At 38.9% G+C, this 72,089-nt stretch overlaps 1 long non-coding RNA gene across 4 annotated transcripts; it reads left to right on the top strand.

The window, feature by feature from the left end:
- The first annotated feature begins 24,640 nt into the window (after positions 1–24,640).
- Positions 24,641–69,557, top strand: LOC138109370 (uncharacterized). 4 transcript variants are annotated; one of them, XR_011150435.1, is made up of 12 exons: positions 24,641–24,756; positions 46,184–46,294; positions 48,938–49,050; positions 49,932–50,490; positions 51,590–51,716; positions 52,969–53,050; positions 53,851–54,582; positions 55,004–55,130; positions 55,318–55,402; positions 55,952–56,086; positions 64,758–64,866; positions 68,665–69,557. It is a non-coding gene; the product is annotated as an uncharacterized lncRNA (long non-coding RNA). The 4 variants fall into 4 exon arrangements; XR_011150437.1 differs by lacking the exon at positions 68,665–69,557 and adding an exon at positions 65,742–65,880; XR_011150436.1 differs by lacking the exon at positions 52,969–53,050.
- Positions 69,558–72,089: the final 2,532 nt, after the last annotated feature.

Below are 72,089 nucleotides of genomic sequence, written 5' to 3'. Positions count from 1 at the left end.
TCCCTTCAATTCATATCAATGCTTGAAGATATGACTGTATAAATGCTAGTACTTTACCATTTAACTCTGAGCAGCACCAAACAGCATCCAGGGAGAAACAGGAGTGGGTGGTTTTAGCAATTGTTCAGTGCCCACCCAAAGAATACTTAAGGGAATGTTCTTTTCCTGCCCAGGATTAAAGAAAAATGGGCCTAATGCTTACTGATCATTATTGTTACCATTTAATTTCCCTGTGCTTAAATTAAAAGCAATAAGGAAACTTGTGTCAGAATGTTGTCTGGGTCACTTAGCAGTAAGACACTCCTGCTTTTGGTTTTTTCTGCCTTTCTGCTGCCAGCATCTTTAAAATTGTGAGCCACTTTAAAGATTCAAAATGGTCTTGCATCTTGGCAAGCAGGAATACCTTTTTCTCCTGTTAGTTATTGCTGCATCTGAAGCTATTTGGAAGAATAAAAATAGATCTAATTTACACGTGATGTGCGTCACTTCCACATGTGTTTTCTGTACAGGACACACCTAATTTACCTGTTTCTTTGTCATTTGATTGCAAAGGAAGGCTTAGAAGAAGTTGAAGTTGTGTTACTGTTTTCAGTCCTATGAGGTGGTGGTGTTTGTAACAGACATTTTATTGTTGGATCAGTATGGGATCAATGAAAAGTCTACATTTCTTATCATTACTGACATCCTTTAAATAACCGTTTTTCTCCTTTTAACCAGCGTTTTGCAAATTTTCAGTGACTATGTTTTTATACAGCTCAGGCTCAGCCTGGGCTATAAATTTTACTAGTTTTGGGCATATTACATGGAAACTGGGAAGACCACATCCTCCCCCCTTACTAGGATCTTCTTGCCAGCAAAACGCCCTGGGTAGCTACATCTCAGCAGTGAAATAAGTCCTGTTGCTACCTTTGTTTACATCTTTATGTGACTGGTGTAGCTACTCCAGCGTCTCCACGAGGGAGTCTCCTGGCATGGATTTGTTGGCTGACTCATTCTGTAATGTTGATACACCTCAACCCCTCCTGTTTCCAGCCTTAAGAATGGCCACAAGTTCAGTGTGTGTTAGAACTGCCGTGGTAACTCACACCGACAGGCATGAGAATTAGAGATTAGAAAGCTTCTGTCTCTTCCTCTTTAAATTCCTCCTCTTTGAATGTTTATTTGATCATGTATTGAAAAGCTTCGTTTTTTAAAAATAAACTGGGTTCCCAGTTATACTGAGATTTACCTCATAAAAGTCCACATGGTTGCTAGTTGTGGATTTATGGGGAGTAGCTTGATACTGAGGAAGACCAGTAAGTTGAGTAAAAAAGGAAATGGACAGGACAGAGATGAGGATTTGGTTTCAGTGTGGTTGTTCAGTGGTTTTTTTTTCTGATGGGTCCTTCCCCAGATCCACAGACCAACACAACAAATCTGCAAAGTTCTCAGGATTTTCACCAAATGTTGTGTTTCTCCTAAGAATGATTTATATCCTTTGAGTTTTCCAGTGATTATGCTTTACACTTGTTGACTTTTATATTTTTGGCTTCTTCAGTGCACCTAAAAGCAGGGCTGGAAAACAGGGGATGGTTTCAGAGAGTTTAACTAGGAAAGTGCTCTGTTGTGCTGCCAGCAGCTCTGAATAGTAGATATTGTTTCCCAGCTGTATGAAATATATACATTTTATTTTACAGTACACAAAGAGAAATTTTTCATAGCTTTGCAGACAGACCAATTAAATGCAGCTCAGACTTGCTGGGTCAAGGACTGAGGTTACACTTTACTGTCAAAGTCTTACTGGGATTGACAAAAGCACTTCCTGAAGTTTTCTTTCTACTGTGGAAAGAAAACCCTTCAGTGAACCAATTTCAGTTGATTTTCTTAGCGTTTATCACGGTGACCACTTTGGATGAACTTTTAAATATCCTTCGAAACACAGAAGCTGACACCTTGTCTCAAGGCAGAACTGGGTATTGCAAGGTGAAGAAATCCTTTAGTAGGTAATTCTATAACAACTTGCCTATAGGCAACTAGTTATGAATCCTCATTTCTTAGAGATGACTGGAGAATGCAGAATAGAAAGTTCCTTTTTTTTTTTTTTTTTTGTGTGTGTGTGTGTATGTTTTGTTGAAAAATTCTGTGAGAAGATGTCCTTATTCTGCGTAGATTATTTCTGAAAGATCAGCTTTGCTAGGGTTATTGCAGAACAAGCACCTTTTAAAATGCTTCTGTTTCCAGTATATCACAGACCATCCTGGGTAACAGGATCTTTCCAGTAAATTTTAGTGAGAAACTTCTTAAAGAGGAAGCAACTTTTAAAAGAGGCTGTCACCAAATGAACAGTGCAGCTTCCTTTAATGGAGTGTTGCCTTCAGTTGCAGGAGTACAGTATAATGACCACTGCGTGGTTGTCTTTACTGCTGTGAAGAGAGAGGCTAAAGAAAAAGATCTCTTTTCCCTGATAAAGTGATTACAAATTTCAAATTCTGAAATACTAACTTAAGTAAGTACAATAGGTGACGAATATGCTGTAGGAAGAACTGCATTCCAGGCACATGGTAAGATCTTTCTAATTGCCATCCCCTCATCTCCAGTTTTTTGTCCTAATTTCTATTCTCTGGGTAATGTAAAACTTCTTTTCCTAGTCTGATTTTCAATCCAAAGTGTAGCTGACTGTAGATTTCGGTGAGTCTCATTTGCTTACAGCTCGTGTAATATACAGCCGATGCAAAAGGAAATATAAATTATTCCGGTAATAATCTGACCTTCCTACCTCCTTGTTTAATCCGGTAGACCATATGTGCAGCTCTCTTTTAAGTCCATCCAAGAATATTTCAGAGGAAGAGTAAAGGAGGTCATAAAGTATCTCAAGACCTTGACTTCAAAATTATTTTCAACTAAACTGGTTCAGAATATAATGATAATCGGGATAGGTTTCGTCTGCCTACAGTGGGCTCTAGAATAGAGAAAAAAAAAATCTGAAGATTTCTGGATGTATTTTAAAACCAAAAAACCCTGATTTAGCTTGTGAGCCTAGTTGGGTGTGTTTGGATAAGTATTATTCTGCTTTTCAAATTGTTTTAGGTTGACAGCTACAATCTATTATTTTTTGCTTTCATTAAATATTGAAAGTTTATTTTACTGTTGTAGTGAATAATTTGTTTAACATTCAATCTTATTTCCTCTTAGGGTAATATGCAGGAAAAGCTACTCTAGTTCTCTGCAACTACAGTGCAATGATCGTACATCTCTTAAATCTGATTTTTCACTTAGATTGCAAAAGGGTAGTTTTATTCTTCCTAAGTTATGGTTGTTTTCTCCTTTTATCTTGCTCATTTTACCCAAAGGGATTAACTGGTCTCATCATACATGCACAAGTCCTTAGGGAGGTGTTTTATATACATATCCTGAATTTATAAGTATAAACTATTTCTGTTCTGTATTTAAACTCCAGTGATATGTGATTTTATATATCAAATGCACTTTAAAATCATGTACAGAATGTTTAATGGTATCTGACAGAATTAAGGGAATGTGCAGGATAAGCATCAGAGAATGATAGCAAGAGATTGGCACGGTGGGAGAACAGACTTATGGGAAGTTTGCAAGAAACCTAAAAGAGATGGATAAGTAACATAAATGGCTTTTCCATGCATAGCAGATAAAGAATTGATTTCATGTTCATGTTCATGTTCAAAGTGTGCATTTCATGTTGGTCTAGATGTGTTTATTTATATCTTTGGTAAGCAGGCTCAAATAATTGATTGTACTGAAATAATTTTGATTGAGCTGTTGAGTCAGAAAAATCTGAACTGTTTTTAAGTGACTGAATGACTCTTCTAAGTGGGCACATTACAGTTACAGGTGGCTCAAGAAACAGTACTGCTTAGGATTTTTTCCAATGAGTTCAGCTGTCATTTGGGTACAGAGCAACTTATCAGCCCTTAAGTGAATTAAAATTCTGATTTTTTTCTTCTTGATTAAAGAAAAAAAAAAATTTGTTATGTGAAAGTTTTACACAGTTCACAAATTTCAACCATGACATGGATTTGCTGGGGTTTGAGAATGGTTTTAACTGAAGTGTAACATTTTGCAGTGGGGTCCAGATCCTTCTCTGTGTTTGTAGAGCACCTAAGAGAGCAGAGCTCCAATTTCTCATTAAGAACATTGGGCATTACCGCAGAGATAAAGAATAATAAACCTCCCTCTATCGATACAATGGACACATCAGATACAAGATGGATACATTGATTTTATTCCTAATTTTTCTCTATGTATTATAATATTCTTTTATAATATCTGCTTCCTATTGAAATATCATGATTTGATTTTTCCTGCCACTGTGCACAGCACACAGAGGGAAGAAATCTTTCAGGAACTGACTATTTCTTCCTTCAAGGCTAATTGAAGCCTCAAGAATAACAGGAGTTAATGAAGCTTAGAGGCACAGCACGGTAACACAATTGATTTAACATCTAAAGCTATGTCTGTATTACTCTTTCTGTAAATATTATGATCACATCCCAGCAGACTTTGCCCATGAAGGGGAATGAAGGAAATGCTCAGGCTCAGTGTGTTTCAGCTCAATTCTCTGCCTTTTGTCATGTTTTACTTGTCCTGGTGCTAGAGGTATAGTGCCAACTGCCTTGGGTTGAACCAGCTACAGCCACATTCCCGTCCTCCCTTCCATGACACAGGCAGCAGTAGGAATTTCAGCATGGGGGTACATATTTAGCTACCAGCAGCATAAAATCCAGCCTTCTGGCTCAACATTCCTCTCTCCTGGCCCAACAGCAGCTGTGTTGCCTGATGGGCCCCTGTGTTTTCCTCCAACATTTGAAATGCAGTTTGTTTTTATTTTTAACCCTCCCTGCAACACGGAGTTGGAAACTGATGCGGCTCAAGCTCTTCCTAAAGAGCTGTTGAACATTTCCCTTTTGGTCTCAACTGGAAAGTTGCAGTTTTTTCCCTTTTAACTAAAAAAGCTCTGTAGGGAACAATCCTACATCTGCAGGGGCAGGCTATATGGCTCAACGCAGATCTTTTCCTTCTTTAACTTCCATTGTTCTCATTCTGGTTTGCTAAGGCATTTTAATCTCAACTTTTTTTATAAATGAGGGATTCCTGAAAATAAGAACTTCAAAGAGTAAACATGGGTAAGATTTTGAAAAACCTTATCTGTTGTCGACCTCTAGATTTGATACAATGAAGAAATTATTTCTTTTTTTTATCTAGAACTTTGGTCCAAAAAACAATGCCAAAGGGTTTATTTGGAGCATGCCCTGATGTTTAAAAAGAGTAGAGAGAGCTTGAGAGGGGAAATACACATCTAGAAATGAAAAATTGGCTCTTGGTTAGTTTATATTGCAAAACAAATTATCAGCCTCTTGTCTTTGATTTGTCTCTTTTTCAACATGCTGATAAAGTGGTAGCTAAATATTTCAGGTAGAGTCTGAGAGAGCAAGAGATTCACACACTGAACAAGAGCAGGTGAATGTGGATTAATTGTTGAAGAAATAGAATTTTTAGAAGATAGAGACTAATCTGGGAGGTATTATCTTTGCCCATCCAACTGCATGGTGTAGCATTAAGTGACTGAGAGCAGAGATGCAATTTTTGGATAAACCTGTGCTGTACTAGGACATAGGAAAAGGCAGTTGTGAATAATTGTAAAATTGTAAATAATTATAAAAATAATAAGCCACCTGAATAATAATTAGTCCAACAAAAAGGGTATGTTTTGTTCAAAAGTACTATAATTTCCAGAAACTATTTGGTATAGCAGGTTTTTAATTTTATTTCCTCCATTTCTTTCTTTCATTTTTCCACTCTACCAGTGAAGAAAGGAAGAACAAGCTAAAGAGAACGAGATCTAAAGCAAAAAAAAAAAGAATTAAAAAGTATCTAAAATAACTTGTCTCTCTTCAAAATATTTGTTTCTGAAATAAGGTGAAACATCTGAAAATGCTTGAACAACCTGGATGGGATGATGCTATCTGGGCAATGTAATTACCTTGACTGTTGCTGATGCAGTCTTCATTCAGATAAAGTCAATATAGTTATTTCAGTTATTTCTAGAGATCTGACTGGCTAGATTAGGTTTGAATTAAATACTGGCACAAGGGCAACTATTGCAGTGATAACTTTAGAGTTACTTTTAAAAGTAACATGCTTCAGGAGATGTGGGAAAATAAGGAAAAAATGAACTTGTAGTAAAGGCACTATGGAGTCCTTAGAAGAGTAGGACTCAGCAGGAAAGGAGGAGCTGATTTGGAAGAACTAGAAGCAGAGAATGGAAAGGGAGCATCAAGAAAGATTAGATGTTAATTGGAGCTCAGCAAAAAATAGTTTGAATCTCTGAATTAATAAAAATGTGCCTGTATCTGTATTAGGATGACACCAAGAGAGAAGCTTGGTGTAATTAAATTTGTTTTCAGTAAAATGAATAAAAATCAAAATACAATGTAAGCTTTAAATTTTAAAGTCGCAGAGTTAGGAAAAATTGTGAGGCTTTTTGCTTGTGTGGGTGTTATGTAGGTTTATTTTTTTCTCTCTTTGTGTGTGTGGTTTCGGTGTGTTCTTGCCCTGGAGATTTCCTGCCACGGCATAAAGAGGAGAGCGTGCTCAGAGGAGTATTTGATGCTACAGCTGCTTGAGTCTATATGACACTGGAACTGTCCAGTTATGCTTTCAAACAGTTCTGGAAATGCAGGGCAAACATTTCATAATCCCTTTGCCCACGGAACAGGGCTGTGGCTGATGGAAAAAAGAAACTGGAACTAAGGCTCAGTAGTTTGCCTGGTCTCTCCTGTATTTGTTTGCCACAGGGAGGCACCCTTCTCTTCAGGTTGTGCCTTCTCTGCTGCTCTCCAAAATATTTATCAGCGTGGTTCTTCGGTGTTCTAATATCCATCGAGTTTGTGCCTTCATCAGTTTGGTGTCGCAGGGATATAAATTTTGCAATGAGAGACTGAGTTAAAATTCTGATATCCTTAGGGAAATGCACTTTTCTTTTAGTATCCCTGAAATCAGCAATCCCTCTCCCTCCAAAAATACCCCCAAAACTCCAACACTGCCCCCAAGAAAACCTGCCTGCCATCACGAAGGGAAAATATGTGGGTATTCTGGATGAAAATTATCCCAGTGGTTTACTTAGGCTAAAAGGGAAAAGATATATGCAAATAAAAAATTACTCCAGTAGATAAAATGGGTTTGTTTCAGTGCTTTGGTGCTTACAGTCCAGATTGTGAATATATTCAGACACTCTTTAAAACCTCTTTTTCTTTTTTTTGAAGTGCAAACTAAAATTAACTATAGGGAACTTAATTTGTAGTTTGGAATATTGATAGTTGTAGGAGGCTTGCTTAAATTTCCTTGTTTTTGTTTTTTCTTTTAATTCTTTCTTCTTCAAAGATATTGTGAGAAAATATTCTAATGCCTGTCTCCTAATCCATGTACCCTAATGCATTAGAAATGATGCAGTTCAATTTACAGCTGTTGTAATACTTATGTCTTGCAAGGAGGTTGTTTTAGCTCAATTTCATCAGCTGTTGTTCAGTCTTTTGTGTTGCTTTAGTGAAAAAAATAGGCTAAGATTCATTATTATGTTAGCTTTATAATTTTGCATTTTAAGTTCTATTATTTTTCCTCTCCCGAGGGAAAAAAGTAAACATGATTTTGGTTGCAAAGTTCTGTGAGGAGACTGAAGTAGTGCATTCTGACATGAAACTGTAGGGATCTTAAGTTCTGTTACATTTAAAAATGAAAGTGATATTTTTCAAGTAGTATCATTACTATGCTTTCAAAACCCAATATGCAAAACTATCACAGAAGTCTCTGCAGTGCTGGAGTATGGAAGTAGGAGCACGGATGGGAAACAGCCTTGGCAGTTTTGGGGTTATTTTATCACAAGCTAAATTGAGGGCAACCTCATGATGTGTAAGTGGTGAGAAAAATCCTTGTTTGGTACTACCATCATTATGATACAGTGACAGTTGAAGAAAATGTTAATTCTGTGAGGGTGGGAAATAAAGTGTTTGGAAAATAGGCCGTAAAGTGTCAACATGGAACAGAGGTTGATGTTGACTTTTTAAGATCAGCCCTGTGTGATCCACTGCTTGTTTTTTTTATTGACATCTTAATTGAAAAAATAGATGGTTTCAAATTCATTAAATACTTATGGTATGTATAAAAGGAGTCATAATCATACCCAGCTGAAAGTTCCCAGAAGAAGGGTCTCCTCTTCCCTCATTTTCCTAGAATATAGTGGAATTTCCACCAACAAAACTGTTTCACTTAAATGGATGCTTTTGGAGCCCTGAAAGTTTAGCTCATTTTTATACTATGTTATTAATTAAGTTTTAGTACATCCTTGTAATTTCTACCTTGCAGGACTGGATTCTTGAAAAATGCTAACAAATTCAATCATATGTGGCTGGAGCAAAGATGAGTATTTTCAAATTAAAAAATGCAAAAGTGTTTGGAACCATTGCAGTCTCCTCTCAGGCAGCTGTGGCTGTGGTTTTCAAAGACAGGGATTCACAGTCAGTGGGAGCTGTAGGCAGTCAGCTTTTCAGAACCCTCTGAGCAGATATTCAGGAGATGTTAGGATTCACAATTGGGACCAGATTTCAGAACAACTCAGCTCTTGTTTAGGTGTCTACATATATTGCTGGGTTTCCAAGAGCTCAGTGTGTTGATGGTGGTGAGAGCTTCCAGCTGCAGATCATTTCTGGAAATCTGACCTTTACTTCAGTGTTCAAATGTGTTCTGTTTGCTTCAATATTCTGGCTTCATACATCTATATATACATGATATTAGAGATAATATTTTTAAAAAATGACCCTCACTTTTCCTGAGAAGTTATTAGAGATTATTTTTAGAAATAAAAATAGAATTTGGGCCTTCTAGTGCCATATTCTAACTGTGATAACACACTTCCTGCAAAGAGCCAAAAGCATTCAGCATAAGGTCCTACACTTGGCAGAGTTGCAAGGCCATGACTGAACCTCCAGAGGCTTTTCCAACACTAGTGGAGACATCTCATCTGAGAGGAGAGAGCTTTCTGTTCTCACAGCGACGCTGAATGGGAAAGAGAGGATGAAAAATCAGATTGCAATGGAATACACCCCTTGGAGACTACCCAGAAGCAGTTCATAAAGATGTGATCTACAAACCAGAGCACTGTGGGGTTCCAAAGTGAGGCAGATGCTGGCACTTACAGAAGAGGTGAAGTTTGACATCAGGTTGCAGCCCCATGAAGCACTCTGAATATCTATAGTTTAACTGAATACCCCAGACTGTTCCATTTTCCAGAAATGAAACCAGTAGAATAACTTGTGTTTGATTGGATACCCCCCCCCCGCCATTTTTATTTCCATTAATTTTCATCAATTTTCATCGTATTTTCATTTTTTTTCATGCCTAATGTTGTTCTCTATCCCCCTTGCTGCATTTAATTTCTTTAATCGTATCATTTCCTTCCTGCTTTAAAACGAAATACAAAGCTAATTTTCTTTTTAGGAGTAACAAACAGATTTAGTTAGAGAGAAGGTCTTAGAATTCAGTGCTCATTATTGTTCAGCCAGCAGAGACTTACTTTCAAGAGAATTTACACTGTTGTAGCCTGAATTTACAAAGCAGCAGTTCCCAGGCAAGCCCCACACTAAGTTCAGCATTGCCATGATTTAGAGTAGATTGCCGTTTTTCCTTTAGGAATGTGCCATGACATCTAAGGATGGAAGAAAATGTCAAGTATAAAATAAAACAATCTTATTACGTGGTCGTAAGGAATGTCTGCAGCAGATCAAGATATCGAAGGCTGGAGAAAGGGGAGGAGGAACAAACAGAGTTCTGTGCTAAATTCTGCTGACAAGGATGATGAGATATAAACGAGAGAAATAATGTGTAACAGTGTTTAATCCCACAGTCTACTTCAGGCTTCTCTCTAGTTTCCTTCCTAGGCTCCAGCTAGGAGAATTCCCCTGAGACCTAGTTCTCAAGACTGTATTTCCCAAAAGTGCTTTTGGATTCTTGATTAAGAGACATTCTGTAGTTTCTGAAATTATGCAATAATTGCTTTTCCTTTGCTGTTGAACTTGGATGAGATGGGAGCGAGTAAAGGGTTGATCCAAATGTTTCAGTGTATCTCCCTACTGATGTGTTTGCGCTTCTGCATTTGTGGGTTGGTCTTTGTACACCAGCCTCTGGAAAAAGTCAATTGTTTTGGTTAATTCTCTGTAACAATGGGGATTTTTCACTACTAAAGCATCCAGGAACAAATAGGAGCTATGTAGGGCTTAGCAAAAAAACCCAGCAACTCCTACAACTTCCTTTTCAGTGATCTTTCAGGTCAACAGTCCCAGATACCATCAGTGACCATCTGGGACTTGGCCATAGCTGCTCATGTATAACATCTGTGTCATGTATAGAGATGTCAATTGTCTCAGCTACGGTCCATTTTAAATACCACTGCCTCTATCTGCACATCTGCCTTTGAGAAAATGCTTCTGGGTTCTCTACTACTGTATTTACTTGCCTTACTCTAGATTAAGTATCATTTATTGTTTCCAGCTCTTATTTTAAATTTTTTCAGACTGACTCTGTCTTTGATTTCCTTCCAGAATACTTAGTTGATTTCATTCCCAGGTCACACGTGCAAATGAATCACACCAAGTTCATATACCTATTTCTATCGTTTATTGTTGGATGATGTTCTAGAAGCTTCTCTTTGATTGCATCCCAAAAATGTGAAAGCATATTTTACTGGTTGTAGTTGCAGGTTCTCAGTTTTGTTGTTTTTTTTTTTTTTTTTTTTTTCACAAGTATGGCATATATTATCTATTTCAGTGTGTGATATGAATGCAGAGATCTGACTGGCACAAAGGTTAAAGGCTGGAATGTTCTGGAAGGTTGCTTGGTGTTCAGAGTTACAATTCCAGTTTGTTTCATATTTTACAGATGAAATTAAGACAGTAATACCGAACTGTTTTAACACTCACTCACGAGACTTGTATCTCAGCTAGAACAGTTACAAGTTGTAATATTAAACGAAAAGAATGTAGCTTACTGTGATGTGGGGAATACTTAAAAAAGAAAAAGAATCTGTGCCTGTTATAATATTTTCTTTCTTGTAATATTTAACTGGAAAAATTAGTCTGTTCTGTAACTTCAATAAAAAAGTTGCCTTGGAATAAACGCCCCCCCGTCCCCCCCAATGTTTCCATTGTGTTTTGGGTGCAGTAAGTGACAGGTTTTGCAGCTAGTAAAATATTTGTAAATTTTCAAGCACTGGTGGCTGAAGTGTTTTGATTTGGTTATGGTACAACATACCTGCTTTATCTTATCATCAGAGTAAGTTCTTATCAAGTAGCTGTTATAGTCTCTTATATTATTGTCCAAACAGGGTGTGGCCCTCAACCAGAAAGGGGTGCAAGACAACCTTGCTGTGTGGGTTATCTTTTTTACTTTATTTTATAAAAAATGTTATCAAGCTATCCTTTTCCTAACTCTCCCTAATATTTGCTTAGTTTTACGAACTGTGGGCATGTGCCAAAACTAATTCTGCTGCTGTTCTTCAGCAGTGTGGATGGTGTTCTCCACAATGGACAAAAGCATTTTTGCAGGAACTATGACAAAGTTTTCAGGTTTCACTCTGTACAAGTAAGTGTATGGTTGGACAGTAGGCTGGTAATAATTTAGCAAAAGTCATTTACAGAAACTAACGTGAACATTTGATTTTTCAGCTATCAGAGAACATTATCTGGATGGAGCTGAGCTTTTTTTTTATAATTATGTTGTGGAAGAAACTGCTTTTATACATTTCTTGTGAAATACAATGGGATCTCCTTTACCTTTTGATTGAGCAATAAGAGAATACAGCAATAGCAGCAAAAACAGTGGCTCATGTCCAGCAGTCATACATGCTTTTGCATGTTCATGTCCATGAGAAAAGAGGTGTTTCAGATAATTGCTGGGAATATATTTTGGTTTTACCCAGGTGTACTCCAGGCACTCTCACTTTTCTTTGCGACAGAAAGGCTGTCCCAGGAAAACGTGGGATTCAACAACCACAGACACCAACCTTACAGCTGTCCCTGTTGTCACCTTGGTTGTCACTGTAGCCCGTTTTGTCTTTGGTAGATTGAGAGAGGTGGGAAAAGCAGTAACATGGGAGCAGCATGGAGCATTGTTTGAGCCCTTTGCCTTAGAAGGTGACCTGGGTGAGAGCACTGGTGGAAGAGCAGGCATTGTGGTGGCCAGGGCTCCACGGAGCTTTTGTCAGCACAAATGCTAGCTTTGGATCTTCCCAAGGGATGTGAATAGCCTTGTACAGGGCTTGGCAAATGAACCGTAGAGAGTGGGGAAGGAATCAAATCAAGTGAAATAATCTCGGTGACTGCTGCGAACTCCTGTTAGGGATATAAATAAGAAACAGTTTGTACGAGCTGTCATGTGGAGGTGGAAATGTCTTATCTCTACATGCTAGCAATGGCTGGGGCATTTAATGTTTAAGATGAAACAATTCCTGATGACTTACATGGTCAGAAAACTGAGCTCATTTTATTTCTTCCTCTTACTTTTGTTTTTCTTTGTATTTTGGTATTTGATTGGTTTTTTTTTTTTAATGGGGAAATGTTTAGTGATTCACATCTGACTTCACATAGAGATGTTTTAAACAGCCTCCAAGATTTGTAATGTTATGACTTAATTCAGACAGAAATGAAGCTCTTGGTGAAAAGGCCTGGGGTATGTTCATTGCCGTAATGATGTGAGGAATACAGGAGGAATATACTCAGGGCTTTCAAATAATTATCTGTATTTTTTTCCAGCTTTCCTACTGTTCCTCATCTCCTCCCTCTACCTCCCCCAGTGATGCCACTACAGTTGCAGCGGCTTCTTTGTTTATAATAAAAATAGTGCAAAGAAACCCTTGATCTTTGCATTCCAAGAGTGTCAGTCCAACTTCCTGAGGTTATTTCTCAATCCTTGCAAATATTTTTCTGGGAGGTTTTTGAGCAGTTCAGTCCACTCAAGAATCTGGAGAGAGTGTGATAGAGCCACATGCCTAAATCTAGGAAATTTTAAATTTGTTAAAAATGGGAAAAATAGGAAGTTTTCTGAGTAAGGATATGGGTGATTATGTATGTGTGTACACATATTAGGTATATTTGAACTTGTAAGATTCATTCATGGCTTCAAAGAGTTTTTATTTTTCATGTGCTATAACATGTTAAATAAGAAATAACATGAGATAGCATTGGCAAATAGAAAGCATTTTTTCATGCCTTGGTTGTTTAAAGCATTTCATTATCGTTTTTGGCACATAGTAATCCCCTGCAGTTAGAGGTTTTTAAATGTGAGAACACATTTTTTATAATTTTTCCAGTGTCCTAAACATAGAAATTTTGCCTTCTGCCATCACCTGTCAAAAGTTAGTACTCTGCAGGTCTCAGATGAGCTTCAATGGAGAAAAGTGAGGCTGAGCTTCAATGGATACAGGAGGAAATCTGATCCCACTGCTATGTGTATAGCCCACTTCCAGTTTTGCTCCTCCAGTGCTTCAGTATTTAAATACATTGAGTCCATTATTGCACCAAGGATTTCCAGGACCAAGTGGTCCAGTTGGAAATGCAAAGGGCAAGTGCATGTCTGTGAGGAGACAGAGTATGCCTTTTATTAGGAGGTTGTTAGAAATGTAAGGACTTCTTTTTTTGCCTCCACCAATTTTATGACTAGGTGAAAAAAAACCAGGGAAAATAATTTCGTAATGTTTTTTTTTCTTGTGAAAGAGAAAAAAGAGACATGGTTTAAAGTAAAATTAGATAGTTTTGATGATTGTTTTGGTTTGGAGAGTTTCTTATATAAATTGTATTCTTGGCCACATTTTTGAAGGAAGTATTGGATATAAATTAATATTTCATTTTAGAAATGTGGAAATGGAAGAATTTGGGCTTTTAATTCATAGTTTTTCAGCTCTGAGGCCATTAATCTTGGTTCAGCTCACATTTGTGAAGTTACCCTCAACTCCAAAGAGTGTTGTGGCTGGGTCTGGGCTTACTTGCCCAACCTGAGTGAATCTGTGGCCTGCGTGTCACCCCTAATGTCAGGCAATAGTCACTTGTTGCAGCCGGGCTGCTGGTGGTGGCAGGGCTGGAGTGGAAATGGACAGGTCCTGAGTGGGTGGTCACGGCCTCTCTGTCCTGGGAGTGAGAGCTGACAAAGAACAGAACAGGCTGTCCTTTCTGTGACATAGTGTGAATTACTTCTTATGGCTCCTGTGAATGTTTGGCTGTGTTGTTCCTTGGAGAATTGCTTCTATGGCTCTTGGTTTTGTTCTCAACCTTTTCCTGCTCTTTTCTGCTGCAGGGATGAACTTCTGCTTCTCTGTCTGGGTGCCTTACTGCACTGATGCTTAGAATGCCCTTTTCCTGAATCCAAATCCTGCTCCAGGCTGGCACTTTTCTTTCTAAGATATTTAGAACGAGGTATTTCTAACTAAACACCTACATTCTTGAAGTTTTTATTATTTTTCAGTGGAGGGTGGCCTTTTGCCGTTCATTCTGCACTCTTTAAATTTAGGAACAAATCCTCTCTTTTAGCATGTAAGATTTATTTCTTTGAATTTCTACTGAAATAAAATTTTCCTTGTTCCATGTAGCAGATTCTGCTTTTCCAGGGAGGAAGCTAGCACCATTTCTCTTATATACAGCTCTCTTATGAGGTAAGCTTGTTCATTCCTGTCAGACTGTTCTGAATTTTACATGAAGACACGTCAGCTGGGGATAGGTAAATGTTAATTATAGAAGAGTGAATAAAAAGCTGGGATAGGTTGCAACTTCCTCTTTCATCTGTGTGAAATGAGTGAGGATCACTTCACATTAAAGAGGAGAGATGTTCTTTTAAAAATGTGAATTGCAGCCTTCATCTCACATGGATCACTTCCCACTGAGAGGAACTGGCAGCAGCCACTTTGTAATGAAGACAAGAGTTGGCCAAGGCCAATTATTCATTGTGTAATTTTGAAAGAAAAAAAGAATGTTTTTACATTAGTGGTTACATTGTGCAGTGACATTGGAAGGAGTTCCAAACTCTGTGGTGTCTGCAGAGGGATGTTGTTGTATGATTGTTTGAATTTCTTGTTCTAATGTCACTGCAAGCAAATAGGTACAGAAAGCTTACTGAAATCTGTAAGATTATCCATGATCCTTGCCCAAAAGATCTTATGGACTCCTTTTTGATTCATGAGGTTTTAGCAACAGGTCTTTATTCTAGAAATCTTCTCCTATTGGGCTGTGTTACTTGCTAATAGCCTTGTGTTAGAGACTTGAATTCCCTGGAATTAACTGATAATTAACTGATAAACTGCTGAACCAGAGAAAGCCCATTGGCATTATTTTGCATACCACCACTGGCTATCTCCTGATATTGACTGATTTAATTTCAAGTTTTTAAAAGAAATAATTTGAAATCTCCTTTATTTTACTTTTGGGCACTTTCTTTTGGCCTTAGAATGGTTAGCCCAGCCCTCCTGAGATCACAAATACTTCTGTAATGCCTGCAATACTGTAAGAATGACAGCTACAGAATGCAGAAAATTGGTGGCTGTGGTAATAATCTGGTTTATCTTTTGCAGTGGGCTCATTAGTACAGGATGTTGAAGGAAATAGAGAGACTCAGTAATTTGATTAATAATATAAGGACCAAACAACCCAAACAGTTGAGTTCTTTTTTACAGCAGTACTTGAAGGATGTCGTAAGTTTATAAAGCTTGGGGAAGGAAGAGGATGAAGTTATCCTAGTTTTCAAATGACATTATTGACAGGGGAGAAAAAATATTCCATGCCTTATAAAAATAACACAGATTTAGGCAAAAGTGTTCTGAGATGAACAAAATCCATTTGGGCTGAAAAAACTTGGGCCACTGTATGTATTTGAATCTTCTGCTTTGGAATATGCATCAGTTCTGGAAAGTGATTCTGTGCCAAGGTAAGTGGAATATAGGAAATTGCACAAAATACCCAGCTATGACGTTAGAATACTGCGTGGGACTTCATAGCCAGCCTCTTCCTTGTCTAACGAGTGAGATCATGGATAGTTCAAGTTGTGTAATCATGCTGACTTGGCAGAAACAAGCACAGTGTGAAGCCTCAGTAATTCTCATTGCATTCTTATGCATAGAGAAAATTCTACTGGAAGCACTCGTATAGGTAGCTAAATGACACCAGCCTGATTTTCCTCATTAAAATAGTAAAAGTTAATAAGAAAGGGTGATAACTTGGATGGAATTTTAGAGTCCATGTTAAAAATGTGGAATCCAGGCCCTTCCTCATGAACCAACAACTAGATGTGTTAATGTCTCTTTCCAGCTCTCTGGATAGACCTGTGGTTTCCAAATTATTAAAAATACTCCTTGTGACAGGAGAGCTCCTGATATACAGCCATTCAGATTCTAGGATCCTTCTTCATGTTCTCCTTTGGTTTTGATACCTGTGACTTTCTTATCAAACAAGCATGAGGGCTGCAACATTCACTGATACAGCTCATTAAAAAGAAGCTGCACAAATTAGCAACAAATGTGATTTCAAGTTTGTAGTCAAGGGAATCAGAATGAGAAATGCAATTTTGAATATAATCTTTCTTCAGAGAAAAAAAGCAGAAGCAAAGCATACAAATTCAGCATTCAAAAAGAGCTTGAGTTCTGTATATTTAATGTTCACTAAGATTTGATTGTAAATTGCCAGTAAACCAAGTAACTTTCGTAAAACCTATTTGATGAATAAATTTAAATAATGAAGACATTAGAGAGATGGTGACCCTTTAGATTGCAGCTTCAAATGATAAAAAGGATGAGCCGTATGTTCTGAAAGAACCGCTCTGGTTTGTTACTCTCTTGGTGATTAGTTTATGGAAATGTAAGAATCGAAAAACAAACGTTGTTTTTCAATGGACAGATGAGCACTGTTCAACCCTAAAAATGTTGTTCTCAAGCTTTCAGTCTTTGCTCATTTGTTTTTACATTCGATGAGATTGCAGAATTATTTACAGTGGTTACCACCAATTTTTAAAGTTGGAATTTGCTTTCAAAACACGATAGTTAACTCATTTGTTAACTAAGCCAAGTACTGATCTAAAATACTTGGTTTTTACTCAGTGTATTTCTGTTGCTTGAGTCTGACTTGTTTATGAGTCTGCAATAAAAAATAATCACTGTATATATTCAGTTTTCTGCTTATACTGTTGATATTTACAAGAAATAAAGAAAAACCTGTAATGTGCTCCATGTTCCTACAGCCCCAACCATTTGTTACTGGCATCTAGGAAGATTAAGTTCCAACAATTACAGTGCTTTTAAATTTCTAGAAGCAGTGTGCACATCAGATGCTTTCTGCTTCTACAATGATGCAAAGTAGCCATATGCCTAGTTAACCGTCTAATTAGGCTTTGCATCACTGAAGCAACAGAAAAGGCCCAGAGTGTTTATTGTTCAAATCTCCAACATTAATTCACCAGATTCACTTGTCAGCCTAGGAATTATAGAGGATCCAAAATGAGAGGCCTGCTGTTCAATACTGTGAAGCAGTCTCATTAACAATCTCTGATTTCCCTCAATATATATTTTTTTAAATTTTATAAAACATCACAGAAAAAAAGCTTCAAGGGTTCTGTCTTGAATGATGGAAGCAATGTTTACAACATGCCTTTAAAATCTGAGTTTTTCAGATTTCACTGCCATTTTGTTGGCAGTAATAAGACAAATACGAGTAATGAGCTGGTTATTTTGCTTGTTGTTTAGAAACCTTTCCTGTGTGGAAATCCCACAGACAATTCTTCCATTATATTGGCTGGTTCTGTTACTATCCTACCACTGTTGGTATTCTTCAATCCTAAAGGAGCAGCCTGAATCTTCATTAGATTGTCTAATATATTTTCTGATAAACTGTGAAATATAGCTCCTTTTTTTTTTTGTGTTACCTGACAAAGAACTTTTGCCTGTTTAGGAGGCAGAAGGGAGGCAAAAAGCACTACAAGTGAAAAGTAATCAGATCAATTGGAAGGTGGTATTTTCTCTTTTAAACATGTCCCTAGTAGGTAAATAAATGAATATAGGAAAATAAATTATTTTTCTCCTGTTAGCTACTTTCATACTTTTCCCCAGTCCTTGAATCTGGCCATCAAATTCCAACCCCATGCAAAATCACCTCTGATGCAAAATGAATTTTGCATTCTTTGGGTTTTTTTTAGATGTATAAATTATAAAATACTAGCTATGTACAGGTGGTCCCATAAAGCTTGTTTGCTTAACTGTGTCCATTTGTGTTCAATCTTAAATAGTAACTAGTAAAACAAAAGCATTTGTGTTTGGGATATTTATGAAAAGAATTGAATAATGAAACAGGGAAAGGTCAGGGACACTGTGAGGAAAAGTGTGTCCAATATTATTGGTTACAGATCTTTCCAAGAGGATCATCCATATTTTTCCTTAAACATAGATTTGAAACAGTATATTAGGGGTAACTGTGTGGGAAGGAATGATTTTCATGAGCAAGCATGTGGATTTCTTGTAAGGTCTCTTCTGTCTCTAACTTCTACAGTCTGTGCTGCCAAAGAGACAGATTTAAAATCAGTTTTTTAAAAGAGATTTTCACGTTCAGACTGTCTTTTTTTCAGGTATTGCAAACCCCACAGTACATTACATAGCATGGAATTTCTCCTTGCATCCTTCACATCTTGAATCTGTTTAGTCAAGGGCTTTGGACAATGAGTGAAGTGACCAGTATTTGTTTTGGCAGCTAAAACTACTTGCTACATCTGTCATTCATCTCTTGGAAACCCCTGAAATACAAAAATGAAGACAATGCTTAAAAGAAGTGATGTATGAAAAAGCTATTGTCTGTGCAGCATTTGCAGTAGCAACCTAGGCACATTTTTCTTGGCTTTCTGTCTGGTTCTGAGGTTGATGACGGAATCAAAGCCACTGCTCTATTTCAGACTAGAAAGCCCCTAGTAAAGAAAGCATGAGTGTCCACCTGTGACTGAATATATGCCTCCACCTTAGGTTGGAAATTTATTCCTGAAACATCTCAAATTGGTGCTTTCCTGAAGCATCTAAAATTGATGCTTTCTTGGTCTTCAAGTTAATTATTACAGTAACTGGTAGGATAAATGCAGGATGGCCCAGATAATAAAATATTTATGTTATTAGGGATGTCTTCTGGTTTATTTTGGCAGGGGACCAGAGCACTAAAAATGTTAGTTTCTATGTTTGCAGCCAGCATTTAAGGTCATGTGGATGATGAAGGGTAAAATTAAAAGAATTTTAAAGGTGTTAGTCTTACAGAAATAGGAAAGAGTAGAAAAGATTTGTTTGTTTATGGTCAAGACTTGAAACCTATTGAAATGAGTGTCAGAACATCGTGGGATCAGACACTCTTCAGCTGAGCTGATGTTGAGGTGTATTTAAATTAATGTCTGCTCCTGTATGTGACTTGTTCTTTTTAAAAGTCTCTCACTCGAATAACTTCCCTTTTTGAGTGTAAATCTGTTGTTTGTTGAACACTGGAGCTCTAAATGGCAGAATGAGTTATCAGCCTCAAATGGAGGCAGGTCTTTGCCATCCCCTGGCCACAGAGCAGTCCCTTTGTGTTGCTCTGCAGTGTCACAGCTGCTGCAGCCTGAAGGGAGGATGAGTAAATTTCTTCTGCTTTCAGAGCACATCAAAGTACAATGGCTGAATGGAAGATTAACTATGAAAACATGGAACGTCTTTGTTGGGACACATTGCGTTAGAGTCTGCGCCCGTGGTGTGGAGTGCTCTGCTTCTTGATGATTTAAACAGATGGGTAGCTTGGTTACAAGAAGAATATTTGTATTTGTACAGTTGTCTTACATTCTAATTTTTTCCTTACATTTTGAAAGCACACTGAGGGTGATACTCAACAATTCTGCCTTCAATTTCTTCTTGGACAGGTATTTCTGATATGGAGCACCTGAGCACAGCTTTGGCTGGGTCCTCTTTCTCCTGTTATAAATTTGATTTCTCCCTCCTATAAAAATATGCTTGTATATCCCTTTGGGGTCCAGCATTTTCTTTAAAAACAAGTTAAGATTAGCAAATTAATTCAGTCTGACATTGCTCTGTCAGTTTTGTGTTGTTTGGCTGCTCTGTGCCTGCATGTCTATGGTGTGCCTTCGGTTGTTGCTAATGGCAATGTGCAGGTTAAGCTGCCGTACTGGACCTAAAAAACAGCTTCCCCAAGTGCTCAGGACTGTTGGAAGGACATTATTATCTACTCCCCACTGCACATTTTCCTGAAGCTTCCTCTTTTTTTTTTTCTTTTTTTTTTTTTTTTTTTTAATCTTCTGTTGCTGCCACACACGCTAATGGATTTCTGTACAGGAAGCACAGAATCTTTCAAAAGGCTGGATTCAGCAAATTTGCAAGGCCTGTAGTCCATTAAGCTGAGGGACCAGTTGAATCAAAGAGGCTGCACAGCCCCTAGTTTCAGTTTTGAAAGCAGTGGCCCCCAGGAATGAAATGTTATAAAAGACGACAGACCTAACCTTTTTTTTTTCTACCTTGGACTGAGTTCTATTTAGCAGCAACACGAAATTTCTATCAGGTTCCCTCCATACGGTCCTTTCAAGGCTCCAATAAAGGAATGAATGCCAGAGCAGAGCCTTTACCCATTCAGATTTCAGCTCTGTTAGCTTTCAATACAGAAATGTATTTAAAAGTGGGTAAGGTTTGTTAACTCTAATATACCACTGTCACTCATCCTGCTCCAAAAGAATCAAACTATATATGTGTTGGGATTTGCAATTCAAATGAAACCATTTTGCTTCTTGAAAATGGGCTACTGTGGAGGAAAAAAAGGCTGTATAAAGGATCACATTAACCTACAGCAATAATATTATAACAGCACTGTTCGTGATACTATAGTTAGGATTGTGCCAACTGGTTAATTTATGAGCCTTCTCCTTCCCTTTCTGAAATGCCCAGCTGCCTTTCCCCCAGCTTTACAAATTTCTGATTAAATGTCTCAAATAGAAGTGCTCTGCTTGTCAGAAAACAAAATTCCATAGACTCAGCTATCATCAGGTTTATTTCAAAATGGTTGTGAGGTTTAATGCCCTTTATTTATTTATTTTAAAAGAGAAATATAACACCATTTTTCCCCCATACATTGCACAGGCATGATCACACTGCCATACATTTTAACTGCCTAATTTCCTGAGGAACTTTGCTATTTAGCTTACTGCCTTGTTGTAGGGACTGAAAAGGAGCAGTAAGGGCATATTTCAAAAGTTAGTAAACACAGACTTCTATAAAACAGGAGGTTTTATCTATCTTACAGAAATCATCACCAGTGCCTGAAGATTTTATTGATAAAGTGTCTGGGCTGCATTTTGTGGGAAAGTAGTTGTAGGAAAGGTTCTCTGCTATTTTCAGTCAATGATAATTAAATAAGAGGAAAAGGTATTGCCTTTTAGGCTAATAGTCAATAGAACTGTATATAACTGAGAATTAAAAATCTTGCTCATAAAATAGCAGCATGGTGGGCTCAGTAAGAATGAAGCCAGAGGTATTAATCTTAAAATTAATGGTTAATGCTGTCACTGACATTAATGTTAAGGTTCTTAATACCAACACTGCTATGAGTATGACACTTGGAGTCCAGGGTGGATGAAGAGGGGAGAACAGACCTTATAGCAGTGTACCCAAATTTTCAAGGTAGACTTTCACATGAAGGGAAGGGAATTGGTTTCAGTGTCCTTGTAGCAAGTGTGCTACAGGGTACAAAACTGTGTGAGATCAAAGGAAAGGGAAGTGTTTCCAGCGCTGACCTGGTATCAGGGTAGATAATATTAAGAGACAGAAACTTCTAGAAAAGCAATATGCTCCTGAATTCATCTGTATAAAATATGAAGTATATTTGAAATAGTATCTGGAAGCCTATTTCCAGCCTATCTGGAAATACAGGCCTAAAGAAAAGGTCAGTTTAAAAAAATGGATACTGTTGAACAAAGCAGGAAAGTCTTGAAATAAGGTGCATCCTTTTCAATTCTTTTCATTTCTGAATATGTGACTGAGAGCTGGAAAAGGTGATTACCTGACTCTATGTTCTACTTTTTAGTGTGTGAAAGTTTTTATTTATAAAAATCCAGGAAGAATTAGAATCTTCATGTTAAGCTAGAGTGGTTATTCTGTCACTCACAAGAATGACCCAAAACCTGCTCTATTTTTGCTGAAATGCTTATAAAAGGCTGCTTCTTTATCAAAGCTCATATGGGCTTTTGTGGGAGTTTTGTGCGTGTGTGTGTGTACATGTGTGTGATACAGGCTAGCACAGGGAAACACGAGATCAGGCCAGCACTTGTGGGCACTTTTCTAGCAGATCACTCTTCCAGTTCCATCCTTAAGAGTACATTTGCCAAAATATTTCAGAATGTATGTCATGAAATGCTCCCCAACCAGTATTTAATGTATTTTATCTGTGTTGTATATGTGCATATGAGCATATATCTAAACAAACTTAAAGAAATACTCCCATGTGTAATTAAATATTTTTACTCAGCATATGTTTAAGAAATTGGGTAGATACAAGTACACCTATTGTGTAAATTTATTAATAGGTGTCTATATATGTGTACTGATATTTATGGAAATATTTGGGTACATGTGTGTTTCTGTATCTATATTTTGCCAACACTGCAGTCTGTAAAATGTGAGGAGAAGGTTCAAGTCCAGGGCTAAGGATCTCTGACTAACTCCTGTTGCTACTCCTGTCTTCTGGTTCATAACTGAAGTCACTGAGCACTGATTTAACTTCTATGGACAACAGAAAATGCTGTTTATGGAGCCCTGTTAATGTCGTCTTCAAGATTTTTAATCTCAGTTTTTCACAGGATTGAAAAAGAAAAGAAAAGGGGATTTAGCAGTCCCTGTATTATGGAAAAACATTAGGTCGTTGTCTAACAGGGATATTTTGAATGCACATTTTACGATGAGCACATCAGTTCAGGATCTGGGAACACTGAGTTCCTGGAACTGTGGATGCTGTCTGTCCTCACAGCAATGCAGGCTCCGAGCTGCTTGTGTGGGAAGAGCCAAAGGGCTCCAGTGGTGGACAGAGCTACACTCCCCCTACTTATCCATCCACCCATCGTGAACAATAAGCTGGGCCAACATTAACACATGATGTCGTCCCAGTTTCTCTGGCTACTTTTACAGGATTTGTTTTCTGCTCCTGAGGCCAACTGGCCCAGCCTAGCTTGTGTCAGTAGGGCAAAGGCACCCTCACCAAAGAGAGGGACTGCAACCAAAGTACCCTTGGGCAAGTGTTCCTTGTTCAGGCTCACACCTGTCCTGCAGCATTGTCCTGCAGAGTGCTGAGCCCCAAGTGGTGTCACTGCTGAGATTTGGGCAGCCTGGACGACGTGTTCAGGCCTTGGGCGCGCTCCCCGGCCCTGTTTGCTCACACAGACAGGCTCTGTCTCTAGAGACCTGGCTGTTGAATCGGTGGTTTCTTGAGCATGTGCTCAAAAGGGATGCAGTGTAAATGCTGGGTGAATCTCATCTTTAGAAATATCCTGCTATTTGCTTAATTCATATTCCTCTCTTTCTCCACCGCAGCCTGATCTCCTCATTAAATATTAAGCCTGATTCTCTAGAAGCCAAAATCTTTGTCCATATGTACATTTATGTGTTATTGTCCAAAATTTTCAGAATCTGCTGGTGAATTCAGTTACATTTGGCAAGAGTTCATGGTTTAGAAGTTTTAAATTGCTGGATGCATGGTGAAAAAACCAGCATCTGGTGAGGATGTGGACTCCCAATGAATTCTTCCACCAAGAGAAGGCAGGAAATCCTGGCTTCTCATGATGGAAGCAATCATAAGATAAGTATATTCTGGCTCATCAGCACAGCTAAAATGATGATCAACTGCTGCTTGCCCATCTGATAAAATACTGGGAGGACTGACTGGAAGAGCAGGGAAGCTGTAGGGAAAAGGAGACAGGAGAAAAAGACAGAAGATGCATATTTAGAGGAAAGCTTGCTTCCAGAGCCTGGCTGCTAAAAATGTACATGTTGGTTTTATTTTCTGGACAGTGCAAAAGGCTTTTTTCTTAGGTGACAGAGATCTGCTGTGGAGGTAAGAATTGTAACCTTTGAGCATCTAGCTGCAAACTGGAATCTGGAATCCAAATGTTGAGTGTCTTGGTGTCCATGGGGAGGTATGCAGTGAAGGTGTCTCAGTAGGGGGATGTGTTAAATGAGGAGATGCTGCAAGGTAGTAAAAGGTGCAGAAGACAAAAATACAGAAGATTGTCTCCAGTTCTAATCACCCTCTTAGATTTAGGCACCTTGCTCAGGAGGAAGGTGACTTGTGTGGGCGCATATCCACTGCGTATTTATAAAAATACCTTTTCTTGCAAAGAACTGAACAGATTTCATTGTTTTCTTTTGAAGGAAAAGGGATGGAAGGTATGAGCTAGTGCTCATATGTTTTATGCAATGATGGGAAATACAGGCATAGTCTTGGAACTAGAACCAAGACTGTCCTTTCCTTAGTAAGTGACATAACTACTAGACTTTAGAAACGTGGTCTCTTGCTTGCTTTTTTTCTCTATCAGTGAGACTTATATTTTACAGGAGAACACAGCAGTGATTCAACTGAAAGGCTGAAGAATGCCCTTTCTGCAGTCTGGTAGTTAGATCATTCTCATGGGCGGTGGCAGATGTAAAGGAAAACGACTTGGGTCTCCCACACGGTAAGTGCCTGAGTTGCATTCTTGCATGAAAGCACAGCTTAACAACCTAAAGAAAAGCAGTTGTTACAGCTATGTTTTGCAAGGAGCTTTATCCTCTTGACTAGATACATGGCTTTATATATTTACAAATTAAGTATATCTGTTAGATCAAGCCTTTGAGGAGTGACAGTTTCATTTCTATTTTCTAAATCCTGATTGATTTCGTGTAAGCTAGGCTTTGACCTGCTTGACTTTGTAAAGACCATGGCTGTTGTCAGATGTCGATGGTCTGTAGCTGTGCAAAAGACAGCAGAGAAGGGGAGAAGAGCCTCAATTTATGTTGGTGCAATTAAAGTGATGGAGAGCAACAGCCAAAGGTTCCCCTTTTTGCTGTGTCTTCTGTGCCTCTGAGCACATTACCAGAGGATTAGCTCAGTCAGGAAAGATGGGTTCTCACAGCTCTGCTTCCTGAGCTGAGATGCTCATGAGGTTTTACTCTAGTTACCAAGGTATTTGCAAAGCAAAAGAAATTGCACCTGAAAATGTTAATGTGCAATCTGATTGCCAAACATGTGTGCATTTTAAAAGATATTAATTTGGCTTGCTCTGCCTACCATTCCCAGGCTGTGGCTCTGCTTTCCTCCATATAGTATTTAAACTGTACTTCCCACAGCAGATTACTCCCAGCACACCCCATGGAAGGGTACATAGGGATGAGATGTGGATGATCTAATGGAGATCCATCATTGTTGAATAGTTAATTTAAATTATTAGGGATTATACTCCCTAGGTATTGAGCAACTGGTCCTGCCTGGAGCTATGTTGTTACACGGTTTTTCATCAGATTTCAATTTTCAAATCTTTTAAGTATTTCTTAGTGGAGTTACGGATCCTGTGGATCAAGTTCAAACCTCTGGGCAACATCTGTCTTGTGACTGAGTATTTTATAATCAGGGGGACAGCAAACCTTAGGTTCAGTCATAGAAGTGAAGAAGCAAGAGAAGTCAACCAGGTCCTAATAGATCTGAGTGGTCCTGCCCTACTTTGCTGCGATTGGTTTTTGTGTTCCTTATACAGCCTCACCCCACCAGGTTTATTATGTTGCACAGATAAAAATTGTTTGCTTTTCTGAGTAAAGAACTATTATAAGAAGCACTATTGAAAGTCTGTCCAAAACCCCTTTTCTTATAGAAAATGGCTTGGTTGAGACATTAATTCAGTGCCTGTTTTCTGCAACACATCTGAGGCTTTTCTCTTCTTTAGAATATGAATATTAAGTAGAGGTTACCAGCATTTGGCAAATGTCACTGCAATTTTTAATAGTTTTATGAAACAGGTTTATAGGACTAGAAATTTGTAACTGGAAAAATAACAGGCTCTGTACCTAGTAGCTATTTTGTCTGATATAATGTGCATGTAAGTAAACACAACATTTCTCTAGATATGTTGACTTTGGACCTGAATAATGTATGCAGCACTTTTAGATTCCAGCACGATGCTGAGAGGGGTTACCAGGGACCAAGGGTTGTGTGGTTGCCTTGAGGCTGGTTTACATCCAAGTGTTCTTTTAAACCTGATGATAAATCCTTTATTCTGTTGTAAGTCGGAAATAATTAAGTTGAAGACAGAAAGTTTCAGGCAAATAAGCTGGGAATTTGGGCAGTCTTAACACCCAGAAGCCTGGACATTGATGATGTGGGGCCTGAGCTCTCCCATGGCTCTCAGGAACAGCTCCAGGTCAGTGTTTTAAGTGGTGCATGGATGAAACAATCATACTCCTCCTTGTGCATGTCTTTATTTCACCTTCATTTCTATCTGGGTGACTTTGGCATCTTTCCTTCACAGCACAAATACTTGGGTTCATGAATGTAACTTGTTTGAACTGACATGATTGTGTAGTGAGAACATAACTAATACATGTTCTTCCATGAGGATATGGGAAATAATAAAAAAGGAAAAAAAAGACTGTTTGATATCTTGAAATGAGAAAATAGTGTAAATTAATGTCTCTGCATAATTCTATGAGTTTTTGGTCTAAAATAATGTATGAATTATTATAAATAAAACAAAAAGTCAGACTTATGTGAATGATGCTTAACAGCTGTTGAGAAAAACCTGACAAACAAAGGCTTTGGCTGCACTTACACATGGCCAACTACGTGGTAGTGTTGCCTCATTGAACCAAACAGGACTTCTCAGATCTAGAAAGCTGTTTATATTCATATATTATGTTGTAATATCCATATTTTGTTATTAATTTGTCAATACTTTTTCTTTTGTTTCTCATTTAAAAAAAAAAAAAAAGAGGTCAAACTGTTGCAGTAGTTATGGTTAACTTAAAGCAAAAATGCTCATCAAAATACTTTCTCATTTGAAAGAAAATGAGGAGTTGTGTGGAAGGGTTTTGCTCAAGTATGCATTCAAATTCAGGACAGAAAATGAACTTGTAAACAGGAAATTCTCTTTTGCAGACTGCAGTGCCAAACGCATCTTGATACATACAGAAACAATCATAAAATGCTTTTTGTTTACAGAACTATTATTGCTCTAATAGAAAGATTAAATTTTGGAAGAGCTGACTGCCAGTTACTGAGGAGGACATCAGGCAAGAGACCTCATGAGCATTTTGGTGTGTTGGGAGCCTTTAGTTTGGTGGGTGCATATTTGAAATATACTTTTTCACAGCAGTCATCAGTTTTGCTCTATATGCAGCAGAGGGAACTACTGTCTCTACAAAAAAATGGACAGACTGTAAATGTATGTAGTATTGTGATAAAAACAACAGAAAGTAGGAAGCAGGATTCAAGGCTAATGTAGGTACATGAGGTGATTGAAGTAAAAACTATACTTGGAGTGAGGTTGATGCTTTTTTAATTATACTTAAGATTTGAATTAATAGCTGAAACGGAATCTGGTTCGGGTAATTCACAGTATATCTAAAAAACAAAAGGTCTTGGAAGGAGTTTTCACCTTTTACTTTCTTTAACTGGCATAATGTATTCAGCTGGGAGGTTTTCTTCTGTCATTGTTTATTCTTTCTTGACCTAAAATTTATGCCAAAGCAAGATTTTCATGCCAGATAGTGTTAATATTTACCCTGCTGAACAGCTCTTTCTTTCAAATAAGGTAACTTCCATGTGTGCTGCCCAGCAGGGTGTTTCAGATGAAGAATTGATATGATGTTGGGTATTTAATTTGGAGGTTCATATAACAGGTTTGCTATGCATGCAGTTTTGTTATTATCTGGAAGAAAAGTTTTGACATCTATAATTGTCCACCTACCACTGAAACAGTCAGACATGCTTTATAATTGTATGGAAAAACCTTATGGGCTCAGCTGCAAAACTGACTGTCCAAAGCAAATAATGGAGCCTTGGCTGCAGTATGTGTTCCCCTCCTCAAATAAGACACGATCAGAGAAAGAAAAGAATAAGACTCCTGTAGGAAAAAGTGCTATGCCATTCAGTAGAAAATAATAACCTTACTACATGAATTATGTACAAGATAAGATATTCTGCTTCTCCAATTCTGTATGACAATTAAAAAGTTATTTAGAACAGGTGCTCTCTTTCTAATTCTATGGATTTTTACAGCAATTATTTTAGAATTCTAGTAAATTATCTATTCCTAAGGATTACTTCGTAACAAATTTTAAAGGACTTATGCTTTATTCTCTCTAATGAAATTCTAAAAGGTTTTTCCATATGAATCTAAAGGCTGTGGTTGGAATGCCTGCTTTTCTTGAGAATCAAAGGAAAACAGTGATTTCAAGGGGAGGCAGTGATTTCGGTGGTCTCTGTGTATGAATTTCAAGTTCCTCAGTGTGAGGAATGAGACAACTCTTAGTAAAAATTAAAATAATTTATTAAAAATAGAAAAATTGAAAAATTACAGAAATTAGAAAAATATAAAAATTTGGGATCCTAGTGGCTCAGGAGGTGTGCCCCAGGAGCGCAGGGATTAAGAGATCTTCAGGCTTTAACAGCTCTGGACCTCTGGTGGAAAGAAAACTTGCAGTGCTGGGCTGACTTTTAGCTAGTCTAAAAATCAAAAGGAAAAATTATTAAAGGCTCCTAGATAGGAGTCAGGCTTAAGTACCCAGCACTGGCACTCACCACAGCTGATCTGCAGTGATCTGCACTCCTCTGACGTCTGCCTCGTTGTTTTATAGTGCCTTTGCTCCGCCCCAGTCCGCCCACAGCCCGCCCATAGCACACCCCTTTGGTCTCAAGTGATTGGTGCTTTCTTTTTGACAGATCATCTCTGTCTACCAATGGCTTGTCGTCGTTAGGGAGGTAGCAGCAGCTGAAGTAAGGGTGGTAACATGCCCTCATTAAGATTCAGGTTGCTATGGAGCTTACTTGCAGAATAACGGCTATGGGGCTAAAAATAGCAATTGGCTGTTAGGAACTGGGGTTTTGGAGTTAGTCCCAAGACTAAAGTGCAAAGCAAAACTTTCAAAAAAACCATTAAAATGCATTCAATACTTCTTAAAACACTTATAAAAATAAACAATGAACATAGGAAAAACAACTCTTACTATGTACAAGTAGTTTGGAGTTTGAAAAAGGGATTTTTAACTAGTAAACTTTTAACTGGGAATTTTAACTGGGGCTAGTACAGACAAACTGCTTTGAACAAGTAAAAACACTACTAATAAAGCTTGATTTTTGTACCTGGGCTGATGGGTTAACTTTATCATTTAATCTAAAGAACTGTTTAATTCAAAATTAACTAATTAAGGCACTTAACATGCAAAGACCAAACTTAATTAGGGACTTCATGTATGACACTCAGTCAGTACAGCTGCTGTTCTCTGGGGACCTCAGGGGCAAACTACGTGAGGAAGGCTTGAGTTGTCCCATTGAACTGTGGGGCAATGCTGTGTTTGGTTTTGTCAGTGTAGCTGCTGTGAGGAGATTCAGTAGGTTTTGGACCCCTACCTTTAAGTTGTAACTTTGTGGATTCCTGTAACATGTAATGGGATAGACAGGAAGTTTTAGTGCAGTCATATGATATTATAATATATTAATATGGTCATAATATGATATTATAAATGACATAATAAATGTTTTGGTAATGTTCTTAGTAGTGTGGGGTCTGAACATGTATATGTTTATTGTTAAATCCAATACTTGCTGGTAAAAGGTGCAGGAGAACAGAAAGCTTGTTTTCTCTTAGAAAGTAATATATTTTTATCTGCTTTTTTGGGGTCAAAATGTACTTTTAGTTAGAATTTCCTGGCAACCCCACTGCTGCTTGCCTGTATCCCTCAGCTGAGCACTGTTGCCATGCATGACAACAATTTCTCATTCTTCCTTTTACCTAAGTTTGTGAACTAATATCTTGTGAAGATGATTTTCCTTTCTGGCTTTGCAGATCTGGCATTTTTTGGTTGTAAGAATCTAGTTTTACTCACTGTAGCACACAGTAGCTGTACTCTGTGAAAAATTTGCTTTGGTTATTCCAACATGTGTTGTTGCATATGGTAATTGGAGCTTGTAGACATTCATACAGGGGAATTTGTGTAAGTCTGTGTCTGGAGCTGAGGGTACATTAGTCTCTGTAAAACCTCAGCTGAATAAAGACAAAGTTTCCAACTTTGTAAACTAAATAAGCACTTCTCTGAGTCCCAGTTTCCCACAGTTTTTATTGTGTATACATAGCAGTATGTCTCAGGCAGCTTGTCATGTGGAGGGAGGTTTCATGTGATGGGTTAGTTTATCACATGATACACATTTATGTGTTCCTTTTTCCTTTTTTTTAGGCTGAGATTAAGCCACTGTGGCAAATTGAGCTTTTAGAAGAGAGCAGCAGTGACAGTATTCGTGTAAATTAACTCCATTAAAAAAGACAACCTTTTGTGGTGGTTCACTGATTGTTGCCAAAGTCATACAGCTGGCTCTCTGCATCCTTCTAGGAAAGCCTTAGCAGTAGCTAAGCGTCATTTCTGACAGACCAGAGAGGTTTGGGACTCCTTGGAAACTCACAGGGTTTGGTTTGATGGAGGGATTTTCCACACCAGACTCCCTGGAGTATCTGTGCTTTCAAAGATAAGGGTTTCACTTCACAGCCTGCCAGGCAGGGACGTGTGCTGCGCTTCTCTCTTCAGAGGAAGGAGCACAACTTGCTCCCTGGCTTTAGTGAAACCTGCCAGAACCCAGGAAGCATCTTTGCTGGATTCAGTGGCCTCTTGTGTCTCTGTAATGCTTTTCAATACAGGAGTCAGTGTGGCTTTCAGTTAGAGGAAACATTTTCCTCACAGCCCCTCAAATCCACAGCTGACCTGCCTCAGGCTGCCACCATAAGTTGTTGCCTCCAAACCTATAAGCATTTACATGAAAACTTAACTTTGTTGGATTTTGTGAAGAAACCCAAAGCCAAAATACATGGAGTGCACAAAGCCAGTTTGCCTGCAGCAAAAGAAATTCTGTTCTCCTCCATTCCCTCTTGTAGAGGCAGGGCATGGGAAAGGAGGCTTGTGATTCTGAAAGACTTCTGACAGACGTTTGTTTGGTGAAAAGTCATCGCAAAGAGCTTTTATGACGATCAGAGGCAAGGGTTTATGTCAGAATAAGTCCATATGGGATAAATCCCTCTACCCTAAAATAACTGCTTGGAGATAAGGTATAATTCTCTCTATCAGATGCTAGGCACTGAGAGCAGGGAACTGTGTTCTGGCTGAGAGGTACCCAAACAAAGGCTTCAGTTGCACCTAAAGATATTGGTGCATTTTGGTATTTTACCTCCTAGCCTTTGTATTACACTGATGGCATTAATGGAGAGCCTGGCTGATAATGTCTAAAATGGGGTCCTATGGAGCACCCCACTTCCCGGAGGACAGAGCAGCTCCTTTTTCCCAGTGGTCTCTATACCCTGGTGTTCCCTACAAAGGAGCCTTGGACGAAGGGTTAGGGAGTGAGATATCCTGTTCCCTACCTTTCTCGCAGCCTTGGGACACCAAAACCTCTGGCCTGTGCTGTGCACCATGAAGAACAGCAGAGCTGCTGCTTGCAGACAGCCACTGCTGCCAGTCACACCTGGAATCTCGACTATTTGGAATTTCATCCCAGCTTTATGCTTTCTGCAGGAAGTTGAGGAATTCACATAAGAAATGTAGTGTAATGCAAAAGTAATACTTAAACCTGACACATAAACCTGCATAATGTTCTTGTGAGCGATAGCACGGAGGAAAATCTGGGAATCAGGGTGGATTGGAGGCTGAGCCATAGTCAGTATTGTCGTGGCAGAGGAGGAGCCTTGTCCTCAGAAGTATTTGAAAAAATAACATGTGGGCAGTCATTGCCATGGTCATCAGCAGTAATGTTGCATCCATGTTTTAATGACCTAATTTGGGGGGGAAAAAAAAAGAGAAAAGAGGTACATGGGAGAATAAGAGACAGAACTGCAAGGATAGCAATGCTTATAAGAGGTTTGGAAAGCGTGGTCTACATGGAGCAACTAAAGGAAAACTTCAGCAAAGTATTTTAAGGAATAGCCTGCAGGCTGTGGGCCAGGCAAAACTTTTCTGTCAGCTCTTGCCTACCCACTTTCTGAGCCATTAAGTCATGGACAAGACCCAGGCTGTGATGCCCATTTTCCCAATTTTTTTCCGGTGTGTGCCCTGTGAAGCATTGGGGAACCTGCAAGGTAGTCATTTGGTGAGCTGTGTATGGACATGTTGGAGGAGATTCCTGCCATGGATCCAATAAGGTGGAGGAAGTACCAGCATGGTTTACCCTCAGGTGACTGTGTGGAGCCTTGGAAGTTGTTTTGGGACAGAGGACATTTCTGGATTAGACAAACATCTGAAATGTATTGCAGAGTGATACTTAGTCCTCCTTTGGAGCAAGGGAAAGGTATCATGTAATTGTCCTGAGATCCCCAACTGATGATATTTTCCTATACTATGTTTCATGTTTTAGGAAATACAGTGTGAAGTGGGGGAAAAAATGAGGGGAGCACACAGAGAGTGAAAGTGGGAAGGATATAAAGGGTGTGGTCAGACTCTACAACCTCTGAAATATTGTTAGTAAGTTCTTTTTGAAACTCCCTCTTATCAGCAAATTCTGCACTGGTGTGGCCCCAGCTTGAATCCTGTGTGTGGTTTTGGGCACCACAATATAAAGAAGATGTTAAGCTGCTAAAGACTATCTCAAGGAGAGCTATGAGGATGGTAGAGGGTCTGGAGGAGAGGTCTTATGAGGAGCAGCTGAGGTCACTTGGTTTGTTGAGCCTGGAGGAGACAGCGAGGAGACCTCATTGCGGTCCTCAACATCCTCACAAAGGGAATGGAGGGGCAGGCACTGATCTCTTCACTCTCATGAGCAGTGACAGGACTCAAGGAAATGGCATGAAGCTGAACCAGGGAGGGATAGGCTGGATATCAGGAAAAGTTTCTTCACTCAGAGGGTGGTTGGGCACTGGCACAGGTTCCGCAGGGAAGTGGTCACAGCACCAAGCCTGAAAGAACTCAAGAAGTGTTTGGACAATGCTCTTGGGCACATGGTGTGGCTCTTGGGGATGTCCTATGCAGGACTAAGAGTTGGACTTGATGATCCTTGTGGATCCCTTCCAACTCTGGGTTTTCTATGATTCTATGATTCGTCCAAATGCACGGCTTGTCAGATGCAAGCTAAATACCAATACAACTGTGCTGCCACCCACAGAAAATGTCACACGTCTTGGCTGGGAGATGCATAGCTGAATGGAGTGTGAGTGAAGCCTTCTGGAAATGCAGGAATAGTTATTTTCCTTACCCGGGCCTTTTTCTCTTTAGTGTATAGTTCTTTCCCTTTCTCGTTCTTTTTTTTTTTCCCTCCAGTGCTATTTCTAAATACTGATGAGACAACACAGGGTCCAACAAGGATTCACTTAAAGCATTTTAAAACTCTCTAAATTAAAATATTTTGGTAGAAGTCATAGGTCAGTTTGCTCTTATTCTAGTGAGAGGTCTTGCTAGTACCTCTGTGCAACTGTGCAGTTTGGAGATCTCTGAGTAGGTTCTTTTCTAATTAAATAGTGAGCTGCTGCCTGCTTTCTGGCCTTCGAGCCTTTTACTACCTGAATCTGGAGAACAGGCTGTAAAACATTAAATATGGGAAAGCTGGGAAATGTAACACGCTATAAATGTATGAAGGTAGGAGCTCAAATATGTGTGGACATAAAGATTTTATTTCTTTACATAAGGTTTAAATGAAGAGTCTGTAGTATAAATCTCTGCTTTCAAAGTGAACTATCACTTTTCAGCAAGAAAGAAGGCAAGAATGACTGTTAAAGAAATAAAATATTACACATCTAGGAAGCACCAAGGCAAGCCTTATCAGACCATCTATATATACAAGTAAATTAAGACCCCCAACCTGCCCCCCAAATATATCATAGGACTTTATTTTTTTTAATCTGCAGCCTGGAATTGTATAGTTTTGGGGTTTTTTTTATTTGAATAAGATATGCAAAGGTCACCATTATGCAATGAAACTGTCAGGAGACAGCTGGGAGGTCTTAATTTAATGCCCATTATGCCCCATATTTGATATCTGTATCAGACTCCTAACGGGTGGTAGGTGGGGGTGGAGGATGATGGTAGCTTGGAGGAAACAAGCTGTAGCAGCTCCCTGGAAATCGCTGTGGGGACAGGGAGGAGATGATGCTTTTATAGGCAGAGTAACTGAAAAGTATTCCTTAAAACCGAGCACATTTATCAGCAGAGTTTCTGAATGCACCGAGAAATCTGTGTGAACACTTACAAATGAAAACTGAGAAATCCTAAATGTTTTAGATCTTCAGGCTAAATCTTGTTTGATTTTTCTCAAGCTTTTTGTCCAGCTGGGTCAATCACATTAGTGACTTTTTAAACAGGACTCTCCATTATGAGCTATGTGATTTCTGAAAGTAATTTTTCTCAGCTGGTTATTGAAGCGGTGGGATCAGCAGCAATCACCAATATGATTGCTCTGAATATTTGTTGTGTAGGTGGACATCTTAAAGGAAACCTGGTTCTTTCTAAACCTGGGACAATGGAGCACTCATCAGCTGGTTATATGAGGCCTTTAGACTTTCATGCTCCACTGCTGTGCATGGATATATTTCAGCAAGTGAGCTTGACTTTTCTGTTTTCACTTGTGTGGCAATATTTTTGTCTTGTGTACTCAAACAATATTATCTTGAGACCACTGAAAAGCCACCCCAGCTGAAATAGTATTAAAATCCATGTTATGGGAAGGGGATATAGTCAATTAACCAATTATGTGTTTTGTTAAACTAATTTTTGATCTGCTTGCATCCTGCATAGTGAAGCATCAGAAAGCTCTGTTTGGTCCAGGGTATGTGGAACAAAACCCATCATTGTGTTACCGAAATGATGAACCCCAGGCAAGGAAGAAACAAGCATTAAGCTGAAGTAAGTTATTATTCAGAGGAAACATGATGCTATCATACTTCATATGAAAACCTCTCATGACTGGGGGACGGCAGCTTTTTCTCTCTCCCAGCAAGTCTGAAGTTAGTTTTGGCTTGAGGTGGAGGCAGAGGGTCGAGTATCTCCCAAAGACATTTGCTAACTTCGTATAGCTCAGTCAGCAGTCTGAAATGGATGATTACACTGAGGTGGGTTTCTGGACAGCACTGATGTCCTGGGTTGTTGGCATGGGGTGGATCTTGAAGAAGGAGCCTGCATCTCATAAAGATCCTATTGATAAAATGTGAATAAATGACCTCTACATCTAGATGTTATTGGTATTCTGGGGCATATTAACTGCATCTAAATTATTGCATAGGAAAGACCTATGAAATTTATTTGACTTCAATGACCTCCTTAGAGAATGGGCTGTGTAATTTGCTGAATAGCTTTTTTTTTTTTTTTTTTTCCAATATACCTTTATGAGTTTCCCTGTTAGGAACACTCTGATATAAGTTTACTTGATATTGGCCCTTGCCATGGGCTTGTAAATTACTTTCAGCCACATACGGGACTGTGTGATACCTCCCAGAAGTCTAGAGCATAAAAGAAATGAAGATACAGTCTGGGCTGTGGTATTAGGCTATGGCTATTACATTTATTGCTCTTATATGTTATCAGCCTGCTTCTCAGGTTCTGCCCCTTCTCCCACATCTACCTTTTACTTGTAGAGCTGACTCTGAAATACTGGGGTCTCTCAAATCCTTGTTAATTCAGACCTATACTCTCAATTCTGGGACAGAGAGCTCTGATGTGACTGAGTTAGCCCAGGTCCTTGGAGGAGCCAGCAGTGTCATTGTGGTGTTCCATGGGACCTCTCCTCTGCAGCTCAGACAGACCCACTCTTAATAATACTGGGGCAGAACTTGCCCTTGTATTTCCTAAATCACTGTCATTGCCAGAAGCTTTTCACAATCGAGTCTTCCTGGAGAGCTTATCACAAGCAACTGAAAGAAAAGCTTGACCATCATGTCTGTTCCTGTGTGTGCCACTGAAGCTAATTTAATGCAATGTCTTAGGCAAATAATGGAGTCTGTGGATGTTAATTATGTTTTAATAATATAATTGATTTTCTTCTGCCTTAACTTTGCCTTCACAGAAAAAACTCCTCCTCTCTCTCCTTCTCTCTCTAAAAGGATCATTCTCCTATGGGTGATTTATAGGTATAGCAATTATGCGAAGTGAATAAATGTTCCATTACTGGGGTATGATCACACATATGCCACCACCATTAACTGAAATTTATTTTTTGCTTTGAAAACCCTTGCAGGGCAATAGGAGCTGTGAATTGAAATAATCTTTTAACATTCTGCTAAAACTGAAATAAAGAGTATAACCGGGACAGTACTGACACGGTGACGCTGCTGTTGGAGTCCTGTTCTCAGAGACAGGTCACTAGATGGCAGCGATACACAGCAAAGCTGCCTTCCGTTCTTTGCTCTTTAGTTTGCTCCTCAGAAAACTTGCAACAGTTTGAAAGGACAAAAAAAAAAAAAAACAACCCAAAACCCAAAAAATCAATCTCTTCATGCACTTAAAATGATGCATTTAAAATTCAAACGATGGTGTTATTTTTTTTTTTCCTTAATAGCTTTGACTACAGAGTGAGGACACGTTCCTACTGGAGAACACATTGTAGAGCAGTCACAAGTTACCTTTGTGAAAGGTTTGTGTTTGGAAATGTTTGGAAATAATGCAAAAAAACCTTTCCTTTTTTTTCCAGCGGGCACCCTAATTAGCTCAAATGTTTGCTGCTGAAGCAGCCACGGGTCTTGTGATGGGAAGGATGCAATTGCATGTCAGAGCACGGGACCTTAAGTGCTCTGGGTAAATTTGGATTTTTAGGGTAACTGTCAGACAAAGGCTGTGGTAAAGCCGCAGAAATGTGCTCGAAGCATCTCTCTCTGAGTATGCTGACTTTTGCCTCTTTCTCCATTTTCTCTGCAGTGTATTTGAGCTTTCACTTGTTTTTGGACATGCCCTTCTATAGATTATTTACCTTGTGATAGACAAAGTGCAAAGGTTTTCTTCCTCCTCCTGCATTCCTCTGAAGCTGTTGGCTTCCAGCACATTTCCCTTGCAAATGGAGCAACTCTGTACAGCCTTAATATAAAATAAGTTGCTTTCTCCCAGAAAGCAGTAGGAAGAAAGCAGAAATGGTAAGTTTCCAAGAGAAATCAAAATGGGCATGTCTTATAACTAAAGTAATTCATGGTGAAAGCGCAGACTAAGCTGGCTGCAGAAGTTTAAGAAATTACCTCCACAGCTCTGCTTCATCCTTCTGCTGGAGGCAACCATCCCTAGAGCAGAGATAAACCCATGTCCAGGGTTCAGCTACCTCACTGCACCACATTAATGTGAATGGCACCTCGGAAGGATCCAGTTCCAGTCCTACTAATGGTAACAGGGAGGCAGTTTCCATTTGAGTGATTCAGTTCTGGACCTGACCCACAGTGAGGCACTAACCAATCTTCTCATTTTACTGTCCTTTTACCCAAGGTTTGTCATTTATGTCTGTAAGGTACATGGAAGTCTCTTTTTGTTTTCATATAATCTGTATATGTGAGAAGTAGACAAAGAGTTCAATTTGTTCAAAGACACATTGTAGTTGAGCAGTGACTCAGATTTCCTAGAGATTCTCCTTTCCAGATTTTCATGAAGCTCCTCTTCCAGAGTTTGTTTTTTTTTTCTTCTTTATTTTTTTTTTCCTTTGGGGTTTGATTGTCTTTTCCTTGTTTGTTCTCTTTTTTTTTCATTTAGACTTTCCAGGAAACTCTGAGGAAGATTTTAAACTGCAGAGTCATTAAACTAACATTTTGATTTTTATCTTCTTTTCATAACAGAAATTCTTCACTCTTAGCATTTTTCGTGAATTAAATTATGGTCTCATGGTTATATTAAATCGAGTTTATGTGCCCAGGGTGAAATTTGCCCATTACTTTGTGACCAGGTAAGGATCCAGCTGAGATTGAACTGTCTGTGATTCAACACTGGTAAAGCAGCAGCAATGCTTTTTTGCTTGGAGAGACATTTGAAAGAATGTGCAGAGCTGGGGTGTGATTCATCCCTACTGGGAATGGAAGCTGATGCAGCACCTTGGAGGGCACGGGGCTGGGTGCAGCTTAGCATGCCCTGAGTTGAAGAGTAGATAGTTTGTGCATTTGGTATTTAGATTTGGTTTGGTGCCTAAATCTCTTACTATGGTATTCTGTGGGCTTAAAATATGCAGACTGTGAAATCACTTTATACATCCTTTAGTAACAAAACAACTTCTAGACGTGGAGAAGCACTGGTGGAAACAGCTGTGTGCACAGCAGCAGGCTGAGGGAAGCCAGGGGATGCTTTCTGGTGCTCTCATGGCTGCCATTCAGAGAGGGTGCATGCTGAGGGACATTCTGTGTCCTTTATGGGCTTTGCACCTGAGGTTCCCTTGAAACCAGGACATGGAAGACAGGTCTGGTGCACAGATGAACCTGCCCTGATGTAGCTGGGATGCAATTAGGATGCAGAACTGGGAACAAAGTATTGCTGAGGGTTTTGTAGTATAGGTATAACGTAAGTGTCCATAAGATGTGGCTCTTGCATTACTGTAGTCTTTATATTGCTTGATAAAATCCTGTGACCATGACTGAGGAAAGAGTTTAAATGCCTGTAGTGCTTTGCTGGAGAGGAATTAGGCCAGCTCAAGCTGATTGTAGGAATTCTCATCCTTCTTATGTCATAATCATTCTTCTCACCATGATGAAGTTTTGCAGCCTTTTCTTTCTTTAAAGTCTGTCCCTAGCCTTGCAATCTGAAGCAGCAGCAGTAGGCAGTAGTGCCTTTCATCATCTACGGCCAGGCAGGAGACTGGGATCACTCCTGCTGAGTGGGTAATGGCCCCCCATCCCTCTCATGGCAAGGTTAGGCTCTAATTAAAGCCAATCTTTGAGGAATTTACAGCTATTACAGAGCACTCCCATCTGCAAGGTGAGCTTCTGAGAGAGGATAATGCTTGTGCTCATATTTCTGCACAGGTTTCCTGTCCTCATCCAGGTGCAACTCAAGCTGTTGGTGATTATCTCTAAATCCTACCATGTCTGGGACCCATTATCTAAGACACGGCCTCTCACCCCATACTAAGAAGTGGGGTGTACAACTGGCTGTTTGTTCCTCAGGTGAAGATTTCCATGGGAGGTTGTGGGGATTTCCTATTAGAAAGCTTCTCATTTCAGGAATTTGCCCCTTACCCTTCCTCCCTTCTCTCCCCTTGACAGCCTGCCAACACACAGGTCTTACAAATTTCCAGCAGACTGTATGGATTAGCTGTTTTTCTTCTCTTTTGGTACATGTCTTTTTCTTGTTAATATTTGTGTGGCAGACGCTTTCTTGAGGTGGTGATCTGCTAATGTCATGGGGTTTTTGGTACTTTGTGAAGGGATTCTCTACCTCTGTTTCTCCACCTGCTAATTTTAAAAGGAATAATTTTGGTTGCTGTAGGCATAGAAACTATACAACTCCGTGAATGGAAATAAGCAATAAAGTAAACATACTTTAGAGTTTAATAAATTATCAATAATTGGTTTATGAATGGCATTGAATAGTTACATAAATCATCAGTTAGGTTGTTTATAGCTATCCTACCTTCTAATTTTTAGATTTTAAGCTATTTGCAACAGATGTACCATTCATGTCTACAATGTGTATTGTTCCTTTCTCACAATCTCTTTCCAAAGTATCCATAAAAGAGCATTAATAAGAAGTGTAACTGAACAGGGATTCATACTATATATTTGAGGGGGAGGAAAAAATTAATTTTCCTGTACAGAAAATCATCACTTGTTCTTAGTTTACAAAAATGAAAGATGTTTGGAATCTGATGGAAAGGCTCATGAAACTTCTCCTTTTCTCTTGCCCTCACTTTTTTTTTCCCCTATTGGCAGGATCTTCTTGTGACAGAGCACTGTTTCAGTGTCCTCATAAGGATTTTACAGAAAAAATTATTTCTTCTCTTGTCATCTTGAGGTTGATGGCTGCCTTCCCATTTCCTCTTCTGGAAGCTGTCTGTTCCAATACCACAACAGTAAAGATTTGGATTCATTAATACAGCACCGATTCTGGTTCCAGCAGGTTTTAATTGCAGTGAAATGGAAAGATGTTTCATGTGATTTGTCCTGGTCTATCCCAACTGCCGAGTAATGGCTGCTATCATATTTGTTCAGTCAATCCTACTGGGCCATTTTGGAGCATGGACAAATCGTGAAAAATGGGTATGGGCACCCATCCATTTTTTTTTCTATAGCTGAATCCAGAACAGCTTAATTGTGTATATATTACTGTAAAGGGAAGAATCTTTCTGTCATCATCCATAAAAATGGATGAGGCATCCAATCACATAAACTGTTATGCCTCTAGAAACTGTGAAGAGCAGTGAAGCAGATGTGAAGAGCTCTCTTTACTTGCAGAGAATTCCCTTGCAAGAGGAAAATTGAACACTACCTTTGTAGTTCTACCAGCTCAGTGTCATGTGGTAACTTCCTTTTGCATGCAGTTGGTAGGAGGAAGGTGAGAGGATGATGCATGGAGCTAAAAAGGATTGGAGAGCTATGCAAGGACGTAGCTGATGGGTCCATAAATGGGTAGACCACCAGCCAAGCTTTTCTGGGATACTGGAGGAAATAAATGACAGTACTGGATCTCTGAAACTCAAGTGATATGTGTGTTGGGCATCTCCCTTCAACCAGGACAGATTTCTAAGTTTTTCATATCTGCATATTCCTTGTATGCAGGTTCAGGAGGAAAACTTGAAGCTATCTCACTTAGTGGAAGTTGGTTGGATTGCTGTGAAAGGATGGATAAAGTGCCATTCAAACCTTCACTCAGAACAGCTTCTGTTTACTCCTGGTTTATCCCGAAACAGCTGGCCTTGCCTCAGTTAGGCAGGACTTAATGAAAAAAGGAATTAACCATGATTCTTCAGCAACATCATCTCCCACATTGTTATGCTTGTAAAAAGGATGTAAAACAGCAGTGTTAGCCACAGCTTTTTGAGAACTGTGGGCCCTGAAGTCTCTCACTGTCAGTAGGGGAGACAGCTGCCTCTTGTGAGGCTGCACTGACTCCCCCTCTATCTGGGTTTTTACTTGAGCAGTTTGTACATGAGAACGGGTCCTTTGTGCTGTTCTAAGCTGCCTTACAACAGTGCTGGGCAAATAGTAATGAAGATAGCCTTTGTCTGAAAAATGAGTTACAGTCAAAAGGCATATCCCCACCTTCAAAGTGACAAAAAAAAAAAATCCTTACAGCTTTCCAGAGCTCTTCCTGAATCTCAAATATACTTGAAAGTTTTTGTCAGATCTCTCAGGACTGGAACTATGCTGTATGAACATTAATGGATTTGATTATTCAAGAATGCCCTCAACTCTACATGTTCAAGAGCACATGACTTGTGGCTTCGTTCCCAGGGTCACAGTGAAAATTCCTTTTGCATTCTTTTCTCCACACAGCATATGGAGTAGCAATGAACATTTCAGTATTTGTCATGCCCAAGGGGATAAACCAAAACCATCAGAATTTTCTTATGGTTGTTATCTCTAGAATAATTTCTATTTCATGAAGTTAAGCTCACCAAGGATGAATATAAGATAGATTTCTTCCATCACTAATATGCAGTTAAGTACATAGATAAATGACAACCACAGAGGGCCAAAAATGTAATCACCAAATGATTGCAGAAAAATTGCTCAAGAATGGCCTCAAGCCTTTGAATAACTATGAAGAAGGCATCTTATGCTTTTGATTAATTCCTGAATATTCTTACCTGATCTCTCCCTTTTCTGTATTGTCATCACCAAAACCCAAATGGAGACTCCTGCAGATGTGCTCTCCATTTCAAATCCAGGATGGCTTCAACTTCAGGGAGTGCAAGTGGGAGAAGAATTTGGCTGTCCACAGGTACAGTTCAAAGTTAAGAAACAAATGCTGTGGTAAAACCATGATTACTCAAGGAACAAGAAAGACCCTGTGATAACTGGAAGGTTGAAAGCATTAACGAAGGTGGCCCGGAGACTTCAGAGGTGACTGACAGTCTCCACAAGTTCCCCTCAGTCAGCTGGGTTCCCCAGGGACTGCTGTATCAGTGGGAGGGAGCAGCTGTGCTCCTGCACTTCTGTCGTATGGCACAGAGTCTTTATGCAGTGCTCAGGCCTCAGCACATAAAACTGGTTTTCAGTGTTCACACTTCTCACTTAGGCAATCAACAGCTGTAGGAAGAACTAGTAAATTATGTCAGGTGGGGGTTTCTTATAATCTGGGCTGTTAGTAACTGAGAATTTACAAACTCTGCCATATGCAGCTGCAACAAGCCATCCTCTAACTGGGAAACTGCAAATATCTCAAACCCCGCAATAAACATCTACAAGTTTCTATAACAACAACAACAACAACAACAGTGCTCAAACACCACTGCAAGAAAATACTTATTAAGGCTCAAAACAGAGAGTTAAAGAGGCTTGAGTAACCTTTTTTTTTGAGACTGAACTTGCCAGAGCTGATTCAGTTCTCCTTGAAATTGCCAGAGGACTCCCATTCTCACGGTATGAAAGTATTGCCTTAAAACTGTGTGTTTAAAATGTAGCAGCCTGTAATACTCAAAGCCCATGGCTCCAGAACTCTGATTTACAAACCTTTTCAGAAACTTCATTTACTGGGCCAGAGGTTTCTTACACTCTTTGGGAGAGGAAGCAGTGATCCCATCTCACTTTATGCTTCTTATTTACAGCCTAAATTAATTCAGGGAGTGCAGCGATTGACAGCATTCAGAGAACAGCAAACAGTGGCATGAGGCTGAGCCTGTGGGGAGAGCTTCTGATTCTACTGTACTTCTGAAAACACATTGTGTGAGCCCAGCCATAAATGTCTGAGGTTGAGCTCGGAGATTACTGCCTCTCCATATTTCTTCTGCTGGGGTTAGATAGAGTATTTGGGATGTGGATAATTACAAGGATATCCTGAAAGAGTGGGACACTGGTTGAAGTCGGTGATCCATAAAAGGTTTACAGGAGGGCTTCTTGTAGTGTTAAGTGGTTTTCAGAGACAAGGAATTTCAGCTGCCTCTTACACGGAGATGGCCATTAAATAGTCACTTGGTTTTTAATCTCAAAGTGTGTATTTCTTTGCAATACTTGTTTTAGCAAAATCATGATAGAATAATGAATCAGACTAATGAGGCCTCAAAGCTTTATCCCTTTTTCAGGAAGTAGAGAAAGTTTCATGTGGATGCTGAGATATTGTTTAATCACGGTGTATCTTGCTAATTAGAGGAGGATAAAGAGAATAATTTCCATTTTAAAGCTGAAGGACTGAGGCACAAAGAAGGCTGGACTTATTTAAATTCACCCTAAAAGAGCTGGTATCCCAAATGCCAAGTTGGCAGAGGGTGACATCTCTAAATACTTAATAAATAATCATGTGGATTATGCTGTGGATGCAATGTGTTCTGTCTGACAGATGAGTGAGCTGAGAAATACAGTCTTTAGAATGCTTTTCTCAAAGGAACTCTCAGGAAATGAATCCTCTTTCTCCAGGGAGTGTTTTGTCCTCGGTCACTTAAATATCCTTTAAATGGTGGATTTATGAAACTGTTTATTGAGAAAGCCAGTGGTGTAAGAGCACAATTCCAGAAGGCAGTGAGCTGGTACACACAGCTCAGCCACGTGTGCTAGTGTGCAGTGTGAGGGCAGGGAGAGTTGCTAGAAAAATATAATGTGCCAATTTAAAGTTTGGTGAGAAAATATATCCTTCTGCCTTAGATCCTTAATGGATATGGTTTTCATATCTGTGTTCTGAACTTTCAGAGATAGACAAGAGTCAAAAGAAAATAGAAGAGATTTCAAATCTCACTGAATATCAGGGGCTTAAAGCTAAAGAGTAAATGCATGTATATGTATTTTCAGAAAAAAAAAAGAAATCTATCTATACATACATATACATAGCTAGTGAACAGCAGAAAATGGGAGTTTTTTGTATGAGATTATATTAGCATCTGCAAGTATATGACTTGCATGTTGAGAACCTCAAATTATTAGCAAAGGTGTAATTTAATTGCATGTCATAAAACCTTTTCTATTAATAATTGGGCTTTTAATACTGTTTGTGCTCAAGGGAAGCCATAATCACTTTATGGGCATGGACATTAGGCAGACATTAAAGTGATGCATTAAAAGTTACATGGAGTGGAATTTTCACAAAGCTGTGGAGTTTTCTTGGTAACTTAAAGCTTTTAAACCAGAGGTGGAGTGCTTTCTAAAGAATATAACTCAGGTGGAATCTCTAACCTTGAGCAACAGCTCGGGGTCATGTTCAGTGGTCTGTCTTTTGGAGAAGGTCGTGTTTGGGAAGAAAACTAGTCCCTTTCAGCTGTATGAATAAAAAAAAGCTCTTGACTTTTTGTCCTGTAACTTAAAGTCTAAATACGTCTGCAAGAAAAGATATGTGCGGATGTGTCTATGTGTGTTAGGAAAAGGAGAAGATCTGGGGGGGGAAATAAAAAGGTTGCTATGATGGGCAGTAAAAGACAGATCTCTTCTGTATTTTCTCCAAAATTCCAGGCTGGTGCAATCTAGGAGGAATCTGCAGGAAAAATGTTATGGACACTTTCAGGAAGTCAGTGAAGTTAGGTACAAAATCTCTGCCAGTGGAAGTGTTGTGCCTGGAGCAAGTGTGATGAACAGAGTGAGAGGGCTCACTTATATGCTTGGAATCTTTTTGTAGGAGCTTGATTCAATACTTCTCTGGAAGCAAAAACCCCCAAAAGACTCCCCCATTAATAGCCAAATAAAACTAGTGGCTTAAAAAGTAGCTTTTCTTTGATAGATAGAAGGCATAGAAGCAAATGGGAAACATGGGATAATGTGAAAATAACAGGCAGATGACTTGCCCTTAGTGTTCAGGAAAAAATAGGTTAATCAAAAAGGGGAGCAACCACAGCATTCCACCTGTGACAGAGAATGTAAAGCAGTGGTGAAAATGGTATGCAGAACTCCAGGGCTTGCATAAAAACTCCTTTCTGTAAGAAAAATTTTTAAAAAAGGAGGATTACAGTGTGCATTTTGCTCCTACAGTGCATTTCAAAGGATGTTTCATGAGCAGCTCATCCAGGAAGTAGAATCAAGTAGAATCTGGCCCTAACAATGTCTGTTTTGATTGTAAGGTTATTAAATAGTCCTTTGCTGCAATTCTGCATGTATGCAGTTCCATAGGTCCCAGAAATAACAAGGAAATATAGTGATATTGTAGGAATACCCTGGTTAAATTAGTACATGAGACAGGAATACAGGGCATATTCTAATGACTCTATCCCAAGTTATGTGGGAAAACCTGCCCATTGCCTTTGAGAGAGGGCTGTGGAAGACTCTTGCCATCAAAAGATCTGGCATGTCAGGTGTGTGTAGAAAATGATTATATAAGGTCTATGGCTAAAGCCATCATAACACAATATTTCATATTCTGGCCTGCAGAATTGTGGTGGGGTGTGTGCGTGCGGGAAACAGATGGGCATTTAAACACACAGATCATCTTAGGCAAGATGAGATTTACCTGCCCTAAATTAGATGGCTCAGTCTAAGTTAGTCAGCCTAAGCTCCCCTCATGGTCAGTGGGGTGTAATGTCTCAGGGGCAAGTCATTTTAGCCTGAGAACAGGCTCTGCAGCAACACAAGTGAGTTTATTTCTGCAAGTGCCACACTGTCTGTGGCTTCAGTATTTTGTCCCCCTTTTTTTAAAAGGTATCCTTTTAAATTTCACAAGTAGAAAACACAAGAATCCCTTTCCTTTTAGTATATTTAAAAGCTTGAAAGCAGAAGGAAGCATTTCACTGTAGGTCCTGCCCATTTTTTCTCAGTGTCCTATTCTAAGCCTTCTAGAGAATCAAAATGTAATTTTATTCATAGATCTCCCGTGGAAGAATTCTCAGACTTTTCTAACAAATATAAATTCATTTTTTTAAAGCAGCTCCGAGTGCAGTGAGAAAGGAGAATGGAGTGCCTTGCAACTTCATCCCTCATGTGGAACTCCTGAACCAGAGTACTCTGTAGGAGAAGATGAAATTCAGATTTTTTTCTGGTAGGTTTACCAGATGAGAAGATATGTAACTTGTAATAACACTGTGTAACAAACAAGATATTGTTTTAGTTAGAATAGATAAACATAGGGCAGATACTTCACCATATTCTTACTGTTGCTGCTTGGCACGCTTTCCATTTACTAACTGTAGATCATGCTCCCAGTCTGGAATAAAAAAGCCCTAGGTACTGGCAATTGCAACTGAAAAATTTAGTTTAAAGAAAATCAGGCAACTCAATCTCAAGATGAATTAGGGGAATAATTTAGAGAGTAACTGTGCAACATGAAGTTGTTTCTGTTAACTCTGGCAAAACCAGATTCATTTCCAGCTAGCCAGGGTATTGCAGTAGAGCTCGCTTAGGCCTTGTTATCCAGATCAAATAGCAGAAATGGAAAATTCCACTGGTACAAACTTCAAAGAGCTTCATGAAGAGTAGTTTCAAAGGGAATTTTTTTTTCTACCACACTCACTGAGCAAAGAGAAGTGATAAGCACAGATGGCATTGGCCACAGGTTAATAAGAGCTATACAGTTTTATAGGCAATTAACACCAAGTAGGTGAGGACACTACACATCCTTCTGAGTTTAAACACAGCACTGTGCAGGGTGACACTAATTTTCTCCCATCCAGAACATGTCAGTCATGTGTCTCTGGGTCTTTTCAGACACAACAACCCTTCTTTCCTTTCAGATGTTTCACTTGAGCACATGACTGCTTTATTTTTTTTTTTAATTATTGCACTTCCATGGTTTCTCTAGTTGTGAGCTGGTGCTGTTAAGGGAGACTTCTATAGCATATTCTGTTAAACAACACCATAAGAAGCCTTGTGAAAAACCTATTTAGGTGGTGAATTTTCAGGAGGTATTACTCTAGAAAAAAGTGTGATATTAGAACAGTCACAAAGAGAAGAGTTTTCAAAGATTTGGTTCCTTGAAAGACAAATCCAGTGCATCTTAACTGCCCATCTTCACTCTTTTCTGGGTTTCCTAAATTAGTTTAATGCCATTTCTTTTTTATTCTGTTGCATTGATGCTTTAATATTCCTCTCAGATTGAAAAAAACCCTATGTTTAATACCTTATCAGGTAGTTACTTAGTTTTGCAATAAATTTATCTGACTCAGTTTAAGGACCACAGGTTTGGTAAGAAGAGGTTCTCAGACTATGTTAACACATTGCCCTTAAGTGGCATGTTAAAAGCCTTGGTGTCTGTTCTGGTAGCTGAGAGGAGAATATTCAGATGTGGCTTTCATGGGATGTTCTGGTGTGGGATGGGCTTTCCTAAAGGATTTTGCTTAACTTAGGTTGTGTGGAGACCTTGTATCGACATTTAATGTCAGCTGGGTTAGAAGAAAGTACTGAGGTAATGATGAAATCACAGAGTTTTCAATACCTGGTGAAGTCAGAGGGGCATCAAAACAAAGCTGCTACCCTGGATTTATGGAGGGTGGATTTTGGACTGTTCAGAACACTGATTTGGAAAGTCTCTTGGGGAGCAGCCCTTAAAAGCAAAGGGGCTCAGGAAGACTGGACATACTGTAAGAAAGAAATCTTGAAGGTTCAGAAGCAGGCTGTCCCAATGTGCCAAAAGATGAGATGATGGTCAAGAAAACTGGCCTGACTGAGCAGGGATTTTCACAGGAACCCAGGGAAGAAAAGAGCCTATCACCTTTGGAAAAAGGGGAAGGTAACTTGGGAAGTGCTTAAGGATGTCTTCAGATCATGCAGAAAGAAAATTAGAGAGGTGAAAGCTTAGTTCGAACTTAACCTGGCTGCTTCTGTAAAGGATAATAATAATAATATTTTTTAAAAATAAATACATTAATAGCAAAAGGAGGGGCAAGGAAAACCTCCATTCTTTTTTGGAGGAAAAGTCTGAGCTACTTAATGCCTTCTTTGCCTCAGTTTTCAACAATAAGACTGGTTATCCTCAGGAAACTGTCCTCCTGAGCTGGTAGACGGGGACAGGGAGCAGAATAGACCCTCTGAACTCCAGGAGGACACAGTTAGAGACCTGCTGAGCCACTTTCAAACTGAATTAATTTATCATGCCTTAATCCTAATCTTCATTGAACCAACCTTTGCCATAAGAAAGCAACAGTGTAAGGAAGACAGTCAGCAGCACAAGAATGGAAACTAATCTGTGCCTACAGGATTTTGGTAGTTGTAGCTCCAAAGTGGAGTTACTGATGGGTAAACTACCATCTAAACATTTTCCTCTGAGTTGAAAGATGAGAAAATAATGAGAGAACACATTGTTTTCAAATATGTTAGAATCAGAGTGGTAAGGTTTTAGCCCTGAGAATGCTGTTACTCCCCTGGAGTACTTTTATTTTTTATGACTGCATCCTGGAGCATCCTGGTGCGAGTCAAAAGTTTTATGTTTCCCATTGTACCACGGGGATGGGGAATGCCTTGTTTTGTCTTTCCACTCTTTGACTTTTTCTTGCATTCCTTTTGGGTGGCACAAGCAGTCCAGAACAGACCCTATATTTTTTTTTTTTTTGTGCTTTTTCAGATTTTCATCACTAAGAAATGTTACTGATACACGAAAAAGACCAGCTTTCTGGGGAAAACAAATCTTATCACTTTCTGCTGTCTGTGTTCCCCATCTCCACCTTTCCTCTTGTCTTTCTTCCCTCAGTTCTTTCTACAGACCCTGTAAAATGACTGCAGTGACGCTCCTGAGTGTTAGTGATGAAATGAAGGTTTCATAGCACTGCAGCCAGAAGATCTCTTGGCTGAACTGCAGGCCAGGTGAAGCTATGACAGGGAAGTTTGTGGTGCACTTTTCCACACTGTCCTGCCAGGATGGTGCAACTTTTTCCATGCACATTTTCCCCTATGGGCTCTGGATTTTGGTTCACCGAACCCCCGTGTAGAAAGTGGTTTAGATGAGACATTTTCATTTTGTTCACAAAAGCAAAGAATATTTTAATGCATTTCTTCCAGTAGTTTTCTGGAACCATCTGTTTAGCAAAAAAAAAAAAAAAAAAAAAAAAAAAAAAAGAGCAGAATATATATTTTCTCATTATTTAATATTATATTTTATATAAAACACCAGAGGATTTATTAAACTGAATAATTTCATTGCCTTTTTATAATGAGAAAAGTTTATTAGAGAACCTAGGGTCATAAAGCCTTTTCCTATAAACATCTTAATTGATCCATTTGAGCTTCAGTCTGCTCGTTCCAACCCTTCCAACACGATCACCTCATGCACTCCCAAGGATGAGTGAGGATACAGCATGGCCCTCGTGGACCCATTGTAGCTAAACAACCCAAACACACGACCTTCAAAGTCAATCTGTGCTGAAGAACTGGGGTATTTTTCGTCTTCTGTCGGTTCATGTGTTCCTTGGAATTCAACTGAATTCCAGATTTTTATCTTGACAATTGGTGAAAACCTGGCTGTGGAACAGTCATCATGAATTTTGAACACAATGATTTTGCTGAAATGGTTAAGAAATTTTGGAATTTTCAAAGGAAAAGCTCTGGAGTAAAGTGTTGTTTAGCTCTGTTGCCCAGGGAATCCACACATTTGTTATGTACACAAAATTCTGACGCTTAACTGTGCTCCCCACAGGCTTGAAAGATGCACTTACACAATGTTTTTCTCTGTTTTATTACTGATACAGCTGTATCCATCACAAAAGCGTTGGACTACACGTGCCCTTTTGCTGCATGATTAAAAGAGAATTATATTGTTTCATGTCTCAAAACGTCCTTTGGCAACTATATCTTCTTATTAATTTATTGAAATTGGCAAGCTGACTGTGTGGGAAGAGGTTCAAGAGTTGCATCAGTTTGATCTGGATTAGTTCCTGACTGGATGTGAGATATTTCTGTTGTAGGCAGCTCACACTCAACTTGAAATGCTACCTGCCCATGTTTGGAGCTGTCTGCCATCTGAAACTCTCAGAAGAATAGCTGCAACTGGAGCTCAATGTATGGCATAGAATTGCTATTGAAATGCAGTGTTGAATAAATCACGTAGACTTTTTAGGAAAGATACTTGCTAATGTAATCTCCAAAAGCTCTGGTCAGGCCTTAAAGGTTAAAAAAGAAAGAAAGAAAGAAACCAAAAGAAGAAGGAGAGAAGTAAAAGCAGAGAAGTGATGAAGAAAATTTGATTTTGCTTTAATGATTAGTTACAACGCTTTTCAACTCATTATCAAGAAAGATAAAGTGTAAATGGTGAGGCATTATCAAGATAATTGCAACAAATTTAAAAGTTTACATGAATTGGTTTTGTGAATGTCCAGGAGAGTTTCTAATGATACATTACTTATGTAAACCTTAATTACACAGTAATAAGGTGAAATCAAGTTATTTTTTCAGAACAATTTTTTAACATAAGGAAACAAAGAAGTCCTGAACAGAAATAAAATCTCCATAGAGATTTATTTTGCTTTTTGACTGTAATATTGATGATAGTGTCTACTCTTTGAAATTATTACAGTAAATCATTTGAATAGGCTTGGGTTACGGAATGGTTTGTAAATGTTCTGAAGCAAATGTTAGTTTATTACTCTGACTTCTGCAAATACAAAATTAAGTAGCCTTAAGGGGGTTTTTTGGGGTTTGGTTTTTGTTTGTTTTTTTTCTTAAACCTGTACTCTAAATAGCACAGTGTTGTATCTGTTTGCTCACTGGATAAGGCAGCACCTGAAAAAATTCAGTGGGAAGTAAATCTTTCTAGGATGAGAATGTATGACACACCAAAGACAAAGCAGGAGGAAAATCTTTAGAACATATAAAAACTTTTCCTGTCTTCTTCTCCAGCAGAAGTAGCATTTGGTTTTGGCTACGTACCTGGATACCAGACTTAGAAATATCTGGGCTCTTTCCTGCCTGAGGAAGAGAGAAAGACACAAGCCAGATTTATTGGCTGATCTACAGGCTTTACATTTAATTTCTTTGCGGTCAAATTTCTTGAAGACATTGCTTTACAGACAGGGTGGTCAGAGCAGCAGTTCCACTGCTGATTCACGGCAATTTAGATATTTACAGACATATATGCAAAAGTATTTGTTCAGGTGCTGCATTCAGAGGAACACTTGGTCCCTCACAAAAATTGATGTGCACAAAAATACTTTGCAGAAATATTCCCAGAAAAGCAAGCCAGAATGAATGCATTCTTAATAATACAGGAGGGAATTCCCAAAGTGATTAAGATTGCTTGGATTATGCTCCCGGATGTTTGTGAGATCTTTCACTGCAGGTAGTGATAAAAAAAGAGTCAGAGTTAGCTTGGCCCTTAGAAAAAATTTGAATTCTTGCTTGTTTTCTTCAGAATGAGTTGGCAGTGTGTGAGAGGTAGACATTCTTCCGATGTTGGATGGAAATACCATCATATGGCTTTCTTGGAATTTCATTGTGAACTTGGACTCTGAGGCAGCCTCTGGGTAACTGGGGAGATGGTAAGTGGAAGCACAGATACACACTAGTTCTTGGCCCTGGTATATTTTTATTGCATAAGAAGATGGTTCATTCCAGAAGAGTTGTACCGAAGCACCTTCAGAGATGTGGCCATAACTGGCTCATTTTTTGGAGGAAGTTGAGGAAGGATAGAAATCAGTCTCATTGTACTCAGAGAAATTTAGGAAACGTGCCATTAAGTGAAGCTGCCCAAGATGATGGGCAAAGCCATTTATCCCCCCCCAAAAAAAAATTCCTAACAATATTTGACTTTCAAATGAAAAATAAAAATACACACATGACTTTAATGCTGATTTATGACAATTTCTGCCGGGCTGATATAGATTAATGTAAGTTTTGCAACATGACTTACTCATCAGTGATGGTGGCATCCAATTATATGACTAACATATATGTCTGAAATTTATATGATGACTGATTATGTATGTCTATACAGCTGCAGACGTGCACTCTCTCTATAAATATGTATAAATGTGCATGGGGTTTTGTGTATCATACCTGTCATTTAAATACACAAAGATACATGAACTTTACAGAACTTTCCCATTTTGGGAGGTGTTTCCAAGGATTCTTATACCCAGTGGGATGCACTGGCTTCCAGCACCCCAGTCAGTGTGACTTGTAATTATAGGAGTAAATCCATGTATAAAACCAGAGGTGTTTGGCATGTGCTTGCATCCCTGTCTTAACTCATCCCTCTTAGCATGATAAAATAACAGTGGAGCAGAGATGGCACAAGTTTTTATATACATCAAGACAGAGTGCAAACCTTCCCCAGCTGTGGTTATGTGCAGGAATCACAGACCCACAGTGCTCTGCATTCTCTTGCTGTTGTTACCTGGATTGGTTTAAGCTGGGATGTTTACGATCATGTGCGCTGTAGTCACGGTTTAAATGTCTTTTTTTTTTTTTTTTCTTTGATTATATCTAAAGTCACCGTAAGACTTTCAGAAGTCCTTTTCCATAGCACTGAAGTAAGAGGAAGAAAGAGGGAATACCAGCTTTCATAATTTCTCTTAGAGGACAGCATTTTTTGAGAGCTGGTGGGAAACTGCTGTGGCTCTGAGCTGCTGTTTACACTGTAACTCATGAATTATTAAGTAATGAAGTATTTTGCCCATGTAAGCAATTAAGGATCCTGTCACCTATTGAGCTGGTGGTTCCAGAACCACGTTTGTGTCTTTGTGACTGTTTATAAAGCCACACAAATTTTTGTGTCTGTTCGGATGCCAGGCTTCTTCACTTTCAGTTGGTACACATACACAGGATGCAGAAATGGCTAGAAAGAGCCTGAAGCCTCACAGGGGATTTCTCAGTAAGTCTGAGGTATCATCTACTGGCTGTGGTCAGGATGGGGTTTGATGGGGGAAATTGAGTATTGTTCTTTCCACAGCAGTTGGGAAGATACTGTTTAATGCCTCAAAGCAGGAGCTTCCTAAGTGAGCTTGTGTCTGGATATGATTTAAACAATTTCTTGTGTGAAGAGTAAAATTTATTATCTGAAAAAGCTGTAAAATGGCTGCATGTTCTGCACACCCTGGTATTTCGGATCTGTCAAAAGAGGACAGATCTAGTCTGCAATGATGTGGAAACTGGAATACTAAAATAGCTGACTGTTGAAATAAAATAGCAATAACGGGATGAGATGACAAGCAAAAATCTTTTAAAGTTCCAGAAATAGATTTGCCTCTGAACAAAATCATTTTCTTTGCAAGTAGGATCAAAAGTTTGCACGATTGGAGAACAGATCTGTCCTTCTTCTGATTCCTAATCACTTGTTCTCTGGGCACCTGAGAAGTGCCACAGACTGGCTTGGAACTCTGCATCCCAGGAAGATCAGTTGTTTGGTTTTACTATTGTGTATGAATAAATTTGCTTTCAGCTGGGAATTCATTCCTAACAAACAAGCTGTTTTACAGCCAAGCGAGATCTATAATCACAAGTGCTAAACCACGAGCGCCAGTTCTTCCAGTGCTCGAAACACTCGAAAATTTGGAAGCTTCAACAAATTGGTTGTGGAATGAAATCACTCCACCAACATTAGGGGGATTTTGCAAGTAATCCTTGGTTTAGTCACCAGGTTATTTTAACTGTGGCCCTCTGCTTCTGATGCAGATATTTCCAGTACTGAAAGGAAACTGTGAGTGGAAGCTTTCAGATACAGCACGATTAAGTCAAGGATATAAAGATATGGATCTCTGAGGAGCGAGGACATGAACCCAAGCAGGACTGATTTGCTTTCCAGCTTTTTAAGAGCTCATGTTAAAACACACAGCTCTGTCAATAGAGCTCAAGAGGTAGCTTTTACATCGCTGCTACACAGTGTCTGTAATAGGGTTCAGTTATCATGCTAATGGTAAGTGAGGGATCTGCAAAAATTTTCCAGATTTCTGGGAGAAAAAATAAAATGAATGCAGTCTGCTTCCCATAACTGTCTGCAGTGAGCAATAAAATGGCTGTAACAGGGATCATTGCTTCGCATATGGAAAAAAAATATAGGTTTTTCTATATTCTTGTAATGCATTTGCTTAAAATTTATTGCACATGTATTTAAAATATATATCCCCTGTATAAAATACTGTCTGTTTAAAATGGGACAACTTTGCCAATCTTCATAATATTTCAAATATGTGGTATAACAAAGTGCATTCAAAGTATCATTAAAAACTGATACTTTTGGAACATTTAAATGTGGTTATTTGTTGTCTTGAGTATCTTTAAAGAAGCATGTGCACAGAGCATTTTTCAGATATATAACTGAGAAGAACGAAATGGAGATTCCCCCTCCTCTTCTGGACAACCTGTGACAAGATTTAGTCCAGAAAAATAGTGTACAGCAGGCTGAAGGTATGTTTGTGTTTTATCTCCCTGTGCTTTGTGTAGTAGCAGTGTAATATTTTCTACTGGCCTGATTCAGTATAAAGTCCTGACTTTTCCATACTCTGATGATGCAAAGTATCCATGGGCTTGGCTAAACGCAGATAAACCAGCTTTACAGCTGTTTTGTGCTGCCAAAGGAGTGCAGCTGGAACTTATTGGTGAATCTGGTCTTATATCTTTTCAGTGCATTCAGAAACCCTTGTGTTTGGTTGGTGGGTTTTTTTGTTTAAACATACAGCAGGTTGCTGTGGGAAAGGCTGGTTTGCCCCCTGAAATGAGAAGCCAACATGGTTCAGAACTGGGAACTCCTGATGTGCAGTACTTGGGCCAAGCTCTGCCTTCACAGGTTGAATATAACTAACTGGGAGCACTGCACTTGCTTTGACAGACACATTTTATCCCTGGAAATTGCTTGAAAATGAACTTGGAGCACTAATTCCCTGATGGCAGCTTTAGGAACATAGAGAGAATAACTGAAGGTACAGAAAGCCCTATGATGGCCAAATGGTGCAGGGGTGAGTAAGTTGTGCCTAAAACTGAACAGAAAAGAGATTTCCCAGCCCACAGGGGAAAAAAAGTAAAAATAAAATGGGGATGTAGAACTTTTTCTACTTTGTATCTGGATAATAATAGCAATCAAGAAAAAAGACCATTCTATCCTTTGGTTAAGCTTATAGATTACTTCTGCTTTGGGTAACACAGGTTCAAGACCTCTTATCTCTGAGTCAAACCAGGACCCAAATCTGCATTCCTGAGATGAACCTCTCACCTTCAAGATATAGGAGAGGTGAGTAGGAGTAAAAAATCTTGGGGTTGCAACACAATTTGTGTTTTGGACATGGAGCACTTTAAGTTTAAATTGATACATTCCTGCAAAGGGTTTGGTTTTGACAAGTCTGTGTTATTTGAAGAGAAACACTTTTCTTAAATAATAATAATAACAATAATAATAATAATTTTAAAATCTGAACAGCTGGGAAGGTACCTGATGATTTCACACACTTTTTTCTCTGCTGGCTATTTAATTATTCCATGTGAAACATTTTTCAGAAAGGACTGAGCCTATTTCTCAACAAGCAGCAGAATAACTTGGAATGTAAAAACATCTTGTGGATATTAGGGCATAGGAAAGTTAATGACCTTCTTTAAAGTCCCACCAAGGGGTCTTGGCAGCTGGAAATGGAACAGGCACCTTTTGAATCTTCTTCCTGCATTTCATCCATGAACTGTTTTCTAGGTCCTTGATAGTTCTGTAGGTATTTTGAGCTGTGATATTTTCCCATGAACTGAGCATTTTTTCTTCTCCTTTCCTCCTGGATGTGACACCTGGCACTAGGTGTGTGACTGTGATCATCAATCAAGTCCCCTATTTTGCAGGCAGAAAAGATGGAGCATTTTATTACTTGGTACATATTGGGCACAGCCATTGTTGTGATTTCTGGATCCTCACAAGCCTCCCCTGCTTGCCAAGGTAACTCGTTCTTGCAGCCCTGTACCCCCTTGTTCACCCCAGAAGTTCTTATTTCCTACTTCCCTTTTGTGCTGAAGTCCTTTTTCCTTTGGGGAAGGTGATGGACAGTTTTCCCTTTTGAGACGTCTGACTTCTGTAGATACCTTCTGGTCAAGTAGATATGGTTCTCATCTGTTTTCCTCAACAAAGTCACCCAGAACCTGCCTGAAAATTACTGAGCCCAAGTGATAGAGTATTTCTGGGGAGAGGGGAGGTTGTACTGAATGGATATGGGGAGCTGTTAGAGCTGCCTCAGGATATTTTTCCCTTCAGGATACTGAATAGTGCCTGTGGCTTCACAGCTATTGAATTCTGGTGGGATTCACACTATAGAGCTCAAGTGGCAAGGGACAAACATGGCTTTGTTCTTAGCTTCCTACAAATGCAATTATTTCTAGGGGTTTACAAATTGATTGTGAACATACTTTGACATATATTTTTTTTTGATTTTTACATTTCAACTCAATTCAATGGTTTGAGAGTTAAAAAGCTAGCCAGGGAGATCATAATCTGCTGTAACTAAATACATAAAAACCCAATAATAAAATTATTGAGAAAAAACCTTGAAGACATTTACAAAGCAATATAGAAAAATGTAAATCATTCAAAGAAACACCAAAACACGGTGTAATTCATAATTATGTTAGTCAAATAACCACTGTTTTCAATAGAAAAAAAGCACCAAATTTTATCCTACAGACTAAGCAAGAATTAGAAAACACTGTCTTCAGAGATCTCCATCATGTTCAGAAGCACTGAGAGCAGCACCCTTCATGAAGAAGGTTTCCTTCTCTAACTTTCTTACAAGGAGCAAGTGTAGGTACAGCTTTTTCTCAGGGAATAAAATCTAGGTATGGAATTGTTTTGAGGGAAGGGGTTAGACACAGGCATTTGAGCTTGGTTGACTGAAATTGCTTGTTCTTATGGAAAGCTTGTAAAAGACAACAGAAGACCTAAACAATGTATGACATTACTGTATCAAATAGTTTTAAATGGTTTTTGAAAATGGATTTTTAGTCAGAGCCTTAGTAATACCTTCTCTTGTTTTCTTACTGTTATGAACTGTGTTTTTTTAAATTCATATTTTCATTTTTCTCCTTCCAATGCTGAATGGGTCACACAGATGTTCATTAATATCAAATGCTATCAAATTAAGATGCAACTTTGAGGTTTGCTTGCTACTGTTTAAGCTTACCACTAGCTAACTACAGGTTCAATTAATTGGAAGTTAAACTTGGAGTAATATTTCTAACTGGCCAACAATACATGTTCCTTGAAAACCTTGCTTGAGTAACATAAAGAGCAAAGTATTTGAACAGAATTATAAACAATCCAATCAATTCATATCCTTTTCAAGGAAATAGGATTCTAATACTTTTTGGCAAAGTTCCAAAGAAATGATTAACTTTCTAAGAGGAAAAAAATATGTGCACCTTGACTGTATGATTATGATTAAACATAAAATTCCAGAATTATTAAGAGAGTAATCTGACAGGTATTTCTATCCATCAAAATCTTGGACTGCTATGAATCAGCAGAAATCCTTTTCTCACAAGAATTATTAGAAGAATTCTAAATCAGCTGTTGGCCAAAATGAGCCTCTAAAGTTTTAGAAGTTCACGAAATGAAAAGTACATCTTTAGGCAATTCCCAGTTGTTCTGGAGGACAGTTTTATCTGTCCTCTCATCAACATTGGGTTTTGCTCCTCAAGGGAATATTCTACAATATGTTTTCTTTGACATGTAATACGACTGCAGTCCACCATAACCTCTTGCAAGATGGTAGCATGAATTATACGGAATTGTTTCGCAGCAAGATTTTGGTTATTTCAGGAAAAGTTAACTGTTAGGCCTAGAGACGAAAACCGGCAAAATTCCTGAAGGTTGGCTGGACTAGTGAGTGCAGGGTGCTTTTATGCCATCTGAGTTTTCAGAAAGCAAGAGCAGAAACCTGAATGGAATGCTGAAATGATTATTTGAGCTCATACGGATGAAGAGCGGCTATAAGACCCATCTCAGTTTTAACTCTATTTTGTAAAACTATATATAGATTAGGCACAGTCATGTCCATTAGTAATTTCTGTCTTCCTCTCATGTAAGCATAAAACTAGTTTAAAAGAGTTTCCTGGGAAGAGCATGATGCATCCAAAACACACAAGACCTCATCCAGCTTCCTGTCTGTAGGTAATGCTGCAGTCATTTTGGATTAGCGATAAACGGTCATGAAATTGGAAACAGGTTCTCCCAGCTTTACACAAGAATCTGCAAAAACATGAATACTTGTACCCAGAAAGTATGATTCCAATCCAAACATCATAAAATAATATACAGTGCATGCTTAACTGCATGCAGGGCCATAAGAATGTATTAAATGACATTGCCAGATGCCAAAGACAAATATGGTTTCAGCATTCAGATGTATTGGAACCTGGAGGAGATGATGGCTTTGCTTGCACTGTTGTCAGGGCTGTATTTCTGTAAAATTCTTTTCTTACCCTATCAGTGTTTGTCCTCAGTTTCTGGTATCATTCCCCTCATTCCTTTGTACACATGCTGTGACATCCTATTGGATGTCTGAAAAAGCTTGGGTACAACCTGAGCCCTGTTCAGATGTGCTGGCAGGGTGACCTCACCACTCCTTAAAGCCCTTTAGGGTGCAAGGCCCCTCCTGGAAGTGCACAGAGATAAAGATACTGGGGAAGTCCTCACCAAATTTGGTGTAAAACATATGGGTTTTATCCCAGGTTGTGAAAGTGAATTGCCACCCTTGCACTCTCACCTGAACAGGTTTCATTTTTGCAGTCAAGGTATTTATCCAAGCTCAGAGATCTAAGAGAGGAGAAGGGGGATACAGCCATCTTCAGCCACTCATACAGCCACAGTAGTTTCTTCAGAGTACTGCTGGGATCACAAAAACCGTGATTAGAAATGCTGATCTGAACACCAGCCCTGTGCAATTTGAGAGAAAAATGCAGATACAGTGAGTAATTCATACTATTCAGTATTCTAAGGACTTGGAGAGTGAAACTTCCAAGTTTAGAATTCAAATTTAGAATCCAAACTAAAGACATATATCATGATTAAATCATGCAAGTTGGGAGGCAATAATCTGAGAAAACACTTACTCTGGGTATCTCATTAAGAAAATAAATTTGGAGTGGAATGGGGCATTTGCCAGCACATAATTCTAAATTTGGAGCTCAGATGAAGCCATCCAATATGACAAATCAATGTCTTTTTGCTCATGCTTCCTGAAATGTTTAGGCTGCAGAAGATGAAAAGCAAACTGAACTTTTTCAACCATAAGATAAAGTAATAATAAAAGAAGGCTGCAAGGAAGACCTGTAAAAATGACAAAACTAGTCAGGCTGCCATTTTCCAAAATGCTTTCTCGGATGTGTGAAACGAATTAGGGATTTCCCTAAGCTTTCAAAATAACCTTGAATTATAGTGTTGGTGCTAGATGATAGCATCTTTCCCAGTAGGAACTGAATCAGAACAATGATGTTCAGTGACCACAGAAGATCCCCATACTTACTATTACAGATATGGGTTAAAATCTTAAGACTTTGAATTTATTTTTTTTTAATCACTATTGCTGATGTTGTTGCCTCTGTATGAGAATTGCAGACTTGCAATCACAACTGCTCCATATCCTGCAATTTGTCACACCAATGGAGCTTTTCACATTTAATGACAGTTTTGTGCTATCGGGGTGGTGACCAGTTTGAGACCATCCACTTGAAGTCTCTCACTCTCTTAAATGATCCACAATGACCATTCATCATATTTCATGTAATACCACAGAACCACAGAATGGTTTGGGTTGGAAGTGACCTCAAAGACCATTTTGTTCCAACCCTCCCACCATGGGCAGGGCACATTCGCCTAGACCAGGTTACTTACAGCCCCATCCAGCCTGGCCTTGAACACTTCCAGGGATGGGGAATCCATCATAATATGCTTTTCCTACAAGACTAGGGCAAATATTTCAGCTGCATCAGCAGCTGGAGCTGAAACTGAAAGGTCTTACAGTATTTTTCAGGGATGTGGATAAGCAGCACTTGGATCCCTGCTCAAGCCTCATGCCCCTCAGAATTGCAGACACCGGCCAAGCACTCTTACTGGAAGTGTGTTACTCCTGCAGCCTGGTCATTCATCAGCCATTTGCTTTTCCCTCAGAATCTGCAGCAAGAGCTCTTTGAGTTTTCAGAAAAACTTGGAAATTTCTTGCCAAAAGCTTTCAATATGAATGGAAATGTCAATTGCCTGGGAATAGACTCACATTTTGTCTTGGACCCTCCTCCTTTATAAATGCAATTTGTCTCAAAAAGTTAGTTGCCACAAAAATCTCAAAAAGTTTGTGTTGCAGAACATGCTCCTGGTGGTTTTCTTACAAAGCATGAGAAATGAAAACAAACCAAACCCATACCATTATGTACTTGAACACTGTGAGATGGATTTTCTTTACTGTTTGAACAATCCAGTTTCTTCTAAAATATCTAATTTCACAGATAGAGGTGGCATGGGAGGAATATGGAAGACTTACAGATTTACTGGTAAAACTCCATCTCTCAAATATACCTGTAATGGTACTTGGGAGAACCATTCTACCACTGGTATGTTTTCTTTCACATGCAGCAGCAGTGGCAGAAGTACATAATTTTATTTCACAGTTACATTTCAGATTTACTTTAATAATCTCAAAATATGCATGACCTGGTGGACAATCTTCCCACCCCTGATAATGCCTTCAGTTGTCTGCCTGATCTTAGATATTTATCCTTCAAATGGTTTTTTCTCCAACAGGCACGCTAAAGTTTTGTGGAGTCAACAAAAAAGTCATTTTATCCCACATTTCTGTTTTAGGTATCTTTGTGTTTCTGCCCTTTTTACTGTTTTAGATGAGTTCTTTTTAGCTACCTAGTCCCTTACCTGAAAGCAAATCAGTTCAGTTTTACAAGAATAACAGACACCTTTCTCTAGGATTTCACTACTCAGATTTTCAGATTCCATTCTCAGAGAAATTAGTTTGAATGAGATAACTGTTAATATAATTGCCATATCATCATAGTTTTTGGTTCCAATGGCATCTAACTATCATCTGTACATTGAATTACAGCACTATTGCTGAGGGATTAATTTTATCTGAGGTTTTTGGGGTTTTTTAAAACCAGAAAACTAAAATAGAAATCCAACACAATCAAAACCAAGAAAAATCCTAGCCTCCAGTTGCAGGTAAGCTCTGAGGGGGCTAGTTTGCATTAGCAAAGTTAAATAAATAAACAGAGGAACTGCTGGCTTGATTCAATGAGCCATACTTAGGCTCTCACAAAGCCACTGTTGAAGGGCTGTTTTTGCAGAACTGCCACACTCTGCAGGTCATAAGGACAAACTAGGTCCATAAGGGAAAATATTTTAGGTTTAAAAAACAGGAAAAAAAAAAAAAAGTGCTGATTTGGGCATGCATAATCTCTGTGGCACTGCAAACTCAAAATGCAGTAGCTCAGGCAGCATGTTTTTTGTCAAACTGCTGGCCTGCTTTTCTTTAGGGGATCTGGAAACATAGGGAGCTGTGTAAAAGGAATTCCTCATATCCAAAGCTTTCTGTCCTCGCAGCTCTGCCCGTGTGGCTTGTTCTGCACTGGTGTCACCTGGAGTCAATGAATGGACTAACATCTGAAGGGTGAAACTGGGGTGAGCTGGGAATTGCCCTGCAGTACCAGGTGCTGTATGCCAGTAGAAGTTTCCCAAATTTCTTATCTATTGTAAATTCCAAGTCCTTAATTAGTGACACCCAACCATCAGGAGATGGGCTCAGTCTAGGTCTTGGTCTGAGCTGTAACAGGGATTTGTGAGAGAACAAGAGAGCAAGGTCAGTGAATCTCCTGTGAGACTTTTGTGGGCTTCTGTCACTATTCCTACATCTTCAGCCACAGTGGCATTTTCCTTGAAAATCAGGGATATGATGGGAGGTGAGGATGACCCGAACTGGGTCAGGGATACCATATCAGATATTCTGGTTTTGAGGTCTCTGCAGCATTCCTTCCTCCCAGGAGCTGTGACTAAAAGAGGATAACAAAGTACTTCAGTTGCCCAGTTTAAAAAAGAGAGAAAGATATTTCTTCATTGTGCAATTTTTTCCCCCCTTCCTGAGGGATTGGTGTAATTAACATTGATTTCTTTTGCTTTCCATCTGTAATTGCTGGAGAAGCTCTGGTGGTGGAATTTTAACCCTTCCATCTTTTTACAGCCTTAACACTGACTTTAATGTTTCCCATGAGAAATAAGGGAATTTGCTTAATCTCTTTGTATGGGGCTAGCCACGGGTTATTGAAAATGACCTGTAGTTATTGTGCCAATGAATAAAATGTCACAAGTAATTTTGGCAAAACTAAAGAGCAAACTAATTGAAGGACTTGTCAGTGAAAGTCAGAAAAATTTCATCTGTTTTTAATATCTACCAAGGCTCAAATTTAGCTTTTATTTCACATATAAAGATGTTAACTCTGAAGCATACACACTCCTTTCTAGAATGATACAATTTTTCAGAAAATGGCATTAAACAATCTGATCAATAATCAAAGTGATTCAGATTAAAACTTAAAGGCAAATTGCTTTGCTGGTTATTTCTTTGAAAGGAATTTTGAACTTTTGAAAGGAACAGGCTTTTCTTAAAAAGATTATTTTTAGGGGATATCTAGGAAAAAAATATTAGCAAAACCATTGTGCAACTGGTGATGTAGGATTTATGAATCCCCAGGCCACATGTGCCATGGAGCTGCAGCAGTTCCTCATCCTTAAAGATGGCTGCTCAGAAATTAAGAATGTGTAAATGCAGAACAACCCCTGATTAAATACTACTGTAAGGAGCCAGGGGATCTACACATTTATAATGTTATTGTTGCTGGTTTTGTTTATGGTACCTTTTAATGGACTTGAGGAAAACCAAGATGCAGCAGCTCTACACAGAAATTAACTTCTTGTAATGAGAAAAATTTGCAGAGGCTGCATCTGTTTGCTGGTAAATGACATCATTCTACTACCTACACACTCCCCAGCACCTTTTGCTTTATAAAATAACTTTCAACGAGGGCCTGGCTAATGCAGAATTGCAGATTTTCATTTGACGTGAGGTTTTCTGACAGTTTGTATCGTTTATTCTTTTAACGTGTATCGTGAAAATCAAGCTGTTCCCCCCACCAAGATTTCCTGAAGAACAAAGTGGGAGAACAAATTCTTTCCAGCCTTACACCAAGGCAATGTGACTAACTTTTCAAGGCCTGTATGATGTAAGTGGGAGCAGTTTGGCTTTTGTTGTATAGCATGTGTATATAAATATATGTGTGTGTATAATAGAGATGAATGTAAAAATGTCAGCAAGGGAATATTTTAGGCTAAGTGTCAGGAATTGTTTCTCTGCAGTGAAATCTTTTATGATAGAGAATCGTTTCTCCATTGGGAGAAATGGTGGGAGCTTCTTTACTCGATTAAAAACTGGACAAACCTCTCAGAACACAGCATGGAGCAGTTTTGTGTTGGCAGAGATATGAGCTAAACACCTACAAGTTCTCTTCCACCCCCAGTTTCCATGAAAGATAGATGGGTAGCTTGATAACCCTTGAGGCAGTTTTAGCAGCATAGTGCTAATGTAGCTCTTATACTTGCCAGACCAAGTTTTCAAAAGATGTTTGGACAAACTGTGTCTGAAGTGGTTCATAAATTACACTGCATTATATCAGTGAAACTCTCTTCAGGGAGGTGACTTCAGCAGCAAGAAGTCAGTACATCCACTGGGATTGTTGTTTTTACTCTTGGGAAGCTAAATCCATATGAAAGACTCTCTTGTGTACCTGTGGAAGAGAGGTGACCAGGAACATGTTAAACATCACCCAGAGTGAGCCTGCCTGTCACCTTCCCTGCATTTTCTCTAAAAACTGCCTGGCTCAGAGAATCCCTTTGGTGAATGTTAGAATAGTCAGTGTGCCTTGGCCCCAGCAACATCACCTCCACAGGAGAGAAGATTTATTTGCTTGGAGGGGAAATGGGGAAATAGTGGAATTAACAGAGAATGAATTGGAAAGGAGTTTACACCCGATCACAGAGGTAAGGAAGCTTAGAAATTAAATAAGAGCATACAGATGGAAACATTTCCTCTTGCTGGTAGGGACACTTTTGTAGAGAATTTAAGCCAAATAATACTTGCTTTCTTGTTAGGTTTGCCTTTCACAAATCCTCTAGAAGTAGTTCACAAGTTGTGATGAGAACCCATGGGTGGTGTTCACAAATGGCCATGAAAGGAAAGAGGGGTGGGCCATTGTTCTGTATAGTGATTTCTCTTTATGAGAACATGTCTAGGTTGTCTATCTTCTCACTTCAGGTTTTTGAAAGTGACAACTCTAAGTTATTTTTAAACAGTATGTCTTACAGAGAAATTCTGGGCAGCTGATAGCTGTTTTCAGTGACAGACATTGTCCCAGCTGAGAAGGGAAATAAAAAGTAGTCATTGCCAGGTGTTCTGTGGAATGTTTAGAGTGGATCCTGAGAGCTGTGTGATACACCTGTACAATAATGAGCCATCAGAACCTCAACAGGAGCTGTTTCTCATGGTGATTTTTGTTATCTCTTTCAGGTGGAGAATGTATTGGCTGGTGATGTTACTCTCTTACTCTTTCTCTCCTGTTCTACAGCTGTTCTGGAGGTCAGGATATCTGCCCCTGCTGAAGGTGGTAAAGTACCAGGTAAAGAGGAAATATGTTTTATTATTTAAGCTATGTTTGGCACTGGCAATTGAGAAACTGAAAATTAGGTTATTTAGTGAAATAGCATGGTGGGATAGTACTGGGGTGGAGCTAGATAAAGCCAGAAAGGCTTAGGTAAGACTGTGGGGCGTAGGAGAAAAAATGTTTTCTGTAAGATAATTTACTGAATTAATCTTAGAGTAAGATTTGTTAATTTGTTTGTTTGCTTGTTTTAAGTGAGAGATACAGTTAATGGTAATTAATTTAAAGTAAAACCAAGAGGGGTAAAAAAAGTTGCATGGGCCCCAAGTGAAAAAGAGATGTGACTACTTACAACCTCTATTAGAAATGTTCACAATGCTTCTAATTAATCAGATTCAATGCTTAGAGCCATAATTCAGTTGTAGCAATGTTTCCAAGAAGACCATTGCTACTTAGTACTGTCACTCAGGTGCTTTCAGAGGAGCTGAGAGACATCAGCTCATTTGACTTCGTTTAACTCACAGGAGTACTTTTTAGGTAAAAGGAGAAGGAAATTTGAAAGATGAAGCAAAGGTCTTAATGAATAAATATTATTATATAAATACTCAATAGTTTTCATCCATAAGATCTGACAGGACATAACCTCTGTTTAAAAATCTTGTTAGGTAACCTGCCAAAAGCTGAATATATCCTAACATGTCATTTGTCTTCTTATAGCCATTTCAATCCCATGAACAAAAACAGGGGAAGGGGCAAAAAGCTTAGCTCAAACTATTTTTAGCTGCCAGTGTGTGGCAAGGATCCTTTCCCAGTGCACTGGGGTAAAGAAATGGACAGGGAGAAGGGAAGCTTGGTATAACTCCAAAAATTCCTTTTATTTATTTTTTTTTTAGTGGCACAAGCCATGGGCTGCAGAAGTAGTTGGGAGCAGGAATCACTCTGCCTGTAGAAAGGCCTGGAAAGGACAAGCACATGTGAGGAAGGAGGCATCCTTGGAGGGATTGGCCCAGCCAGTCACAGTTTTCATGGGGTTATACCAGGAAAGTAATAAATGTACACATTAAAAGGACTGCTCTATATAATGCCTTCTTGGAGCAGAAACACTTTGTATTAAAGGAATTGTCTAAGGCAGCAAAATGAAGTACTTTGAGCCTGTTTTATGAGCCATCTCTCCCTCTGGCTCTCTCTCTCCATACATATCTGTGTGTAACCTATTTTAAGTGCACAGTATTTGAGCTCTAGCACCATTTGAACGTGTTACACTTGGCATGTCAGGATTTCTAGCGTGCCAGATTAAAGCCTGTGTCCTTTGGAAAAATGGGATGCCAGTCAATCTGGTTTGCAGCAGGGGTTATGCATCATTTGTAAGTTTTTAATCATATTTCAGAGCTATGAAGTGCTGCCCTTTGGTGCTCAGCCTGTTGTTTTCACCAGCTGACTCTGTTTGAGCTGATAATTTGGGGATCATCACTCCCTCCTTCCCAAAAGGTGTTGGGAATTACGAGAATATGAACAGAGTTTGATGGGTTGCAAATGACTGCAGATTTCAGATGGGCTGCAAGGCTTGAGGAGGAGCACCATAAGCAGGCAGCAGTGCTGGTGGGCCTGATTTCACTCACAGGAGGGCCTCCAGTGAAAACTGTGAAGCTTTCATGCATTGTGGTAAGAGGTGCCAATTAATCAGAGAGAGAGATTGAGAATAATCTAAACTAGAGGTTTGAAAATAGTCTAAAATAAAATAAATTGAAAACAAATGGAGAGTCTTTAGGCTATTGGGCAGGGAAAGAAAGCTTGCAAACAGGTTTTATTGCTGAGTTAAAATGACTGATTGTAGCATTTGCTGATTCTAGCTTTTTTTTTTTTTTTTTTTTTTTTTACCTGAATATGTTTTGCCTTCTTTTGGAAAGGATATGCAGAGCAAAGAATTAGTCAATTTTCATAATCTGGTATTTTAACAACAGCTGTCTGAACAGTTGGGGACTGTTTTCCCCTGCATGAGGAGGGAAATGATACTGCTGTGAGGAGGAAAGAAATCCTGCACTGAAGTGTTCTCAGCTGGAGAGCCAACCCAATACCAACAGCTGAGGGTATCATTACAGGACAGTGATGCCACCACGGCGCTGACATCTCTGTTAAATTATTAAAAAAACATAAATGTCAAAGAGATAAAGAGTTGGTTTTTTTTTTTTTAACCAGCTGCTTAAAAGTGGAAGTGCATAGTTTAGAGTACAGGGGTCCCTTGAATATTTTCATTGATATCTTCTGACAGCTCTTTTCATTGCTGCTGATCTAGTATTCCTTCCTCTTTATTGCCGTTGAAAAGATTATTCTGAGGAAATAAAGACATACTTTGGGATTTCTGCTGGCAAAAATAAATACACAGTGTCCTCATGAAGTAATAAGTGAATAGGATCCTACTGTAAATATTTTGCAAGAGGGAGATGGGATAGGGACTGAGGCAGAAGGAGCAAAACATGTTTCCTGAGGTCAGGCTAATTTAGTACAATAAAAAACTACCAAATACCTAATGATAGATTTCATTCATACCATAGTGTATTTATAAAGATACTCCTGATACTTACAAGGTTAAAATAAGAAACAATCTTTTTTTTCCTCATTTTTTCCTGCCTTACAAGGTTGTATTTTTAAGTCAGCATTCAACTGTCTTAATCTGATTCTTACCTGCATCACTTTACAGTCATGCTTATCAACACAAAGAAAGCTTTTAGTGTTTTATAAAATAGTTCTTCTGTAAAACAAACTATTTTCCCAAAATAACAGTTCAGCTTCTTGCATTGTAGCTGTCTAAATTTTTGAGAGAATCAGGGACTTTGATTTACAATGGAAATATTTCATGAAAAGTAGTTTTAGGGTACTCCCGAAGTGCCCACAAAAACTCCTGAATTCAGACCCCTTTCTGAACAAGAAAAATGTGAGTAAATATAAATTCTGGGCTTTGAAAAAAATGAGAGTTATGCTTAGGAAGATAGAGGAGCTGCTGGGGTTGGTAAGGAAGGCCAAAGGGAAGGTGCTGCTTTGGAAGGATTTCTTTAAAGCTATTTTTGGAGCTTTTATTGCAGCAGAGGGGGGAAAGAAGAAGCCAGGACAAGACAGGCTGAGACTCTCAGGCAGGCACTGTTTAACTGAACAGTATTTTCAACATGTCTGTGAGGATAATATTAATATTAAGCTGTTGTTGTTGTTATTATTTTGTAAATATTTTCTGTCTCATTGAGTGCCCTGAGAAATTATGTTGTCACTTCAATGTAATAGCAGGTTTTTTCCCCTGAAGTTTCTTCATGGGCTAAAATGTGCTAGCTTTGACTTAGGCCTGACAGTAAAAAGGAGATAATTCTAATGAGAGGAAAAAAAAAAAGAGAAAGTTAAAACTTCTATTAGATGTACCACAAAATGACACTTGGTTTGCTCAGCTGTTTCTCATGTGAAATGTCAGTATGGGGCTGTTTTTTTTTATACTGTTTGGCAAATAGCCAAGTTTTCCCAAGGCTGGCATCCAGCTTTTGGAGATCAAGAGATCTCCCATCACAGGAGATAGATGGTATTCTCACCTCTGCAGAGGCTGTTGGGAGGGGAAGTGACAAGGTTACTCCTTGGGTAACAAATTGAACTGGAGGTGCTGGATAAGAGATGGTAAAATTTAGTCAGACTAAATTATTGTGATTGTACCTCTGAACCTAAGATCTTTCTAGCTATGAAACTAAAAATATCCCTAAAAAATCCTTCCTAGCCTGACTCTGTTCAGTTTCTTTCTGCTTTGGATTTACTGGGCTTTCTTTTTGTTCTTTTTTCCCTAAGGAAATACAGCACTACTGAATTACTCTCAGTAAATCCTAAATCTGCTGTGGGAGCTGGGAGAGCCAGCAGAGCCCGGGATGAGGTGCACTGATAATGGCTCCAGCAGAGCAAGAAAGGACATGAATGACACCATTTAGCCCAGAACAAAGCAGCATCAAGGTTTTAAGTGTGGTTGTTGCAGACCTCTTTGGGATTCGAACTCTTTTTTTCTTTTGTACAATGAATCTGTGTCAGTGTTTGATGTTTTTGGTTAGTAGGTTTCAATTCTCCTTCTGCATCAGCAAAGGCATTTATGCCAGAAATTTCAAGAAGCCTTATTCCACTACCTGGAATGGAGGGAAAAACCTATAAAAGAGTAAAGTAGATTAAGAATTCCGTGCATCCACCTACGATTTTCTCATTCCCCAAGGCTCTCTCTTTTCCTTCTCTTGGTGCTGGGAATAATTTTTCTTTTTACTGTGTTCTTGAGCAGCTCTCACCTAATACATTTCATCTTGCTAATAAATTAGTTTTCTGGTAGTTCTAATTTTAAGTGTGTTTGTGACACTACGTGGGTCTTAAAATTGGTAATAAATGACCACAGTTCATAAAACTTAATCTTAGAAAATGAGAAATTGCTTGTGGTTCTTGTTTAAGTGCTCAGATACCATGGTGTGTAAAATAGATAATAATTGTGTGTGATTCTTAGTCCTGTGCTCTTAACTACCCAGGGACATCGTCTGTAATTTTGTAATGAGTAAAACTGGAAAGCTTCAGTTTGAATCCACTTTCAATTCAATCAGGTAAGACTTTTGCAAGAACTCTACAGAGCTGAGGGATTTCAGTGGTAGCTGAAAATAGCATAGGGATGGTGGTTTTGAAACCTCTCCAGTGAGTGAAGCATAAATAGAAAATATTGCCCCTTCTCACTGTGAAGAACTATAACAAAATTTTCACTTTTATTTGTACAAATTTTCACTTTTATTCTGGAAAACTTTGTTAAGAACAGTCAAGTATTTCCACTTCTCTCTGAAGCTGGGCAAGTTTATGCCCCTCATTACCATGGAGTGCTTTTGCTTTGGCAGGAGAAAATGCAGATAAGTTAAATCAGTCTACACATCCCTGTGGAAGCTTTTGATTCATTTCCTTTCTCGGGGGAGAGGAGCAGCTAAGAGCAGTTTAACCAGGTCAGATCACTTAGCCAGGATCCTGTCTTTGGGACCAGAAGTAGCTGTTTATAGGAAAATGTAAGAGCCTGAACAGTGACAATTATGTAAAGGGTGACTGATATTCAACTGTGGGTAACAATCAAGATTCTGTGTAAGGTAAAGAGCAGCAGCTCTGTACTTAACTGGTCATCTAGAAGGATTTTCAGGTTTTTGCAAGCATGTTTCTGAAACAAATTTTGAGGTGAAAGAGGCTGCATTTTTTTTCTCTGGATTTCCAGTACCATGCTGGCTTAGTGAGGCTGTTCCTTGGAATTTTATTTTATTTGTTTTGGTGTTTTTTTTAAGCTCCTGAGCTCATTCTCATGACAGCGTATGTGATGGCTCCAAGGTTTCAGTTCCTGACTGGCAATCACCACTTCAGAGTCCATTTTTTGTGAACAAAGTTAAGAAAGAATAACATTAGCATGTTTAAATGTAGAATATAGCACACAGAGGAAAAACTGTCACCTTATTCCCCATTCATTTAGGCTCAAAAGTTGGCCCTACATAGTTGGAGTTCATCTTTGTTATCTTGGATAGGAGTCTCATATCATCATATTATTTTCCATAATAAACTAAAAATGTATTTGGGAACAGAAAGACCTGTTTGTTCTGGAATAGGAATTTGAGTCTGTCTTCACTCAGCTGCAACTTACCCTCATGGCAAACAGCCAGAATATGGGAAACAGTGGTGTCCCTCAATCTAACACCTCTGTTTCATTTTATTGGGGTCTGCTATTATTCCCCCAGTATCCAAGTGCCAGGATTCAAAATAAATACTGGTAAGTGGATGAAAGTGAAAGAAAATAACCCAGAGATTCTAAATTTGTTCAACACCCACATTGGAAAGTCAGAGCAACAAGAGAAGTTAAACAATAGAGATTTTGATACTGAGGTGGAGGGCAGGAGGGGAGTTGGGTACTATGTAAGAGCTGCAGCATGGTTAAACCCTCTTTTGTTAGGAGACACAAGCAAGCCTATTATTTTATGCTGAAACGTGGGATGGTAACTTGTAAAAAATGTGCATTTTTTCTTGTTTAGCTAAACACTTCCAAGAGTAATGAACAAAGATGGACAGCTATTAGAGGACTTTATGTATTTTAATGTTACAAGTGGGAACTGCAGGATTAAAACAAAGACATCAAAATGCCGTATGCTGGTTTTTGTCTGTTACAGAATCAATTCAGCTGCTTGCAACTTTAGGTTCTTATTACTGCAGAGGTGAAAAATGCAGTCTTTGTGGGCCTTGTAATCAGTTCCAAAACCTTGGATCCCAAGCCACAGCGCATTTAAATGCTCTGGGATCTTGCTCTTTATCTTCTTGGAGGTAAAAGTAAATGCAGGAAGAAAGTGCAGTGATTCTTCCATATGTCTGGCCATGCTCATTCCCCTCCCGTTCACGAATGTTCCTTAATGTTTTCCCTGCTTGTGGGTTTCCTTTAGTCCTGTGCTTGTACCTGATGGATGATCGACGTCCTGGAACCTCTGTTCTCTTGGGCTCCCAGCCTAACCTTGAAGCCTTCAGGTGCCACATATATTCAGTGCTTTGGAATTTTTTTCCCATCCATTTTAATCCTCTATCATCAATCTGTTAACAATCGCTGCATGTTTTGTTTCATCTCAGGAAACATCTGGAATAGTCATGCATATTTAGTGGTTTTTTTGTTGAAAGGATCTTTTTTTTATTTGCATTCATATGTAATTTTTCTTCTTTCATATACCTTGCTTAGCTACCTATTTTCACTTATATATATATTGGGTCATGAATTTGTAAAGTGGATCCTTGGCCTGCCATCAAATAATGTGTATGAGCAATTACATATTTATGCAGCTTTTTAATAGTAAGTCTTCTGTAGTATTTAAGAGCTGTTTGACATAACTTTTCAAAACCAGTAAATAAACCAAAAATTCAGAATATTTTAGAAATGACCAACTATTGTGACTAGGTACAAACTTAACAGTGCAAATGGGTAAAAAAAACAAAAAACAAACAAACAAACAAACAAAAAAAAAACCCCAAAAAACTCTGCTGGATAAAAAGCTGATTGTAGTTAGAAATGCAGAGCTTATCTGAGTGCATCATAGCCATAGTAATTTTAATAAAAAACATTATAGTGCAAATTGTTTGTATAGCAGCCTGTTGTATAGAGCACTTTGCTGCGGAAAAAAATGAAATTAAAGAAGTAGATTCAGGGCTCAACTCTGTTCTCAGGTCTTCAAACCATGTTTTGGAAGACA

This window comes from Aphelocoma coerulescens, chromosome 4 (assembly GCF_041296385.1).
Source record: "Aphelocoma coerulescens isolate FSJ_1873_10779 chromosome 4, UR_Acoe_1.0, whole genome shotgun sequence".
Classification (NCBI taxonomy): domain Eukaryota; kingdom Metazoa; phylum Chordata; class Aves; order Passeriformes; family Corvidae; genus Aphelocoma; species Aphelocoma coerulescens.
This window is presented reverse-complemented; position numbering and strand designations above follow the sequence as displayed.